The 65,194-nt window shown below is 39.4% G+C and overlaps 2 protein-coding genes across 4 annotated transcripts; one reads left to right on the forward strand and one right to left on the reverse strand.

Moving 5' to 3' along the window:
- Positions 1 to 429: 429 nt before the first annotated feature.
- smarcal1 (SWI/SNF related, matrix associated, actin dependent regulator of chromatin, subfamily a-like 1) lies at positions 430 to 20,545 on the reverse strand. The gene is made up of 17 exons (XM_084725281.1): positions 19,704 to 20,545; positions 19,074 to 19,428; positions 18,037 to 18,087; positions 17,653 to 17,913; positions 17,494 to 17,544; positions 17,207 to 17,390; positions 15,529 to 15,679; positions 12,273 to 12,434; positions 10,468 to 10,533; positions 8,696 to 8,836; positions 6,334 to 6,552; positions 5,530 to 5,600; positions 5,273 to 5,375; positions 3,744 to 3,926; positions 1,795 to 1,895; positions 1,497 to 1,593; positions 430 to 810 (listed from the first exon to the last, which is right to left on the reverse strand). Exons 1-17 carry the CDS (start codon positions 20,073 to 20,075, stop codon positions 616 to 618), a joined length of 2,763 nt encoding a protein of 920 aa, XP_084581407.1. The 5' UTR covers positions 20,076 to 20,545; the 3' UTR covers positions 430 to 615.
- A 682-nt stretch (positions 20,546 to 21,227) lies between these two features.
- LOC146323067 (E3 ubiquitin-protein ligase MARCHF4-like) lies at positions 21,228 to 43,366 on the forward strand. Of its 3 annotated transcripts, XM_084725284.1 has the most exons (7): positions 21,228 to 22,434; positions 24,661 to 24,716; positions 25,114 to 25,467; positions 25,891 to 26,607; positions 36,515 to 36,670; positions 37,514 to 37,706; positions 42,765 to 43,366. In XM_084725284.1, exons 4-7 carry the CDS (start codon positions 26,182 to 26,184, stop codon positions 43,184 to 43,186), a joined length of 1,197 nt encoding a protein of 398 aa, XP_084581410.1. In that variant the 5' UTR covers positions 21,228 to 22,434; positions 24,661 to 24,716; positions 25,114 to 25,467; positions 25,891 to 26,181; the 3' UTR covers positions 43,187 to 43,366. The 3 variants fall into 3 exon arrangements, with proteins under 3 accessions (XP_084581410.1, XP_084581411.1, XP_084581409.1); XM_084725283.1 differs by lacking the exon at positions 21,228 to 22,434 and having other exon boundaries at positions 24,587 to 24,716; XM_084725285.1 differs by lacking the exons at positions 24,661 to 24,716; positions 25,114 to 25,467.
- Positions 43,367 to 65,194: the final 21,828 nt, after the last annotated feature.

A 65,194-nucleotide genomic window follows, 5' to 3' on the forward strand; every position in this document is an offset into this window, starting at 1 on the left:
TTGAGTGTCAAATAACATAATCATGATCCTATAGGCATCCAGGAATTGAAAGAAATTAAGAAAGTAAAACAGTGAGTGAGGCAGGTGCCTTTCCAGGCTTTGTCTCGGGCCTGCAGTCTCAGACTTTGAAACCCTCTGGTCCAGATACATTTTAATTGCTCTCCTGCTGAGACATTATGACTAAGAGTGATTAGGTTTGGATGTGTTTTTTCCTTGACAGGGGAGTTTAACATTTGAGGATAACCCTCTCTAGCTAAATTAGCTTTGTGACTGTGAGAATGAAAATTAGATGCTAAACAGAAATTATAATTTTTTTCCTGGTAAAATCAGAGTGTTTCAGGAAACCTGAACATTTCATCCTGTAACCATAGTAACCAGCCAGGTTACATTTTCAGAAGGATTCTAAAACAACCTTGAGTCAGACATTTATTTTCTTTCAGCAAAATAAAAATATAGGTTTATTAGAGTATAATGTTACATCTATACAATTAACTGAAGCATTTGTTGATACGTTCAAAAGAAGTAATTATAGGCTGAAAACTAGGAACTTTTTTTTCTCCAATAAGCAAAACAAAGTTACGTTAATGTGATTTGTCAACATGACTAGTTTCCAAGTCATCTGCTGAAATAATCTTTGATGGTCCTTTTGTTTGGGCTCTGTACGACCATGCCGAGGTTTTGACCACAGCTGTTTTCAGGCGGCGTGTCCTCCCAGTCGTTTGCAGCCTCCAGCAGGATGGCTTCGTCCATGTCGTCCTCTGCAGTGAAAGATCTCTGGAACATCTCCATGATGCTCCTCTGGTTAGGGTCCTGAACACACACGAACACAAATAATCAGGTAACATCACTGATTCTTTTTAGGTTATTCTATTTGCACCCATACGGTACAAAGAGTTTTCAACATTGTAAAAGAGGTTGACTGTCGTGATGAAGGTAGACTGTTCCAAAGAGATGGTGCTCTATTTTTCAATGTGTATTGATTAAGGGAAGTCCAACAATATGAATGATTAAAGTCATGTGAAAATGTCTTGTAGAATATGAGTGAATGAGGAAGACTTAGAGGGACAGCTCGCTCCTGGAGATAGGGATGTCTGCCATATGATGAAGTTAAACTACTTTCTTTCTCCTAGAAATACTAGGAAGAATTTTTCAGGTGTATTTTAATGTAACTTTTTCCACTTATTTGACTCCTGAAATTTAACCTGAGTTATTTCAGGGTTTTCTATGAATATCTTGGCTTTTTCTTTTGCACTCTTTTTATATTATAAAAATGCTTATTCATTTGAAACCATTTTAAAAAATAGACGACAGCTTTTCATCTGCTTCTCAAACCGGTGTGCCAAAATTTTCATGCGAAGCGACAAGACGTGTCACCAGCAAATAAAAGAGGCAGGACATTTTCGTAGAACATGGGCAGGCTATTCACGTACACCAAAAACAAGAATCTGCAGCAATCTACAGGCACGTTTGATTTGGTAAGGGAGATTTTATGTTACCTTAGAGTGGAAGCTGGCGTTCGATGCATTGTCAGAGAGGTTTGACTCAGATAGACCCACTTGCTCCAAGACATTCATCTTTGCCTGGATCATCGGCCTGGATCATTACATAGATAAATTATTATTATAATAAAGCAGATACAGTTCAATTCAGTGCTTGTCACAATATGCAGATCACGCAACCCACATTCACTCGACCCCCTGCTGGTTTAGTCGGGTCTCAGTGGCAGACAGTAATGGAAGACTGATGAATACGGGAGGCAAAAAAACATTATCTGTGTATCTGACTGACACATACCACAGGTGATCATCGGCAGATCCCTTTGCAACCAGGTAGTGAATGTTCACATTGCTGGTTTGTCCAATACGGTGCACCCTGTCCTCTGCCTGAATAAGAACCTGCAGGGGAAAAAACAAGCAGAGCAAAAAAGGAGCATTTTAGTTTTTTGTGCAATTTGTCCTAACTGAATACGAGTGTCAGACACGTTTGAATTTGCACTTCAGTGACATAAGTTGATCAAATGTTTTACTGACTTTATCAATAGTTTCATCATGCAGAGATTATTATGCAGCTGTCAGACCACGAGCGCTCCCTCTGTCAGTCTCTGTCTGACTGCTGCGACTCAGAGTCTGCATCACACTCATCAAAACTACTGGAAAGGACGCCTCTCTATCTGTCTGATCAAGGCTGTATATTTTAGTGATGCTTTGATCCTTCAGTCACTTAAAAAAAAACAGATTATCATCATTGTGTGAACTGCAGATATTTTATTTGTTTTAGTTCCTCACTGGAAGAAACAAGAAGTGGCGGGGGATCGCTCCAGTGAGCTCCTGCAGCACACCTGTGTTTAATCAAACCACACACAGGGTGGGAAATTATGATCAGCTGCAAGCAAAAAGCTGGGAAAATATGAAAGTAAGTAGATTTCAGACGTGAAATTATTGTGATGATGATGATGGTGATTTATCTGTCGAAACGCCTGGTAGATGTTCACAGTTTAGTAAGTGAAATTCTCATCCTACGACACAGATCACCGTTTGTACTTTTTAAACAGAAAACACAGGTTTTATACTGTGATATTCAGATGTTTCCTACTGGAAATGACACACAGTATAGCTAGCAGCAAGCAGCTTGGTATCAGTGAGGGGTATTTACCTTGACAGGCAGCTCCCTGGTGATCTCCCTCAGCCACCTGACACCTTATTTAGGTTTTTCTTGTTAAATAAGACAGTATTGTGTCGGTAACTCCTCATTTCTACTCCATGATCCCCTGTCTTGCAGCACTTTCAACGCAAGCGACAGGAATAACTACAAACGGGGCATGCAATTCAGCTCAAAACGTCCTGCTGTCCAAGTTAGGACAAGGTGTTTAAAAATCACTATTCAGGTAATGTCTCCCCTTAAATTTAGTAGAAAACACCCATGATGCCTGGATGAAAAATGGCTGCAAAAAAAAAGTGAAATTCTGTTCCAATTTATGAACGACAGTACTGTCCTCTCTTGTTCCCGCAGGGATACAAAGATTTCTACGCTTTCATCAAACGTCACACAGAGCAGAGGCTAAAGAGCAGAACACACTGACAAATACAAAAATACACCATACTGTTCATAATAATGAGAAGACTGAGCAAAATTTGCATCGAAGTCAAGAATGTAAAGTCCTCTCTTCACTCTTCTTTATTCTTTTTGGGTCTCTTCCAACTCCTGAAAAAAAAAAAACACCTGGCTCTTTGGCAGTTTGATATTTTTTATTTTCTCGCTGTGGCATCTTCTGTTTGGAGTTGGCAGGTAGTTTAAAATGGGCTTATCAAAGCTTTTTTTTTTTTTTTGCTGGAAACAGCTGCTTACAAGGTTCACTAAGGAGTGTCTGAGTGTCATATAGTTAATATATGGGCCTATAGCTGAGCTAAAAGAGGTTGACAGTGTGGTTGCAACAAACACTTTAAAATAAATAAATCAATGCAGGAAAAGCAGGAAATCCTTATCAGTAAGAAGCAGGAACCAGCAAATGTTTGAAAGCCTTGACTCTGCTGCGTATGTCGCTTCATGGCCCTCCATGACCGCACTTCTGGTGGAATCACAAGCAATGTCTAGAATGGCCACGATCAGCTCCGACGACCATGTTGCAGGCAGAACGCAACAAAGCCGTACGCGGAGGAATCGAGCAGTGATTACTGCAGCTCCAGCTGAAAGAGCTGGGATGGGCTGGACACAGTATTTTGCAGTGATAATTTTCCATGGCTTACCCCAGGGTTCCAGAAAAGCTCCGCGAAGATCACCAGGTCAGCGGCGTGCAGGGTGAGACCCATGTTGGCTGCAGTGATAGACAGAACAGCCACGCAGGTCTTGGTGGAGAACTGGAACCTCTCACACAGCTGCTGCCGCTCAGCTGATGGAGTGGTCCCATCAATACGGATGTAACTGACATTCTGCAGAAGAAATTTAAGAAACGCTTCATTGCCGGGCCATTTTCTACACGACTAACCAACACCTATCCCTTAAAAGGATGGTTCAGATTATGTGTAGTGGGACTGTATGAGGTACTAATTGACAGTCAGCATATTTACTACAGTAGATGGTGGCAACACACCAACAGTTTAGAGAAGCAGAGAGGAGTACCAGCATGGAAATTAAGCAATGAACTGCAGTGGACAGGGTCAGCAACAAAACATATTTTAGCCACTTGAAGGAGAAATATGTAGCTGGTCTACTGACGCCTCCATCTGTTTGTTTACATGATAGTATGACTTTGGTGAATCCATAAAAAGTGGCCAACAAGGGCAAACGCACAAAAACAAGTTACATATACAGAAATGGGTTGCATATACACAAATACGCTGCAGATACAGAAGCGTGCTGCATATAAGAAAACAAATGCGAAAGGACAACGCTGCATATCCAGTCATATAACGGAAGAGCTCCAGGACTCTAGCGGACGTATCAACATACGGTATGAGAAGAAGAAAGTTATGGTTGGAGGAAAGTTGGAGTCGGGAGAGGCCACATAAAAAGGTACGTATTCTTTTTTGTCTTTTTCTTTCTTTCTTTTGCTCGTTCATAATACTGTGTAAGATTAAGGCCAAATGCAAAAAAGAAAGAAAGAAAGAAAAAGAAAAAAGAATATGACTGCACATGCAGCATTTTCCTTTTGCATCAGTTTTCTTATTTGCAGTGCGCTTCTGTATCTGCAGCGCCTTTATGCATTTGCTCTTGTTGGCCACCGTAAAAAACATTTAAAACACAGAGGTCACGTAATGACAAACAAACTAACAGACCGAAGCAGCAGGTAAAATTACTGATTTTGCCAATGGAGTGAAAATGTTCTAAATATAGCGTGTGTATAGCGTACAAACTAATGTTGATTTTTTTTTTCACAGGTAGCTAAAATTCCTTGTGCAGCTGACCCTGTCCACAGCAATACATCGCTTATCTTCCTACTCCGCTTCCCCAACCTAGGGGTGTGTCAACTGCTACTGTCAAGCTGTCTACTGTATCTACTGAAACATTGCCTACATCATAAAATTCAACAACTTTTCCTTATAAATCTTGATATAATGTTAAGGCATACAGTAGTAGTACTGAGCTCAGATGTGCTCAGCTCTGCCCACACTTGTTCCCTGCAGACACTGATGAGCGCTGACCTAAGAGTCGACTTTAACTCCCACGAAGGAGTCGGTCCGGTTGAAAAAGTCAAAATGTGCTCTTTTATGTCAACATTCTATTACTTTGCCTATTAAGGCTTGTGCGCAGCGTGGAATCTGTACACGTTACTCACCTTCTGTCCCAGCTCGGAGGTGATATGATCCAGGACTAGCTTATGATGAGCGAACACTAGGAACTTCTCCCTCCCGCCCTCCAGCATGTCAGTGATGTACTCCCTGGCAGTGACAGAGACAAAGTTATCTCAAATCCGGAGCAATCACAACGGTCTGACAAAAGATTCTGATTCATTTTACAGTTTAATCTCAGCACTCATCAAATCTGAGCTGAATCGACTCGCTGATCCCCCATCATTAGAGGGTCTGTACTTACATAATGGCTTGCAGCTTGGCCTCAGCTGTGTGGTTATAAAAGACGAGGAGGGCTTCCTTCTCCTCCTTTTTCTGAAAAAGAGATAAGGAACAGCGCGAGATAAGAACTGACACCAGACTCTGTTTGATGCTTCGATAAGACCGCCATTACTCTGAGGAGCAGCGTGATTATGAACAATCAAGCTCAGCAACTCACTCCCATCCGAGTGTGTGAGAACTCTTAAAATAACGCTCGCTGGAGGATTCTGGGTCGGGTTTAAAAGCGCTCGTGTGTGTTTGAGGCCTGAGAGGACTCCTTCATGTGAAGAGGACAGAACCTTAACTAACTATGAAGCCTTTTTAACCACAGACTCCATTTTAAGTAGAACACACTGCTGTATTTTATTTTCAGGAAATAGGAGGACTTGTGTGATTTTGTGGGAACCTATTTAAAAATACTGTCTATCAAATATCATATTTAATATACTTGATATGAAACATCAAGCATCAGGCTTTCAAAAATATTTGATTTGATGGGACTGCATCTGATTTGTTTGTCATCTAGATGTGTGTGTGGAACTTTGTCATAATTAGCATGTGAATTCATGAGTCAAGGCCAGTGACCTTAACCTTTCATGTTAAAATTCTAATCAGCTCATTGTCAAGTCCTACTCTTGAGATAATGCTTTCACAATGATGGGACGGGTGGACAACCCGCAAACATAATGCCTCCAGCCACAGCTGTCACCAGAGCAGAGTCATAAAGTGTTAAAATTCTGTGACTTTTCTAGTTTTTCTGGGACTGTGAAAAATGTTTCTAACTCACATTGTAGTTTACTTTGGTCAGCTGCTTGGCAGCAGCTGACAGAGCAGCTTTAATGCGGGTGCTGATCCCATCTATGGTCACCGTGACGACCTTGCGCTGTTTAGAAGGAAGCTGGGAGAGGACATCGGACTTGAGGCGGCGCAACATCAGACACTCCTCCAGCAACAGCTTCAACTCCCCGAGGTTAGATGAGCCTGAGTAGTCCCACCCCCACGTCATCTAGACAGGAGGGAGACAGAGGAGGATGGAGAGCAGAGGAAATTAAGAAAAGAATAGAGGATGATGGGAAGGAAAAAAGGAGAGACAAAAGACATGAGGTAAATTTAACAGTAACCAGACCCCTGGAGCGTCATGGTTCTTTTTAATTATACACCGGGATTCATTTTAATGTAAGTCAAGCCAGAGACTAACTAGAAGACTGAAACGCTCACTTTCAGTTATAGGAATAAAACATCTGTCACAACTGTGACTGCTCCAGCTGGGCTGAGTCGCTATCAGGATGCAAAAGCCACGTTATGCAAATTCCACGGTGATAAAGCCAAATTTTACAGAGCAGTGCAAAATCTCCACAATCTTTTAAAATGAGTCATCATGACCAAATTAAGGATGTAATTGGCCTTTGAATCATGTAGCGTGTTCCCTACTTGAACCCAATAAAATTAATCAAAGAGATTAAATGGAAACAGTAGAGAAACAAGGGGAGATGAAATAAATGGTGGAGCAACATACACTGGTTTAAAGGGAAATTTCAGATTATCTGAAGTGGAATTGTATGAGGCACTTATAACTAGTCAGTGTTCAATGAAACCTACAGGAGACGACGGTCAACACGCCCTCAGTTTGGAGGAGCAGAGAGAGGTGCAAGCATGGAAGCTAAGAAATGATCTACTGTGGACAGCGTGAGCAAAAAAAGGTATATTAACCACTTAAAGAAAAAAAAGTCCACCTAAAAAAATCTATCAGTTTAAGTATACACTATATTTAGAATATTTTCATTGCTTTTCTTTGGCTTTTCTGACTGGAAACTGTTGTTACATAACCCAAATATTGCCCTCTCCAAATCAACCGAACTCTATTGGCAAAATCAGCCTTTTTCCCTCCTGTTGATTTTTTTCCTGTCCCGTCCCTTTCCCATAATGATCAGTGAACTTTGCTCACATCCCGTGGGAATCCCACTGGAATCCTGTGTCATGTGGGGTTCCTGGGAAAAAACATTAGCCTCTACTGTGGACTGGGTCAGCAACAAAAGTATTTAATCCAATTAAAAAATGTCCACCTTAAAAAAAATTGATACCAGTGTAAGTGCCTTGATCTGTTAGTTTCTTTATGTTATTGTTCAACTTCGGTATTTTAATGTATAGTTCAGATTCAACAGAATCACACAATAACACAAAGAAACTAACTGATCAAGGCAGTGGTAGACCACAAACTCACATGTTCTGCAAGGTAACATTGTTGATTTTGTCTGTGGAGTTTGGTTGGTTCGGAGAGAGTAATATCTGGCTGCCATAGCGGCAGTTAATATCAGACAGGAAAGTAAAGTGGTGAAAATATTCTAAATATAGTGTACACTTACACTGGTATCGATTTTTTTTAAGGTGGTTGTTTTTAGTGGATTAAATACTTTTGTTGCTGACCCTGTCCACTGTCCATTTTTTCCCAGGAACCCCACATGACACAGGATTCCCACAGGATGTGAGCAAAGTTCACTGATCATTATGGGAAAGGGACTGGACAGGAAAAAAATCAACAGGAGCGGTTTTCTCTTTCTAAATATGAATAAACACTACTTTCTTTATTTTGAGCACAATGCTGGTCTTTCTGTTGTCTTTTTTTCCTTCTCTTCTGTCTGCTCTGGTGGCTTGTTGTGACCATTTGACCAGTGAAGACCTGTGAGCTCTGTGGATTGACAGGAACGGGATGGGACGGGAGTCAAAATCCACTCCCACGTCATCCTCTAGTCCACAAGAGTTCATTTCTAAGCTTCAGTGCTGGTGCTCCTCTCTGCTTCTCCAAACTGGGAACGTGGTGACTGTTACCTAGTGTACCTAATACACGTCTGTCCATAAGCACCTCATACATCCCCACTTCAGATAATCCGAACTATCGCTTTAAAGTGCACTTCACCTGTATAATCATACGGTCGAGAGGAGAATTTTTCCCACTCTCGTGCACACAGTGGACATCCTCCTCAAAGCATACAGACTATACAATGCAAGTGAGGGAGAAAAATAACTATTTGCTAATCTGACACCTGAAGTCCTCTATGTTCTCTGAAGTGTCCTGGAATTACAGCCAATTTCAGCTCAACAGTATTAAGCATCACACTTGGACAGACAGGGCCTCTTAAGACTTAAGCTACCTGTTTGGCATCGCAGTAGCGCATCCCAAACTCATGGAAGCGAGGGAAGAGTGTGGGTCTGACAGCCAGGATCTGGGTGTAAAGCTCTGAGGGTCTGGACATGGCAGGGGTCCCAGACAGAAGGATCACTCTCTTTGCTGCCTGAGGATGGAAAAACATCTCTGATCAGAGCCCTGCTGTGGGAGTCTCGGTGACAGAGCAAGAAATAAAAACCCAACCATGAGCCAAAAGCTGCGACGTCTCAGCTTCAGCTGGTTCGTGAATCTGTTTCAGCCGATATTCATGTACTACACATCTCTTAGACATAATGGTTATGACGGGGTTCTTCCTCAAGGGCTGAGTTTCTACCCAGACTGTTTCTGAAGAACCCTTCTTGAAGAAAAGGTTCATCAAGGGTTCTTCATAAGACTAAGGCTTCCTTTAAGAACCCTTTTTCATCCAAAGATTGTAAAGGATTGTTGAAGGCGTGAGTGTAAACAGATCCTCACCCTGAAACATTTAAATGTTCACCCATGATTCAGATGATACTTTTAAATGTCCCCCAATCTCAAGTAAGTTTACTTGTGTTCTTGTGCTTTTGCCTCATGTGTAGAACACAATATGGTTCTTCGTAGAACCCTCAGAAAACAAGAAGATTCTAGATGAAACCTTTAAAAAAAATTGTTTAGATTTTTAAAAGAGTATGGAATATAAAGCGGTTCTCAGTAGAGCCCACTGGGTGGGTTCTAAATGGAACCCTTGGAATGGAAGAGTTCTTGGTAGAACCCCCTGGCTGGGTTCTTTTTAATCACCCTTAAAAGGTCGAAAGGTCCTGCACAGAACTTCTCAATTAAACCCTTGGAATGTAAAAGAATTCTTGGACGAGCCCCCTGGTTTATCAACGGTTCTTTGTACCTGGGTGGGTTCTTGTTGCCACCCTTAAAAGGTGGAAAGGTTCTGCATAGAACCTCTCACAGGCAGGTCCAGGTGGAACCTTTCTAAAGGTTCCAGGTGTAACCATTTATTTGGGGGTCTAGGTAGAACCCCCAACATGGTTCTAGTTAGCATCTTTAGTGTACTTCTACAAAACAATGATCAATATCTCTCAGTAGCTGCGACAAGGGCACAAATTTTAAAATAAGATCTGTTACTGCAAGTATAAAATGGTTATTTAGCAATTTAGGACTTTTGCAACAACAGTCCTCAAAAACTTAACGTGCAGTGTTTGAATTAAAGGACTGAAATATTCGTCCGGGGAACCTCTCTACCTACACTGTTCTCCTGTTCCACCGCAGTCCTGGTGTTGTTCATGCTGGCTCACTGGCTCTTTGCAATAATTAATGGAACCGAGTTGCTTGTTAATGAAATTTGTCTCACCTGTGCCTTTTTTGTTATAACAAGTCAAAATGTCAAGGCTACAAAAAAATAATGGAGGAAATCCCAGATCTGGTTTGCTGTTAAAATCTAATCAACTGTTTAGCTCAGCCAAGGTCTTTCTGACAGCCAAGTTTGTGTAAATCTTGGTCTTGTTCCACGAGTTTTAATGAATTATCTGGATAATTCCTTCTTGCCAAACCCGGAACACTCTCAGATCTGATTTGTGACCTAAAGGACTGTAAAGAAAACCTTTGCATGTTTTCTTTGATCTGCTTCTTTTGGATATTTTTGAAATTCCCTGCTGAGAGCCAGGTGACGCCACTAACAAGTGAAAATATAACTTCTTTGATGTATGTTGCAGAAATTATTCATCCAAAAAACATTTAACGGAAGAGGAGGAGGAGAAGAAGCAGAACCTTGAGCAGAGGCAGGGCTGCTTTACAACGAGCCGTCTTTATGTTCTTCAGAAAGTGAGACTCGTCCTGCACAGAATGACAAAATCATTATTAGTTATGACAGACTAATTACTTTTAAGGGCAAAATAAAACACATATAGACACAATTAATGACTCAACTGGCTGCATGAAAAGGGATTTGTGAATACTAGCAGTTCTAAAGAGTAACTACTTACATGTTTCTAACTAGTTTCATGTACTTAAAGGACAGTTACTGAGAAAAATATTCAATTACATTACAATTACTAATCAAAATGTTGGTTATTACAAAGGAGTTGCATCCAAATATTCTTTTCGGGTTGACTGGTGGAGAGCTGAACTCTACTGACTGTACATTGTCTGATTCCTTGTAAAATTATGTGTCGATTAAATTACTTGATTATAACACGACATTACATAGTAATATTTTCAAACCTCCAATTATTTTTTCCCCCATGACTTTATGTATGAAATCTGTGTTACGTCTTGTTGTTTAAATTCTCAGTTCCAGCCATAATTATGTCGTTGTATCACAGTCAGGTTGCCATCAGTCTGACACTGGTCCACACCGAGCCCCCATCAAAAAGACACTTATTTTCTGCACACTAGCATCTAATTAACATTCATATATCTATTACATAAATATAAAACGATGACGGTAAACAAACAGCTTTGCTATTTACTGAACTTTACTGTTTCAAAATAGAGTTTGTCTGTTTCAAACACTTTGTCAGCCTCAGCAGCCTCATCGTGCAGCTCCTTAAACACAATGTTCTCTTTCTTTTTTAAATTGCTTAAACCAGCCTATGGAAACTTTGAAATTGACTTCTCCCAGGCTCGCTGCCAATTCCTCTGCCTTCTCCCTCAACGAAGGTCCGCTCAAGGAGGCCTTACATGACCGCGCTTCAACAGGTGTTGTCCCACGTGCATTTGTTTTCCGTCTCCATCACTAGCAGCAGACGGCTTTTGCTTGTTTGGTAGCCTGAGGAACACTGAGTTTCGCTGCTGGATCTCGTTTTTGGCAGTTTGTCACAATCTTTTCTTTTTCGTCGGGATATCAATGTGCAAGCAGCAAACTGAGGCAGCAGCAGAAGCAGGCGGGTAACCGCAAGGCAAAGGTGAATGAGGCGAAGATTAGCTTGTTATTTCTCACAGTTTTCTTATACTATTCATAGAAGATGTACATTGAGTTCTAAGGTTTGACTGACATTAACAATAAAACAATCTAAAGGACAAGTGTGTTTTTTAAATAAATTGACTGTAAGCTCAACACGTTTTGTCTAGAATAGACTTTATTTATTTTTATGGCTATTTTGGGGAATCAGTGGAGGCTAGACGAGCTGTGGAGTCACAGTTTTCAAACAGTGTCCAGTCATCATTTACTAATAAATTATATAGCAAAGAAAATTTGATGGATTTTACCTGCATGTTACACCGTAGAATAAAAGTTTTTGAGTTTTTACAAATGAACAACAGAGTGGATTATTGTAAAACTACATCGGTTGGACATACGAATGCAACGACTACAGCTAGGTTGCATTTTTTGCAATAACAATGGGAGTAAAGTTTTAAAACTAGAATTCAGCTACATTAGTTTTATTTTTTTTTCCCCATAAGTGAAAAGACCCAAAATGAACACTGTAAGCAGACTAGTTGATTACCTCAGTATAAGAGGATCTGTATAGGAATGATTCTCTTCCGAGTTTTTTGTTAGGAAATAGAAGCAGCTGATAACTGTAACTGTGATCAGTATCAGCGGTTTCCACAGTTCAACCACACAAACTAACCATGATGAGAACATTGAAGGGGCTTCCTGACTGCTGCTTGTCTATCCTGCTCAGCAGGTCGTAGCTGATGATGTTGATCAAACCAGAGCGCAGGTTGTCTTTGGCCTTCACCACCACATTGATGCTGTCAGGACTCAGGGAGGGGAGCCAGCGTCTGAAGGCCTGCAGGCACAGAGACTTCCTCAGGTCAGAGATGCAGAGTGAAACTGAACTCCTCTGAATAACAGTGTTGTTTTCAGGCGGTTCTCTTCCACTACCACTGAGAACAAAGCAAAGCTCTGAAACTTGTAATGAACATCACAGAAACATTCAATGATAATTTTGTTAGTGTTTAATGTTGCTAATTAGAGATGGGACAGATCTGATCTCATATAGGCATCAGGGCCCAATACTGTCACAAGACATTCATCAGGTATTGGACTCTGCTGTCTGAGTTGAATTCTAAGGTACAGTTGCAGTAAAGAAATATACCAGTCACCTCACTCATGGTGTAACAAAAAAAAGTATAAAAATGACAATTATCAACATAAACCAACATAAACCACCACGTTCTGGACCAACACATTACCCACACATGACAAACACATGATGAACAAATTACTAACAAACACTAACAAACTCTCAGCAATGCAGCATGGGAGATTATGCAAACGAGGGCCATCTCTGAGCTTATCAGCTGCACATATGAATCCTACAGCGCCCCACAATGGTTGAAGAGTGCCATTACACAAACTACACAATCTTTCCAGACTGAAGTTCCGTTTCAGCCTCATGTAATCTTACTACTACTACTAATAACAACAACAATGACCATCAAGGAAAAAAGAGTGCTGGTACTGGTATTGTATCGTAATGGCAGATACCTATATTCAGATATCAGAGATGCACCAATTTTTCAGTTCTGATCCTATTCTATTTCTAATCATTCTAACAACTATTCGGTGTTTCTATTTAGAAACAACCAATAATTTGGTTTAAAAAAACATCCACTGTGGCCCAAATGTTTCTGACAATTCACTTACGTGCTCTATATTCGCCTGTCAACCTGGCTTAAACTCACTAAGTTATGGCCTCCATGTTTTGAAGCAGATCTGGCCAAATGCACGAGGCTAACAGTGCAGATAAGAGCCGAGCCAGACAGAGTAAGTGTCCTTTAATGGGGACGACATCCTGTGACTAAACTCTCCTCCGCGATTCCAACTCCTGATTGGGGGGGGGGCTGTGTTTGATCCAAGATATCTATTTAGAGAACAGACTGTCTTGTCTTGTCAATAGACAGAAGGCAGAGTAAAGCTCTTCTGAAAATGTGCTGTTAGTGCAGCCTGGTAATGCTGCTGCTGCTGCGAGTTAAGCAGAGAATAGATCCTACAGAACATGAGACACACAATCAGAGAGAAGGGACAGTCGAGCTGAACCCTGAAACTGGAAGGTATTGAAATTGAAAGGGAGACAGGGACAAAGAGGCACTAACATTTTAATGCTTGCCAAGTGTGCCATAGTGGCCTAATGGTCTCACATCTGTGTGTGTGACAGTAACGACCTATTGCAGAGGCTGTTACAAGCAAACTGTGCAGGATTTTCCCCGAAACGATGCAGACTAAAACTAATCACTCTCAATCATCACCCAGGACCCACCACAAGTGTGAGGCAGGCAGCACCTGCACCCACAGAGACCCCGCCCTCCATATGTACCTTCTTATTTTCTCCTTATCTTGCTGTGCTCGGGACGCTTTACCAACTCAAAATATCTTTGTATTTGACATCATGGGAATGAGACTCAACAATCAACACAGCAACTGACAAATCCTATGAATTCTAAAGCTGTTTATTTGGTTTTACTGACTTTTTTTTTTTTCGTTTTTTTCATAGACCTGTACCGTTTTGCTTTGTATCCCACACTGCCACCTCTACTATGCATTTCATCACATCCTCCTTTTGGCAAATGCCCTCAGTTTGTCATTGGACATGATCCTCTGCCCAGATAGCCATAAAACCAGGTGGGTGAGAAATGATCTGCACTGACATCTCTTCTTAAATTACATGCACCCGCCTGCCTGCACAAATCCAGGTAAGCCCCGCCTATGACCCTCGACTCCACCTCAGCTCCCCGCCACAATTAGCCCTGGTTAGCCCTGCTTTATGGTTAACTGTGGGCCATCTGCACCTAGAAACCGGCTCCTACATACCCCCTTGAGGCCAGATCTAACACCAGAGGTGACAATGGAAATATAGCTGGCACACAACAGCTCGCCCACATTTGGCACAATAGTAGAAAAGCAGCTCATGTCTCAGGTTCAAAATCAGCTTGGGGCTTTTGCTGCATTTCACAGCCGTCTTTCTCACACATGTCCAGTGTGCCTTTCTACTGCAGCGTAGTGTCCACACACGCAGTGTTGCTGCATTATCTTTCTATGTTGAGGTAACAGAAGACTTGTGGAAAGAAGCCAATACCGGATCGGCTTGGTCCCATCTCTAAAAAAAAAAAAAAAAAAAAAAAAACTGCCCTTCACCCAGTTGTTTTTTCAATGTCTGTGACATTTATGTATATTTACATATTTATATTTAGACATTGAAGCTCTAGTGAAAGGTGTCATGTTGTTGGAATGATGTTGCTATGACTATCAAGAGGGTCTATTTTCGATGTAGTGTCGCAGCCAAGTGTGACACAGACAACCATACTCCCACACCCAGTCAGCCTGGGTGAAACACTGTATTGTAGTAATCAAATAACAGGCAGAAGCCCAACAGATCATCTAAAATAATATGCAAAGTACAAAAAATATATAGATTAAGTTCAGGTGAAGCTGACCTTTATGAACAACAGAACTGGACAAAGTGGCCAAACAGATAAATTGTATTAACATCTTCATCATAAATCAATGCTGCACAATTCAAATTATCATCTGGCCCCATGAGACAAAGAGGTGGAAGCATGACATTTAATACTGCCAACTCCCCTAGTGAAGATAAAGTACCCAACAGAGTGCAAGCAGTCCTTGGGGAACAGTATTAACTTTCCTCAAATACAGAAAGCTTTAAGCAGAAACCAGCGTTATAGAGTGTAGGACAGAACTTCTGCCAAAGGAGACTAGAAGGATATTCTTAAGACTGCGCCTGCTGACTTAATGCTGACTGATAATGACACCATTAAATGGAAACAAAGTGATAAATTCGTAACACCTACTAAGTAATGAGACATTTCTCTTCTAGGGCACAAAATTTTAATGAACAAAAGGGGGCTGCTGGATGTTTTTACCTCGGCCCAGGTGAATCGCACAGAGGAGGGAGCCACCACCAGCAAGGGCCACTCACTCCTGTAGTAGGCTGCTATACAGATGGCCTGCACAGTCTTCCCCAGGCCCATATCATCAGCCAGAAGGAGGCGGCCTTGTTTAGACACTGCAAAACTACAGGGACACAAAGAAATATTAAAATGAAAAAATGCAGCATGACAGTGAGTAGAAGTTACACTAATCCAACCCTTTAAATCTACATGTCAATGATGTCCAAATTCTTTTTGAGCTCTATTCAATTGGAAACAGCGCAAAAACAACATATCTGATGTTCAAACTGATAAACTTTGTTATTTTTCTATAAATATACACACAATTTGGACTTGGTGCCTGCAACACAGTCACGAAAAATTGGGACAGGGGCAACAAAAGACTGGAAAAGTTGTGGAATGCTTAAAAAACTCCACAGACATGGATGAGGTGAGTTTCATCACTTTGTGAAAAACTGTGGAGACAAATACTCCAGCAGGTTCAGAACGAAGTTTCATAACACAAAACTGCAATTAATGTAGGGATTTCACCATCTACAATCCATAATATCATTAAGATATTCACAGAATCCAGAGAAATCTCTGCATGTAAGGATCACAGCCAAAAACCACTACTGAATGCCAGTGACCTTCGACACCCTCAGGCAGCACTGCATTAAAAAAAATAACATGAGTTTGTGAGGGACATTACTAAATGTCCTCAGGACTGATGTCAACAAACACAATTTGTTGCTGCATCTAGAAATGCAAGTTAAGACTCAACCACACAAAAAGAAACCCATATAACAACACCACCCAGAAACGCTGCTGTCTTCTCTGCACCCGGAGCTCATCTGACATGGACGACACTGTGGCCTGATGAGTCGACATTTCAGATTGTTTTCAGAAATCATGGACGTCGTGTCCTCCAAGCTAAACAAGAAAAAGGTCCATCCAGATTGTTACCAGCAACTTAAAAAAGTCATAATCTGTGACAAGACAATGCCAAGACACAATCTTCATGTGCTACGTCAGCGTGGCTTCATAGTAAAACCTGCCTCCCATTGAAAATATGTGGTGCATTATGAAGCACAAAACACAACAATAGAGAGCCTGGACTTTTAAGCATTTGAAGTCATATATATCAAAAAAGAATGAGAAAGAATTTCACCTTCAAACTTCAACAATTTGTTCCCAAACACTTAGTGAGTGTTGTTAAAAGAAAAGTTGATGTATCAAAGTGGTAAACATGCCTCTGTACCAAGGTTTTTGAACATATTGCAGGCATCAAATTCAGAATGAGAGTATATTTACCAAAAAAAGTTTATCAGTTTGAACATTATATATCTTGTCTTTGAACTGTAATTAGGTTGAAAGGTTTTTGCAAATCATTGTATTCTGTTTTACACAACATCCCAACTTGTTTGGAATTGTGGTTGTCAAATGAAAAGCTGCAGAATGACAGTGAGTGGAAGTCACACTGGTCCATCCCTTTAAATCTATAAGAGTTGAAATTACAGAGGAAATGGCACAGACATATTGGCTTATTATGATAAGTTTCTCTTCATTTGCACAGGACTGAGCAAATTATAGATGAATAGCTGTCTCCTGGTATTGAGTTATTGGCTACGCCATGCAGAGAGAGCACTAATGGTTGTTCAAAGGCACCTACTTGACTCCCTCCCTCTGGAAGGGCATGAGGCTGCAGGTGAGCGAGGGGTCGATGCTGGAGAGGTCTGCCTCAGGGACGTCTAAAGACCTGGCCTCGGTCCCGTCAAACCTGGCAGAGAAAGCCTGGACTATTGCCCTGGGCAGAGGCTCCACCTCCACTGCTGCTATCCCACTGTGGAGATCCACTGGGTATGGAACACAGCACGGTCAGACAAGATGGCAAATGTAACAGAGACAAACAGGAGCACAGAGATAACACAGCTAAATAAAGCAAATACTGTTACTCACTGAGTCTCTTGTAATCCTCGAGTGAAAAGCTCCACTTTCTGGTTTTCATGTCTGACACACACACATAAAAATCTATATCAGAAGCTGTAAATGCAACATGATAAAAGACTGTCAAGAAGACAGAAAAAAGATATTAACTGTATAATTTGACTGTATTACCATAGTTCTTTGTTGGCATCTGCTTGAATGCTGCAATGACATCAACATGGTAACCAATGTCAACCTCAAACTTTGTTCGAGACACCATGATGCACTGGCCATGAAGGACGGCCCCAGGTTTCTGCCAGCCGTTGCACAGCTTCAGCAGTGCCCCCAGTGCGGCGCCGTCACGAGCTCGACTGGTGGCCGCTGCGACGTCCACGGCGTCCATTCCCTCCAGAGGCCTCAAAGACACAGAGGCGATGCCAGCTGCTTCCTCCACTACACCACAGAGAAAAGAAGAGGAGATGTAGCAGCCCAAAGAAGTCACGCCTTTAATTTAGGTTCCTTCATAAGAACAGTGAGAACTTGTTACTGCCAAGAATATCTCCATAATGTTCATACTTAGCTGTTGATAATCCTCCAGGCTGAAGTTCCACATCTTTGTGGCAGGATCTAAGGCAAAACAGAATACTTTAGCATTTATTCCAAAAGAAAGTAAGAAATGACAGACAGACTACAGATACATGGACTTCAACTTAACTGAAATCATTCTGATGAGAGAAGTTTTTAATCTGTATTAATCTGTATAACAGAAGAAGAAGAGGTTGTTCCTGTTAATACAATTTTCAAGATGGAGTGTCTCAATATGAAAAATTAATACAAAAAAACAACTTAATATTGAGAGCAAGTGAGTGGTTGAAAAACAATCTCTTCTGCATCCTCTTGTCACACATCTGTGTCTATTAGTGATGATGGATGCGTGGTGATTGCATCATTTACAAGGAAACTGTGATGTCTTGAAATTCTTTAGAAAAACAAAAAAAATGGCTCCTACGAACAAAAAAGTTTTGTCAGCCACAGACCGGTTTTGCTGTCCAAGCGCCAATGTCTGTCCCTCTAGGAAACTCATTCACATCACATAATGTTCCCCCACATGGGGCAAACATGTGCAGAAAGACTATTTATTCCAACTAGAGAGAAACAATCAGATTTAGCGTTTCCATGGCTATTGGGTGCTAATATTTTGCTGCTGTAGAGCCTGATTGGAAATTCCTTCTAATCAGGCCAGATTGGGCCAGTCTCTTCTGATTGAGGTGGTTAGATGAGGCATTTTTATTCTGATTGGGCTACTATTACAATTATCAGTGGAATATTAGGGTATCTGTAAATACAGATACTAAATCGATTAACTGCTGCATCTGTAGTGGACAGTTTTTGTTACTCCTGAATATACTTACACTGATAGAGCTTATGTAATTAATCTTTAAAGAAAAGAACTTGTTCCTCATTTGTGTTCACATACGCTTAGTGTTTCCCACAGGTTAAGAATGTGTTGTTGGTGGTCCTCCCCAAGGTTGGAGAAGACCATGGGGCTGCAAAAAGCACTGAGCACTGAGACTTGGCTGCAAAACAGCATAGTAGCACTGGCAGACACTTACCATAGTTCTTTGAGGGAATGGACTTGAAAACTGCAATAAGCTCTGCATGGTAGCCAACTTCTACTCTGAAGCGGTCCTCTGTGTGAGATACACATCTTCCTCTCACAGAGATGGCAGGCTTTTTTGCAGGTACAGCACTCAAAGTTGATGAGTTTGAGGGAAGCTGTGCCACAGGACTTTGGGCAGGTTTATTAGTTTGCTTGTAGAATGAGCCAACAACTGCCCCACCAGAGCTGGAGGAGGAGAGGTCAGTGCTGGGATGAGTGGGCTTCACACCAACGCTTCCTCCACTAGAGAAGACAGGGCTGCTCACATGTTGACTTTTTGTCTGAGGAAGTGGATCAATGACTTGTATCTACAAGGAAAGACAGGACAAGAAATGAGGAAATACTATAACTTAGGGAGATAACCATACCAAAAACTCACAGTACAACAATACCATGATCAAAAAAAAAGTTAACAACACTGTATTGTTATATTAAAAAAAAAAATACATACATGTAAAAACTTGAAAAACATCCTTTATAAGAAATCTGATGTGTACAGGATTTTTTTTGTTCATTCTTTAATAAAAATAGTTTAAAAGCCAGCCATGACTTAAGCATGTTCAAAAAAAATGACAAATCTCACCTGTCTCGAAGAAGCAGAGTTGCACAGTGAACTCCGATTGATTTGGCCGCCAGGGCCAGATAACTGCTGATGCTTTGGGCCTTGATTTCGGTTAAAAAGGCTCTGTGAGTCTTTTTTAAAGGGTGGAAAAGACGGTTTTGGTGCAGGCGCTGAGCTGGGCGTCTCTCTGTGATGGGTGAGTGTGGCAGGATTTGAGGTAAGGCTCTGTTTAGGGGGCTGTACCTGCACCGAAGTGCTGTTGAAGCCTACTGAGCTCTGCTTATTGCCGCTGCTGCTGACAGTCTGTCCAAGTCTTTGGGCCCTTCTCTCCAAAGCCTTCCGTCTGTTTTCCTCAATCTTTCGCTGTTGTTCTGCAGTCAGCTGATTAGACATGATGAACTTTGCAGCAACTTAGGCTAACTCGTTGCTTCAGTCGTTCACGAAGTCAGATGATTATCAGTCACACTCTGAACCAGCCAAAACGTCTAGTTACCTACGAACAAGTGATCTGCGTAGAGCCATCTGGGCTACCATAAACCTGTCTGGACTATATTTAAAGGTTGTGAACTTCTACTGCAGTCGAGCCTGCTAACGGTAGCGGCTAACGTTGCTAACAGGGGCGGCAAGAGTTAGCTAAACTTTACGACAAAATATTCCGACAGCGTCACGACGGTGGTACACATCTGTGACTGTTCATTCGCGGAAGAGCGGATGATTAACAGTGGGATCTAAAGATGGCAACGATCGTAAGGTTTGTACGAGCAAGGCAGGGAAAAACACGCCAATTAAAGCTGCTTGAGAACTTGTCGCAGGTCCAGAATCTGCCGCGTAGGAAGTGACGTAGAAAAACAAGCAGGCACGTGGAGGTGGTGGCTGCTCGGTGATGAAGAGGTGTGGCAAAAGAAGAGAGGTTAACTGCCAACATGAACGATAAATCGTTGTTCTGCTTTGTTGTGTTGAATAAACGCAACCTGGGCAAATATCTTTGATATGTTAGCTTAAAAAAACAGTGAATATTTGAGAAGGCAGGGTAACTGCTGAGCTAACCACCTAATCGCCTTCTTTCTGATAGTTTAGGCTAGTAGGTAAGTAGTTAGCTGTTATTTTAAAGTGGATATTCTTGCACAAGACAAAACACACTGTTGTCTATGAAAGCTCATTTTCGCCAGTGTGACGAAAAAAGAGCCTGTAAGTCATTCTAATGAGAAACGGTCTCTAGATAATGCCTTATTATCGCAAATTATTACATGGCTTTGTTGAATACTCGGTTCTGATTGGTCAGTTACAGCATTCTAAGGTCTGTTATTTCTGTATATCAGATCGTTGTTATGAAGAACAGACCGTTGCTATGGACACAATTCTGATTATAGACTCTGGAGGAACAATGCAACCATTGTTGAAGCGTTAAAATTATTTTAAAATAATATTTTGTGTCAAATTATTGACACAGTATTGTTCTAACAAAGATGTTTTTTGGTACATGTAAGAAGCAGGATAATGTACAGTGAGCTAGTCACTATTGTGAAATAAATCCTCAAGACCCATGTGCAGTTCTGCATCATCCTGTCAGGATTTATTTAAGGCCCCTACACATGATCAGCTGTAAAAGGGATAATGGAAAGGTAAGGGATAATGGACAGTAAGCAGGTCGTTAGGATGATGCAGGACCCAGACAGGAAGGGGAGGGGTCTTAAATCATCCTGAAGGGATGTCATTTTGCCTCCATTACATATTTGTCACAAGTGTTTGATAAGCACATTTGAACCATGATTGCCAAAAAAGTGTCTATAAACCAGTTGATATTGGAATTTTTTACCTCACTAATATCAGCATTTACCCTTAAAAACCCAGTACTGGTTGGGCTCTACTTAGTATCTCAAAATAATGAGATCCCTTCTTAAAATAATGACTTACTAATGGCTTACTTACTATCAAAATAATGAGTTAATCTCAAAATAATAATTATTTTGATAAAGTTTCTCATTATAATGACTTGCAGGATCTTTTTGTTTTATCACACTGACAGAAATGGGCTTAGTAGTAGTGGCAAGCAACCAGAATAGATAATCTACTCAAGTGGCTACTGTATTCAATCAAATTTAGAGGTAATCTAATTGTACTAATTTCCTTTTACTTTACACTTCTATCTCATTCTGCCACTAGATGCATGTCATGTGAAGAATATTGTACTTTATAGGTTTGTTACCTAGCTGCATTTATCTGACAGCTCCAGTTACCTCTTACTTTTCAGATAACATTTTTACATAATAATTAACTAGTGAAACATAATGATCAACAAATATAATTGTCATTAATTGAATCAGCTATCTATCCACTAAATACTAAAAGTAAATGAAGTAAGCCAAAGTTAACTTTATATCAACCAGCTACAACAGTAAAATGCTACTTAGCAACTGATCCGTCAGTATTATCAGTATAATAATATATTTACATTAGTGCTGCACAAATAATTGAAATATTCTCACAATATGGCCAGGTGCAACATCCAGATAGCAGAAGCTGAGCTTATTTTTTTTTCTTTTTAAAAAAAAGAAAAATGTGTTACTCAGATCCTGCTTCCCTCACTCATCACAGAGAGACATCCAGCTCAGCTTCTGCACCAAAACAGTTTGTTCCACCCTTCAAAAAAGACTGACAGAGTTCCAATAACCAAACTCAAGGCCCAGAGTGTCAGAAGATATCTGGCACTGGCAGCCAGATCAACAGAGAGTTGTTGACTTCTTTGAGACAGGTGAGATTTGCTCTTTTATATTCATTATTTATTGCTCGTGGGTAGAGCTGCACAATCAGTTTAACTATTATCAAAACTACAAGTGCAATATCCAATTTGCAAAAGCCATATTTTGTTGATGAAGGTAAAATGTGTGACAAAACAGCATTATTATAAAGTATTGCAGTGTTGCAGAGAAGACCTGGCCTGCAAATCTTGTGGTCCAGATGTAAGAAAACATGTTTGTTTGGTACAAGCAAACATTGGTAACACAACACCTGTTTTTACCCTAGTATTTCATATCAATATGGCTGCTGTACAAAATGTCTTCTTCCATCACTGTCTATGGTTCTAGTTTGTGTCTAATGTTTCTCTGTAGGCTACAGTAATAGCTACTAGCTAATAGCTATTTAATCGTGCACTACTTTATACCTGAGATGCATTGTAAGAGCAATCATTTGCAATTACCTGCCAGAATAGCAAATCAGGGGAAGTGAGAGCTGTAAGTTTAATGTGTCAGTTCACTGTTGGCAGTCCATTAAATGTTAACCCCATGACCGCTCGCCTGACTGTAGTCTTACATAAATTCTGACAAAAAAAAAAAAAGAATCACGTTTCTTCTGGGTGTGTCAGTCCAGCTACAAGTGTGTTCAGTTGTTCTATCAAGATATACTGCTGCTCTGACTAGACAGTACTTTTTCTCTGTCTGTCGTTATGTCCAGCTTCTCTTGAACAGATATTTTTTACAGCAGCCTCTTTGGCATGAAATAGTAGGGTAAATTCATGTGTTACCAATTTTACTTATTAAGGTCCCGTTTCCATTCAGGTGAAACAGAGTCGAGCCGCTGCTGCTGTGCATGTTGGCTCTGTTATATGTGTATGTATGTATGTAATTTAAATCCTGTTATATTATACAACTGTGGAATTGAAAAAAACGCAGTAACCAGTAATTTGCACAGACAGGTCAAAGTAAGTAAAGTAAGAAAGTGTTTGTAGATTCTGCTCTTTCTAATCTAACAATTGGTGAATGAGGCCCGTTAGTAACACCTATGTTTGCCCTGCTGTTTCAGGAAACTGATCAGATTAAGAAAATGATTGTTCGTTGCAGCCCTGCTGCTTATTTTTAAGTCAAGAGTTGCAGTAGTTCTTCCACCAAGTGTTGCAATTTCATTTTCTTTTTTTTTAATATTCATAAAATTGGGGTGAGTGACGTGCTTTTGGTGGCTGCCTAATTTGAGTCTAGCCTGCAATTTTTCCTGTCACTCTTTTAGACATGAACATTTTTTAAGGTTTAAACCGCTTTCAACCTAATTGATATTTGTGTCAAGTAAAATGACACTATTTAGGTGAGCTGTTATGAATAGAGCCTTGTGTTGCTGATAATTGACTTTTTAATTGTTGATAATTAACAGGTATAACTTAATTTTCTCCTCTCTGTTTGCATGATTAAAAGGCAGTGAATATCTCCTCCTATGGGGAAAAAAAATAGCATTGTGACCATAGATTCAGGAAGCACCTTCATTTCTATCTGGTTGTCATGGAGGGAAGAGACATTTAACAATGTTATGTTAATTTCTGACAAAGTTTTGGAATGAATCACTCGTTTCTTTGGCGTGTGTATATGGGTGCGTGCCATGTGGGGGCTCAGCGTTTCTTAGATATGAGTGGTGGGGGTCACAAAGGGGCCAATGACCGAGCAGAAAATTGCAGGAAAGTAATTTAGATAGGAGATTTGGAGATTCAGAAACGCCTATGATTGAATGCTGACTGTTTATAATGCGTCAAATGTTAAAATAACTAATACTAATACTTTGTACTTTTAATTAAAGGAGCAATATGTAGCACCTTTGAGCCCAAAAATGGCGACTGCAATCCAAGTTGGAGACGCAGACAGTAGATTTGATTAGGTTGAATCTCTATTTAACATATGATCTGTGGTTGAAGGGAGTCATTTCCCCATTCCAGGTAGCATGTAAACACAGACGTGAAGGTATCGCGAGAGACCTGCTTCAGGTGTGTGCACGCGGATCAGGTCTGAAGGGCCATAGTTGACATTTATGCTAAAAAACATGGTGTAAATGGCGCTTTTTTGGGTCAAATTTTAATGTTGCGGTTTACGGACACTTGGATTACCCCACACGAGCAGTATGGAGACATTTTGTTGGGGTTTTTTTTTTGCATTTTAAAAGTAGTCACCATTCACTTCAATTGCACTGAATTTAGCTGCAACGCTGTTTTCCACTGAAGCTCCGGGAGTGTTTTGTCAACTGGAGATCTTCACCCATCCTCACATCAGCACAGGGGTGAGTAGATATCAAGTGAAATTTCATTTTTGGGTGAACTATCTCTTTAAGCTCTGATGGCATATCATGGGTCATTTTACAATTTAAAACCATAAATATATTACAGATTTCTCCTTTAAGTATTTTTCTTAACAGCAGTAGTTTTACTTCTAATTGAGTATTTTTTTATTTTAACAGTACTTGTACTTGAGCGCAGATTTTACCACTGGTAAACGTTTTCACTGTACTTTTGTCTCATGTTTCCTCGTCAAGAGGACAACATAAGTAAAAACTGGCTCACCTTACCCTTCTCTCCCCTAACGGCACCTTCAACTTAATGTCTCCTTATGTTATTGATGGATGTCTCGCCTGAAACAAGTAATTAACCATGTTCCTGTGTGTTTGTCTCGGTCCACAGTTGTAGTAATGAGTTGGCTGCTTGCATCACCGTGCGCTGGTGACGTGTGGCGTCTGGGAGCTGTCCCAGGAATCATGGTGCTGAAGCTGCAGCACCGATTCAGCAGCCAATGATCACAGGAGAATCCGGGGCTACGGATGCTTTCACCCAGAGCAGGACAGTCCGACAATCGCGTTGGATTTTAACGGAGGGGATTTAACACCCGTCGGCTTGTTCCTCGGACATGGAAATTCGGTAATTGGGGGGATGTAAGCTTCGCACAGACTTGTCAGCGACCTGCAGTCTGGCTGGAGAGATGTGTGAAAGAAAAATCCTGAAACTGTGAGTCGTATAGAAATCGGGGTAGCTCGCCAGGTAAGACAGATTTCGCTTTCTCCCCCCCCCCCCCCCCCCCCCCCCCACCTCTCCTCCTACTAACATGGCACGCCATCGATTGACTTGATTTGCTTTGAGAGCCCGTACAAGACGTCGACAGTAAATGTGAGCTCTGCTGGTTTAAAACGTGTCTTTACGGTATTGTTTGAATATTTGAATGTTAAGATTGAGCGCTGACATTTTGTTTTGTAGTCAGTCCATTGTAGCAAAGGCAGATCTGATTCTTGGTTTGTGCACTCGTCGTGAATCTGGAGGGAGAAGCCTGTCGAGATAGTTTATGTTGTACAGAGCAGGCTGACTATTAAGGCCATGAAATGACAGTGGACACTGAGTGAACGGGCCATAGCCTTATTACTTGAATGCATATTCCCATCAATCTAACATTTGACTTTCCTCTTTTAGCTGTTCCATTTATTGAACTTAATGGCTTCAGACACTTGTTTGCATCGATGGGATTTATTTGCCTTTTGGATTTACATTCTCGCGGGAAGACAATAAAAGACTTTCAATTAGAAAATACGGATATAGAAAACTAAAAGGCTGCTTTAAAGCCCAACAAACGCCCCCCCTCTATCCCATCTCACGACATATGAAGAAGTGTTTGCTCATGACGGGGACACATACAGTACATGCTGTCTTCTCCCAGCACCTTTGCACGGTGCTGCTGTGAGTTCCTGGCCGGAGACAGTGTTGATGCTGCGCAGCCAGGGCATGCTGAAGAGCCGCTGTTGCGTCCTGCTCGGTGACCTGAGGGTGCTCCTGCTCGGGCCACCGGCACCGCCGACACCGCTCCCTGCGCTGACCCCCATGAGCGGCCAAACTACGGAAAGCCATGAGACAGGCGTCACCGTCCCCGACAACAACAACACGTTAACGCGGGGCCACCAGCACGCGGGGGACCGGGTGGCCCCGTCTGCGGCGGGAGCCACCGGGCCACCGGGCGGAGAGCGGCAGGGCTGGGTTGATGCTGCAGAGCTGTCGGCGGCCCTGCGCGGCTGCAGCAGCTCCTCTGATGACTGCTCAAAGGGCAAACTGGAGGAGAGGTTCTCCCTCACCAGCTACACGGAGAGTGGCTTCAGGACGCCTGTGTGCAGGATCTGCTTCCAGGGACCAGAACACGTAAGTCCTGGAAAAAATGTTCCCATGATTGTTAAAATAAGACGAGGGAAGTTTCCATTTAATGAATTAATTAATCACTCTCTCACACCTTCTTTCTGAGGGCTCAGATATGTGTGAAATCTGTTGCTGTTATACAGGGCTGCAACTAACGATCCTTATGTCATTATTAATCTGTTGATAATTTTCTCGATTAATTGATTAGTTGTTTGGTTCATAAATGTCAGAAAAGGTTGATCACTGTTTTGTCCACAAGCCAAAGATATTCAGTTTACTGTCATAGAGGAGTAAAGAAACCAGAAAATAGTCACATTTGAGAAGCCAGAATAAGAGGATTTGGTCTGCTGGTTAATTTAATAGTTGATTAGTAATCGGCTCTAGTGTTATATTTTGTTGAAATGAAAAACCCCCAACTATCTGCTCTCCCAGGAGGTTAACTCTAGATCAGAGAAGGTGTTGAATCTGTTGGTGATATATAGAGCTGCAATTTATGATTACTATCCTTATTTCATTATTAATCTCTTGATTATTTTCTCGATAAATTGACTAGTTGTTTAGTCCAGAAAATATCAGAAAATGTTGATCACTGTTTTCCAAAGCTTAAGATGACATCTTGTTTGGTCCACAAGCCAAAGATATTCTGTTTACTGTCATAGGTAAGTAAAGAAACCAGAAAATAATCACATTTGAGAAAATGAAACCAGTGAATTTTGACTTTTAGTGTTTTTTTAATGACTTAAAATGATTAATTGATTATCAAAATGGTTGAAATATCCCACCTGTCTGCTCTCCAAGGAGCAAAGATTAACTTTAGACCAGACCAGACCAGATTGTTGCAAAAAATGACTGAAAATGATTAATTGATTGTCACATTAGTTGCAGATTAATTTAATAGTCGATTAGTAATTGATTAATCGTTGCAGCTTCACTGTACTAGCTGCTACTAGCTCTCGTCTCCAAGGACCACAGGCTAACTCTGGACCACACTAGGTGATGGGAATGTTGCACACTTAGATTAATCAATTAGTGATTTAGTCCATAAAATGTCCGAAAATGTTGATCACTGTTTTCCAAAGCCGATGCTGACGTCTTTAAATGTCTTGCTTTGTCCAAAACCCAAAGATATTCATTTTGCTGTCACAAAGGGGTAAAGAAACCAAAAAATATTCACATTTGAGAAGCTGAAAAAAGATCTTTTTTATCGATTAATCATTGCAGCTAGGGGTGTGCCATATCATATTGTTCACAATATATTATCATCACAATATTACGGTGGAGGACTTAGTTCCAAAATAGGAAGTGACTTCAGTATTTTGGAAGTGGTTACAAAAGGTAATACACCAAACTAATTTCACCACCTGAAACAGAAGCACCCAGTTGAGTATGAGGAGAGCCAATAATCCAGTTAGGAGAACTCAACAGCTATTGTGAGTTCTAAACCAAAAATATTTTTCAGTATTTTGTCACATGGCTAAGAATATCGTTGCGTCTGAACACCCTAAAATATTGTGATATTATTTTAGGGCCTTATTGCCCACCCCCACCCAGCTGCAGCTGTAGTGTTCTATTTAGTTGGAATGAAAACTCTCAACTATCTACTCTCCAAGGAGTATGGGTTAACGCTGATGGGGTGATGGGAATGTTGCACATTTAGGTCCAGAAATCATCTCTTCCTAGCAGAGCCTGTGTTACATACAGGCTTTCTGTTATATGAAGAAATCTGTGGTCAGAACCCAATCCCAGTTGCTTATTAGGGCATCCATGCAGCTGGAGAGCCCTCTGAGCAGGGATCCCACTGCATCCTGCACTCATCCCTTTGTGTGGCTTGAAAAGACAGCCATAGCTTGCAGTGGGAGGATAATGAAAGACCTTGTCCCCATGGTTGACAAGTGTGGAGGATACACAGAGATGCAGTAACAACTCATTATAGCCAAACACTGCGAATTCATATCGAAGCATTACATGCATGAAAAAAAATCAAATAATACCTCTCACTCTGCTGCTCACAAGCACCACCTGGTAACAGCAAAAAAATAATAATAACAGAACAGACGGGAAGAGCCTTCAAGTTAATCACACTGCGTGCCTCCGTCTTTGGGGCCATATTGATGATAATGTCACACTACATCAATCAGGAGAGGAAAAATCTGAAAGAAGATGGCTAAGGTGTGCTGCAATAAATAATTTTAAATTATAACACAGAAGCTGGCACTTAGCAATTTGCGGACACATTAGTTACACTGTTTGACAGAGCCTTTGAGACCACGTTGACGAATATGTCACACCTCAGCAATTAGTAATGGAGGCAGGGAGGCTATAAAAAAATGTGAAGCGAGATAACTGAGGTGTAGAACATACCTTTTTTATCTGGCAGTCTGTACTCACGGTTGCTTTTTCTAGCACCCAAGCAGCAGATTTACTGTATCATTTCATGGTCATTGCACTGTGTATGGCCTATAATCTCTCTATGTTTCATCAACTAATTACTCCAACAGCAATTCTGTGCATCATTCCACCTCTGAGCACAGACTTTGTAATTATTACTGACATGGGGTCTAGTTATGAGATTGGCAGACAAGGCCTCATCCTTGTTTTTTCACAAACTCCACAGATAGTCAGCACACTTTGCAGTGCATACAAAATACCGCCTTCAAAGTTTGCAGTATTTCCCAGGGCCTGCTCCAACTCATCTCATCGACGCTTCCTTGAGACATTGCAGCTAGTCAATAGCGCTTGATTTCATGCCGTCTTATCATTATGCAAGTTCTTATCTATCACCGGCCTTCCTCTCCCTGTCATCTCTGCTGTTGGTTTGGGTGAAGTCCAGATATGGATCTGTTGAGGTGTAAATGGGAACAAGGAGAATGAGGCTCCATTTGAAAGGAGAGAGATGAGTGGACTGTCTGTGTGTCACTGTGTGATACAGGCAGTGGGGACATTAGTTATCCTCTGTTCTCCCTTTGCCTCCAGGATGTCACATAGACCAAGGCAGCCAGTATCTGATCTGACAATCCACCTCCAAAACACTTCCATCCCCAAGGCTGAGATACTCAAGACAGAGTAAAGAGAGGAGCAAGAGACATTGCTTTCCTCAAGCGTCCCACTAGAACGGGGGCCTTGAGTGTCTGGCAGAAGCAACCATTGAAAAATGATTGTACTCTGATTTAATATGACACCAAACGATGTAATAAGTCTGTGTAATCGAATTCATGTCGGTGTTTTTGGTGCCACTTTCTTTGAGGTGCCCTTTCTGATTCACAACCAAAGTCCTGTTGTTTTTTGGAATTGGGTTCATCTTTCTTTCCAAATCTGTTTTAATACAACATCTAATATAATACTCACATGTCCATTTAAAGTTATTGGTTACTGTAATTATTCCTCTTCTCCATACTGGCCATTAAGTTATCCTTTAAGAAGTCTTTATGGCCAATGAAGTGGATATTTTCACACACTTATGGTACAAAGAAACACAGATATCCTTCCTTAGTCCAGCCTACTACGCTCCAATATCAGTTAAGCAAGCTTAGTACCCGGCGGAGCCTTGGTCAAGTTTCTCCTTTCCTGTTTCATGCTCTTAGATATGCTATGTGCTAGGCTCATCTATGTTAAAAAGAAAAACAAATTTTGAAGAGGGTTAATAAATGTTGCTGGGTGACCTGTAAATTGGACATATACATTACATAGTCACATCTTAAGTTAGCTAATGTTAGCAAAACACTAGCTAAGTAGCTAGCTGATGATTGATGTAAGTTAGCTAGCTATTATTTTGCTAACATTAGCCATCGGATTTAACAAACTAGCTAACAACTGATGTAGATTAGCTACCAAGTTAGAGTTTTGCTTCAAAACAGATCAAGGCAAGGTGGTAAACACAACTGCACAGATTCAGTGGGCGATATATCTAGGAACTAAACCTGGAAGCTAGAAAACTCTTTAGGTTTACGCGCTAGGCGAGCAATTCTCATTGGTCTGAGTCGGCACCATCTTTGCATGCTGTATCTATGTCTCCCATCAACATCTTTGAGCCATATTTAAATGTATTTTTTCTTTTCAACATAGACATAGCACATAGCAGAGGCTATATAAGTACAGGAGACCGAGGTTCCACCGGGTGCCAAGATTGCTCAACTGTTATTGGAGCACAGAGCAAAAAAGCGGCAAGACAAGGGTCAATTTCATACTAAAAGTCTGTAACTTTGGATAATATCCACTTGATAGCACAGAACAAATACTGTGAATTTTGTCCACCACCGCTAACATTTGATTTACACAACAAAGGGATCTCCTCAGGGCCTATATGGACAGGAGGGGGCATTACAGAAACCTATAACTCTTTCTTTATATATGGATGTGAGACTTTTGTATTGAGATAGATTGCTTCTGTTGGAGTCAAAGTACATTCCCAGACACATACACATTGTACAGTATAATGAACAGCTGAGCCAATGCCAGATGAAATTACAAATTCAAGAGCCTTTTACCTCTCTACCTCCAGTTATTCATGTATTTTTCTTTATCTGGATAACTTCAGACATATCCATTATTGGTTCTATTTAGCTAAAGGTCAGGCAGAAGCTTTACAGGGGGTTCTGGTGTGCTTACGTCTCGTTTGCTTTATTCAGACTTGGACTTTCACACTTGATCGTGACCTGGTCCCTCAAAGAATAAGAAATTTCTCTGTAAAAATCACCCCCTCAGAACATAAAGAGATTTTCAGGAAATCGTGTACTGTACAAAGTTATATAAAAAAAAGGTTATTTGAAAAGTAATGCAAAAAAAAGTCAGTGGAAAGTGTCCGTGTGTGGAATCCTCTCCTGACATGTCATGCACTATTACATTGAAGTGCCCTTTGGGGCTGATGCTTCTACTGTCCTGTCCTCACTTCAGCTGCATGTTGAGAATATGTGAGTCCCTGCTGCTTAGAAAAAAATGTCGGCTTTCCCTCCTAAATCATAACACAGATAATGCACTTGCACAGTGTGTTTGTCTGAGGCACAATGAGAAGCCTGGAGGGGTCAAGTTAGCATCATTTTTTCTATATGGCCCCACAGTGCAAAGGCACTATGCTCTCTGTATTCCATCATAGCATGGCTCCTCTGCCATTTGCTGGAAATGGGATATAAACAAGTTACATAAGCACATGAAATTTTTTGGCCCAGCTGAAGCCTATAGACAGCAGCTGTTAATTCATAAACTTAAATGATAAACTCTGGTTGTTCTTTTACTCAATTACTTTTAAAGGGCCATTAACTGTCACTGTGGGCCTAATGGTTCCTGTAAAATAAGCAATGACTGGAACGTCCCCCAGCAAATATTTTATTAGCAGTCATAGCAGATAAATAAATTTGAAATTATATGACCTTCAATTTAATTTTCTCTGTGATTGTACAGTCCATCTAACATGTTGGTTGTGGTTAAAATGCGCGCATGAAGCTGTTTTTCAGATGACTGCAGCATTGCAGGTTCTTATCAAAGAAAAGCTTGTGGCCTGAATGTCATTGCCTATTGTAAAAATCGCTTTTATTAAGTTTCTGCAGGAGCTAGTTTATTATACCACAGTTTCCCTCCGCCTAGAGTTAATGGAGTTCACTTGCATTGATTTCAGACTCTTAAGAAATGTGAATAGCCATCTCTAATTTAGTTTCATGTCTTTGTATACATTGGGAGTTTATCCATTTCTGAAAGGAGAAAATTAGGTGCACCGAGGTGATTTTAGGAAAATGTAGTACAGAGAAATGGAATAACACAGCCAAGGCTTTCATACTTATCATCTTTTTAATACATTGTTCTCTTGTGTTTTTTTCAATGATCATTGCTGTTTGATCAACAAAAGGACATTTAGTTATCACGTTCTGTATGCGTGGGCTGTAATGCCACATTTGTTATCAGTCTCTCTTGCTCTCTCTCCAGCCTCAGTTGTACTGGAGTGATCTAGGTTTCAGCTCTTGGCTGCAATCAGGCCAGTCACAGTGAGCGGTCTGAGTCCCACTGGACACGGCAGAAGTGTTCTGGTGCTCCTGCCAATACACTCCCACCCTGGCCATCTGTGGATGGGCCTTTTCTCCTCTAACTCCCTGCGCTTCTCTCCCTTCTCCTCGACCAGGGTGCTGCTCCGTCTGTCAGAGATGTCGGCACAATGATGGCGTGGGGAAGTGATTTAGAGGCTCGCCGCATTTTGCATCTCTTCCTGCAATCTCTGTGCCATGCTCATGGCAGACAGGGACAGGGAGTATTTAACATTGAATTAAAAATGCCTCAACTTATAAAATGAATGCCTCAGCTTAGAGAGGTGGAGAGCTTTCTTGCAGCAGAAGGGGTTGGCTAATTTATTTTTTCATTCACTACAGGCTTTTTGTTCAGTCCCATTAGGATTAAAACACATCTATACAAGAAGGTCCTGCTTTGAATTTTATAGATCCAAGTTTCTTTAACTGTAGGTCAGGAGCTAAAAAGGGTAGCAGGCTTACATCTTTTGGGTCATTTTCTATATCCAATATGACAAGACTAGTAATATATTTTAATGAGCTTGGGGCCCAGGGCAAGAGATTATAAATCTCTCATTTGTTCCTCGGGCTGAATACAGCTTAAGAATAACGGCTGGTTAAGAATATGGCTGAGCACATATTGCTGTTAAGTGAAAAGCTTTTGATGCCAAATTGGGTGAATATCATATTTTCACTTTGGCTGTTGGGTTTCGGAGTCTTCTATGGGCTTTGATTTTTATTAAAGTCTGTCAACCCCCACCAGATAAGCTCTAAAAAACACATGTTGGTGAAGTTAAAAATAAAGCTGCACTTTCACCTGACAGCAGCTCCTTTTCAGTAATGCTCTGCTAAATATTAACATGGTTCAAGAGTTCACATGTCTACTATCGCTGACCACGGAAAACCTCTTCATGAGCTAATTGACATAATTGTTTTGCTCAAGTGCCTTTCAAAAGCAAACCTTTTATTCCAACAACCTTTGAGGTTAAACGCACAATACAAGCTCAGTGAAATCAATCAAATGTAGTGGTCACCAGGCCAACGTAGAGGACTTGTAATGGCCTCACTTATACTGGCATCCTGACTGACGGACCGACAGGCATTTCAGAAATGTCATTTCAAAATGACCAGTATGACCAGTAACCTTCCACAGTAACTATACCAAATACGGAGCTTGTTTAATTTTGACCAGTTAATACTAGATAAATGCAAGACAACCACATACAAATTTTTAGGTTTTACATTTTCCTGTATCTGACATCATATGCCAAAAACTATAATAATATTTGTGTCTTAATTGCTGATGTTGACAAGCTGACAAACCCTCCTGTGTCAGTAACCCCTGAACTTCTATCCACTAAGTCATGCAGTGAATTTCCCTCCTTCTACACTGGCAAAGTTCAATAAAATTAGACAAAGCTGTCAGTACCTCCAGATCAAGTGTGAGTTCTGTATTGCGTCTGCTTCAAATTATTCAATTAGCATGACACAATTTGATTTGTGCAACATCTACAATCCCCCTCCTTCTGTCTTGATATTCTCTCTACAGGCCTTTTCAAAAGTGTTTTTAACTGCATGGCATCAGATCTTCTGCAAATCATCAACACTTCTCTACTCTCAGACTATTCCCCACAGGCCCTGAATACGGCAGTAATAAAGCCACTCGTAAAAAAGAGCAATCTAGACACCTCACTAATGAACAGCTATAGGCTCATATCAAACCTCACATTTTAAGTAAAATCCTTGAAAAGACTGTTTTTGGGTTTTTTTTTCAACAACTGAATACCTTCCTGGCCCTCAACAATTATTTTGATGTTTTCCAGTCAGGATTTCGACTGTGCCACAGCACCAGAGGGTTCTTCTCTTGTTAAGTGGAAAAGTTTCACTCTTGTTGTTATTGCTGTATATCTCAATGTTGTCATGGTCAGCTTTCTGACACCGTCCTAAACTGGTTTAAATCGTGTTCAGAGGACAGGGAATTCTTTATGTTAATTGCTAATTACACAAAAATGACATGTGGACTTCCCCAAGGCTCCATTCTCGTGACTTTCCAGTTCAACATCAAGATGCCTTCACTACCTCAGAGCATTACAAACAACATAATATTGTATTACAGTTGACCATCTCTAAGTCCTGTAACTGTCTCCTTCCTTGCCTCCTGTACTTAGCTATGCTATGTGCTAAGCTTGGAATCTCAGTACAGTCATGGACTCAGATCTAAATTTCAGTAGCTACATTAAAACAATTACAAAATGAGCCTACTCTCACCAAAAGAATATGTAAAGAACGTAGAGGGCTTTCAGCAGAATTTATAAAAACTCTGTCCATGTGTTTGTCTTCAGTAGGCTCGACTACTGTCTTTACAGGTCTCCCAAAAAGGTCAATCAGACAGCTGCAGCTGATTCAGATCAACGCTGCAAGAGTTCTCGCTAAGAACAAGAGAATGAATCATATCAGTCCAGTTTCCACATCTTTACTTTGACTTCCTGTTTGTCAAATAATTGATTTTAAAATACTCCTGTCGATTTATAAATCACTGGATGTTATTAACTGTTCAGACTTCTCAGATGGTCTGGGACAGGTCTGCTTACTGTCCCCAGAGTCAAAATTAAACACTGTGGAGCAGCTTTAAGTCTTCATGCTCCATATATCTGGAACAAACTCCCAGAAAAACTGAGATAAGCTCCAACCATCGGTTCTTTTAAATCAGGGCTTAAGAATTTACTGCCACTCCATTTTATTAAGTTAAACTTGGGATGACTTATTCATATCTTGAGCTGCACTGTAGCTGCACTGTCATTTTTATTCTCCTGTTTTTATCAGTTTTATTCTGTTTTAGCTTATTTTTATCTACCAATTTACCTTACTCTTTTAAATCCTATATAAATGTGTCTTTTTATATTACCTTGTGATTCTTCTGCTTGCTGCTTTTATGTCTTATGTAAGCACTTTGGATTGCCTTGTTGTTGAAAGGTGCTATAATAAATAATACAAGTAAACTTGACTTGCCTTTATTAAAGATCAGGTGAAGCAGTGGAGGAAGGAAGAGTAAAGGAGAAAATTAAGCATTTCTTCTGTGTCTTTATTTGGTCTGAGTAACCATGTTTGCATCCATAAAAGAATATTTATGTATGTATGACAGCTGCAGCAGCAGTGTATCCTCAGCACAGTATTTTTCAGCTTTGTTGGGTTTTGCTCTTTGACAGAAGCTTCATTGACTAATCCTCCACTTTTCAGCGGTGCTAGTAATCAAGCATTTTGCCTGTCAACTAGGTGTGAGGCAAAGCTTTCATTTCACACCTGAACTGGTGTTCTGTTGTAATATGACTGTGCAGAGTACACAGCGCTGTGTGTGTTTGTGTGCATGCTTGCCTGACCGTGGATGCAAAGCTCTTAGGAAATCAATAAGCCGACAAAAAGAACTACAAAATAAATAGAAATGTATGTATAATGTAAACTGCAGGATATTGGATGCAAAAAGGTTATCTACAGGGGTAAATAGGATGAGAAAGCAAAGGATTGCCAGCCGGTCAGTGATTGCTATAAGGAGGTTTTTTCCTCTGAATCACAAACAATTCCTGAGGCTGCTCTTAAGCTTGAGTCCAGTATTATGATGCAGAACATTTCAGTAATTGTCTTGTTGTTGTGGTCTGCCATTTTTCAGTCTGGTTCTACTGAAAAATACATTCACTCAGTATGCATCAGCACAGGACTTTATTTTTCTTTATTTACACAGGTATGCTGCAGGTAGCAAGGTTCATGTTTCTCCAGCAGCAGCAGCAACAGCACAGATTGCTGGAACAAGATGTCCACTGAAATTAAAAATCTGGAGGGAAAAAAATGTATATTTATGAATTTAAATTAACTGAATCATGAGAAACTCTCCTGAGTTGCTGGTATTGACTGACTCTGCCTTTTTCCCGCAGGGGGAGCTCCTGAGCCCATGTCGGTGCAGTGGGTCAGTACGCTGCACCCACCAGCCCTGCCTCATCAAATGGATCAGTGAAAGAGGCTCCTGGGCCTGTGAGCTCTGCTACTACAAATATCAGGTCATTGCCATCAGCACCAAGAACCCGCTACAGGTGAGCCGGGGGTGTAAAGGAAGGCACTGAAAATATTATTAACAAACATTAAGTTGGAGAAGTGTTTGTAGTACTTCGTGGAGTAAAGAGGGTGCAACAATTGTCTGATAAAAATCTTAAAACACTGAGTGCTAAAATGTCTGTTTTGCCACGTCATTCAGAGAATTGCTCGGTTTTGTGGGGATAGGGGTAGATAGCCCCGGGCCCTTCTCCTCAGGGACTAATTTGGATGCATTTTGGATAAAGACAGCATTTTCAGGAATCACACTGTCCTTACTGCAGCTCTAGTTATGCTCTGATCATAAAGTGAGGAATTCAACCAAAAATGAAAGTTTCTGAATTAAACAAGGCTTATTTCCCTCTGATCTCCAGAACAGAAAGATTGCAGAAGCAACTTTTTGCTCAGTTTTAGGGTTGTTTGCGAGTGGACAGATTTCTTTGAAGTCTTCACTTGTGCCTCCTTTTTTTGGGGTGAACAAAAATTATGTTTCCCCTGCCCATGTCCTCTCCCTGCCCTGCCTCCCAGCATTCCCTGAAGTCTGATGCTTTTGTTTTGGTGGAATAGTTTAGACTCTGATTATCAGCCCGATTAACTTATAATATGAATGTTTTAATTCATGCTTTTTAATCAACGATTGTACTGATGAATGTTTTAATTCATGCTCTTTAATCAGCAATTGTACCCGTTGATTGCATCTTTCCCTTCTTGGTACATCTCTTTATTATTTATTTGTTCTCATTCTTGTTCCACAAAGTGTGTTCTGAGTATTCAGTGAAGTTGAAAGAGAAATGAGAATGAAATACAAAGAGCTAAGCTGCACTGTGGTCTGTGTCTTCCTGCAGTGGCAGGCCATCTCCCTGACAGTGATAGAGAAAGTGCAGATTGCAGCAGCCATCCTGGGCTCCCTGTTCTTGATGGCCAGTATCTCCTGGCTGGTGTGGTCGTCCTTCAGCCCGTCAGCCCGCTGGCAGCGACAAGATCTGCTTTTCCAGATCTGCTACGGCATGTACGGCTTCATGGATGTCGTCTGTATCGGTGAGGGGTTAGATTTCACATTAGTTTGTAATGCTGTGTATTTAATTTGATTCTCATTATTCCTGTTGGAATGAGTGTGTGCATTTAAAGACAGAATTATATTGAGTGTGTCCAGTTTGGAAAAAAAAAGACTAGATAACGCTCCCATGAACATTTATTTATATCACACCATGTGACATTTTGGCTGCAAACCCTTTAGACAATCCAGATACACCTTTCAAATACCTATCCAAGAGGTCACCTGACAGGTCAGGTTATTATAAAATGGTAAACCAAGAAAAGGATGGAAAAAATGAATACATAAAATGGTGACCACAGTAAATAGTCCAATAAATAAAATGAGTCCTGTAAATATAATTCATATTAATAATAATAATTTACAATAACCTTAACTTTTCTTCCTGGGGTTTAGGAGGGAGATGGCAGAGGGTGAGAGGGAGTGTTTGTATCAATTAGTTTTAGTGGAAGTCTAAAAATGTTTTATATAAGGTGTACTGCAGACATAAATCTTAAATTTACCAAATGTCTTCCATGTCATTTATTTATTTGGCAAATAAAATCTCCTATGACTCACCTGTTGGTCACGATCCAATCTCTGGGAATGACTGTTCTGAACCACTTAAATGTACCATAATAAAATCAGCAGAGGGAAAACCGTCATGCCATTTTGGTAAATTGATAAGAAAAAAAACCTCACAGATTCAGCACATTAGTAACAGAAGAAAAACATATAATTCATAGTGAAAATACACATGATGTGTAGTGATGTGCACAGTGTGTGCAGTTTGGTCACATTATTTCACATACATTCCGCAACAGACAAACATAATGTTGAAGAGTCAATAATTACATTGTCTGGCTGTGCACAAATGATTGTGAATGCCATGAACAGTTTAATCTCTTATCAATACAAATACAAATCTATACCAAATAGTTGACTTCTTCATATCAGTATTAGTGTTAGAGTCATGTTAATTTGTATTGCCACTTTTATTAATATTTTTGTAATATTCACTTAGTTACAATTATTGTTAAAATGATGAAACACTCAAAGCTTACTCTGTTAATAAAAGACAGAACATCACATTTTTGCACTAGCTGAAGTGGTTTTCACAGCGTATATTAAAATGCCTTCCTCTCTGTGATAAAAGCTGCAGCACCCAAGTCAGGCAAACTTTGAAGACCTTGTGTGCGCTGATATAACACAAGAGGAACTGAAGCATTTTTAACCATCTTCTGGATTTGTGTGGGTGTTCAAATTTAAAACTCGTAGCATCCGCTTTAAGCCTGCTGTCCTCTCTGTGGAGCCCGGGGGCCCGCCTATTTTGGATGAGTGTGTGATGGCATCTCACATTAAGAAAACTCTAACTGCCACTGCGGCAGACAGCGGGATGAGTGGAAGAGGAGATTGATTGTCTCCGGTTTGGTGGCGAGGATTGAGTGTGGAGTCATTAACTCTGCACTTTACAGAGATTAACTTGTCACCTGGCAGACATTAAAGAGCAAAGACCTGACTTTCACTTATCCACAAAGTTAGAAAGGGAACGAAACAGACGTGATGTAGAGGAGAGACAGGATTTCATGAATAAACTCTCTAAATATAGAAGAGGTTGGGAATTATTTAATGTCGATATTTGGCAGACTGCTATCACTGTAGTTGTTTCAATATTTTAGCTGCAACTTCTTATATCAGAGAACAATATAGTACTAAGACTAGCTGTAAGATGAGTACAGCTTTTATATACAGCTCTGTGTACTGGCTTTAGTGATGAAGACAGTACAGACAGTGTTAATCAACCTGTCCTAAGTCCCGCCCCTTTTAACTCTGTGCTATAATGAAAGTTGGTACCTCGATCAACTCTCTCCTGTCCTGTTTCTTATACTTAGATATGCTGGCTGCTCAGCTTGTATATGCTGAAAAGAATTTTGAAGATGGTTTAAAGATGTTGCTAGGGAACCTGAAAAAGCTGCATATATTCACATCTTAAATTAGCTAATGTTAGCAAAATGCAATCTAACAAGTCATCTAATATACATCAGCCATTAGCTTGCTAGTTTGCTAGTGTTTTGCTAACATTAGCTAACTTAGGACGTGACACTAAATGTCACTTTTACAATAAAAGAAGAAAGTTGACCGAGGTAGTAAGTTTGCTCAACTGTTATTGGAGCGTAGAACAAAAAGAGGCGGGACTTAGGAAGGTTCAATTTTTACAGAAAGTTTTTATTTAGTTTAAGTCTTATTTGGTCACTGAAAATTGTGGTTTGTTAAGGTCCCATTTTAGTCGTTTGTTTGTTTTGTTCTAGTCAGTGGAAGTCAGGTATAGTCTTAATTTTAGTCAGTGTTTTAGTCTCAGTTTTAGTCAGTGTTTTAGTTTCAGTTTTAGTCAGTATTTTGTCTTATTTTAGTCAATGTTTTAGTCTTATTTTAGTCAGTTTTCATCTTATTTTAGTCAATGTTTTAGTCTTATTTTAGTCAATGTTTTAGTCTTATTTTAGTCGATGTTTTCATCTTATTTTAGTCAATGTTTTAGTCTTATTTTAGTCAGTGTTTTAGTTATAATTGTAGTCACTGTTTTATTTTTAGTCGACGCTTTAGTCATAATTTTCTCAGACAATGTCATAATGCTGTAATGTATTTTGACTGAAGGATTTTTCTACTGGCTGTAAAAATTCCAAAGAGAAATGAGCATACCTTGAACTGATGTGTTTAGTCATCTACGCTGAGAACGTGTTACTGACACATTCTGTCACATCATATAGGCTCAAAATTTATATATTAGTCATTACTGGTGCGTCATTATTGGCTGTCAGACACTGATAATGTTTATTACTTGATAAAGCAGACGCTTTATATATGACTGAGGTCTTCTCCTAAATTCACCATCATGTTTTACTCTGTTGGACTCTGTTTAAGTAGATCAGCAGTAAAATGTGTAAACTGCATTGTCACGGTTTTGGCAGACGAGCATTATCTGGAAACATCACGTTCTCTGGAGTTGAAATTAATACTGAATTATGTTAAATTTTCACCAAATGAGTTGGTGTCTGTTTATGAGTCGTAAGAAATCTTAAATGATCTTTCAGAAGAAGTAGATGTTTACTGTGAGCTCAGCTCTCTTAAATGTAAGTTTAATATGTTAATGAAGCTCGGCAACACGCATAGTACTTTGAGACACACTAACATAACATCTAGTCCTAAAAGGGAATTAACAATGGGCCTCATACAAGAACCACTGATACGAACAGATTTGTTCTTAAGTGGTTTGTACAAGTGATGTAGGAGAACCTGTTGCATTCAACAATTTTTCTCATATTATGAATTTTCTTACAGATACAAACACAGTCTGAGTGGTCCAGACTTGTCGCAGGGTCATGTGCAGTTAGTCTGCTGTTATCCGAACTGAAGTTTTTCACTAATTACTGTATACTTCATTAGTCTGAGAACATTTTGGGTTTGAAAAATAAATTACCCTTCATTATTATGTTGACATTATCCTGTTTGACTGCATATGAAATTATAATATAATTCTAAATTTACACATAAAGCCCATTATCATCAATTTATTAATGTATTATTACCTCTTGTCAGGGGTGTTGGCCGTATATCTTCACATGCAGGTTTATGTGGTCTCTGTCCAGTGGAACATCCTCTCTTATTCTGTCCTCTGTCTCCCTGATGGAAACTTCCCCTTGATCCCCTTGTCATTGATCGCTCGCTGTGGCAAGGCTTTTTTTTTTCTTTGAAGTCAATTTCATATCGAGACATTTCTTCTTTATTTCAGTGACAGTCCTACCCTCAGGTAACACTGCATTAACAGCACTCGTTTTTTCCCGTTTCTTTGTTTTAGCAGGTCCCTTAATTCCACTGCTGACACTGTTAAAATTATAGACTTTGGTTCATGGATCTCTGAAAGCAAGACTTAAATCTCCAAACTCATAATGGTTCTTTTTTTTTGGCTCTGATGTCATTTTCATGAATGAACACTTGCTGACATATATAGCGTTACATGGTATTATTGGGCCGTTAATTATGCTAATTCACAAGTCTCATGCACGTGCACTCAGATATTGCATGTTCATATGAGCCCTTCATACAAACATGCAAGCAAAGAAAAGTTGCAGTGAGTCGTATGCAAGTTGGAATAAAGCAGGAGAAAATTTTTATTTAGATTATTTTATTTTTTACATTATATTTCGTGGTTATAAAAGTCTCCACAGAGGCCTCCAAAATCAACAAACTATTAAAGTGACTGCCTGCCTTCTGCCTGCCAAACTCAATTAACATATTGCTCCATTTAACCGTTGTAAACATCTACTCCCTCTAAAAGATTAATAATGATTTCTTACGACTCACAAACAGACACTTAGTCATTCAGCAAACATTCAGCATTAATTTGAACTCTAATTAACGTGCAAATTACAGACCAGAATATAAATTTCAAAGTAAGACATCGCGGCTGTTGCACTGTTGTCAGAGAAGCTAGTATTTCAAATTAGCATGTTTCCTTAACCTCTGATGATGTATCATGGTCATATTACGATTTATTACATTAAATATATCACAGATTCCTCCTTTAAGTTCACTAAAAAACATCCCATTCATACAGTCTCTCTCCCTGCATGACTTTAATATGGAAGAAAATGCAGCAAAATCTTGGGGTCCAAGCATCTCCTGTTGCAGATTGATTTCAATTTTCCAGATACTGAGTTCAATGAACACGAATCAATAAGCAATTTTAAACTGTGATAAGATGTTATCGAACAACCCCAGAGAACAGATGCATCACTTTTGCTAACCTTAATCCAAAAGTGGTGAGTATTGCTGTGTCGTAAGTTGTGCCATGTCTACAATTTTTCTAAGAAATGAAGATCTTATCTCGGGGTTATGGTGCGATACTGTAAAGATGAGTTGTTTTGTTCTGCTGCTCCCTCAGCTAATACCTTCTGCAGGCTTGAGCACTGTGAATCCACCACTGCAGAGTTATATATCACTTTGTGGTGTCATTAAGACTGCTGCCAGACAGTGACATTGTCTAATTGATGCTCTGATCTCCACAGCGTTAATTGTCCACGAGGGACCTTCTGTGTTTCGGATCTTCCACCGCTGGCAGGCCGTGAACCAGCAGTGGAAGGTCCTGAACTATGACAAGTCTATGGACAGCGACGACCTGAAGAACGCCGCTGTGGACAGGACTCTGTCTCAGCCCAGCCCGGGCTATCAGACTGGGGTAGGAGTGTCCACCTCCACCTCCTCGCTGATGGTAGTCGCCTCCACAGCCGCCGGCTCCACTTCTACAACTGTGGTGACGGCTGCGGGAGGACTGGGAACACACGTAGACCCCAACAGCGGCAGCACAGTGCCAGACCAACACTGTCCCTACAACATCCTCCACCTCCTCAGCCACCTGAGGCAGCCGGAGGCCCGCAGCCAACCCAGCAATAGCACACGAGAGCTGGTCATGAGAGTCACTACAGTCTGAGGAGTCAGTTGAGGCCTTATCTCACATGGAGGTGAAAGATTTATGAACCAGCTGACAGTTGAAAAAAAAAGTCTTATCTTAACTGCACTGGATTAATACCATGTTGTTGTTTGTTTCAAAATGCATCTCTGATGTCCTTACATGGATTGAATAAAAGTCAAAGTTGTTTGATTTGCAGAATTGGTTGGAAAATAGTTATTTTGGATACTTGGGGTAGGGCTGCACAATATTTACCTTGCAAGGCAGCTGAATGCGCAAGAGCGAAAATCCATCTTGCCAGGCTTCAAGCTATCCATTTGTGTTGTTACCAAAAGTGCCGCAGCCAATCAGTATCCAAGGACGGACTACTGGCAGCAATGGGTGTGGTTTTATTTATAACAACAGCAAGAAATGTCCCTTGAGCTGACTTGTCTCAAACAATCGTGGCTCCTGAAGTTAGCGTAGATGCTGTGAAACCATCAGTTATATCAGAACTGAGGAGCATTTTTTCAGTGGAAAAGATGTTTTCACTCTTCCCCCAACTTTGGCAAGAGATTGATTTACCAACTTGCTCTGCTGGTAGTAACCTGACATGCAAGAACCGAAGGATCCTTACGTGATCTTGCAAATCCAGCTGCCTCGCAAGTTATCACAGGTTAGATGCGATAGATGGACAGATGGTTCATCCAATCACCTGCCAAGTGTTTTTTTGAAAGTTCCTGCCCTTTTCCAAACAGTTGCTAAGGACAATGTCCCAGATGGTTCTGTGTAACGAACCATCTTGCGTGTCAAAGTTAGCACAAAATGGGACAAAAAAATCATAAAAAGTGTCATCTATCTGGAGGTCAGCTATGTTGGCAGTACTGACCATAGGCAGTGTATCTGAACTCCCAACTGACCCCTTCATATGGGGTCACATTTACCAAGTTCATATGAACACCCCATTTATAGGCAGCATTGTTGCACAAAATGGTCAATTTTGGTCAACCAAATATGAGCTTATTAGACTGACAAACGATTTTTTAATGGATTAAAGGGACAGTTCACCCCAAAATGAAAACTCAATCATTATCTACTCACCCTGATGTCAACTGACGGTCAGATTTAGTTTTTTTTAGTCCACAAAACACTGCTGGAGTTTCACAGGAAAACAGAGTTGCAGAGTCTCCCAAGCAATGGAGGTGAATGGTGACCAGTTTTCAGACGTAAAATAACAACAGAATAAAAACATATAATGCTTCCATACTGCTCATCTGGTGTAATCCAAGTCTCCAAAAACTCCAACATGTGAAGTTGACTGAAAAAAATGTTATTTATACCATGTTTTTAGCCTGAATCTTCACTGTAGATCCCTAACTCAGAGCCACATTCACATGCACACTGTCTGAACTGGGTGTGTGGTGTGACGGTGTCGGTATGTCAGGACTTTAGAAGACTTGGATTATGCCAGATGAGCAGTATGGAGGCATTTTATGTTTTGGTTTTTTTTTTTCAGTTGTTTTTTTATGTTTGAAAACTGGTCACCATTCACTCCAACTTTTGGGAGACTCTGCAATGCTGTTCTCCTGTGAAGGTTCAGCAGTGTTTTTTGGACTAAAAACTTAAATCTGACCTTCAATCGGCATGAGGGTGACTAGATTGTAGATGATTGTAGTAGAATGGTAGAGTAGACTGAATTTTCATTTTTGGGTGAACTATGCCTTTAAGAGGGATTATTTAATTGTTTATATGTTATTGACAGATCAGCAGCAAAGTTGTTCTAGTACTCTAAATCTTAAAGTCTATTTAGATTTTTTTACTTTCACAGTAAGTGTCATTAATAATGAGCTGATACTGTGCCTCTGTCACCATCTACAAGCTCTGAAACCTGAAACGTTGAAGGTCTTCAGCTGTGTATGGGCTCAGGATAGGAAATAGAAGACAAAACTGTCAGGTTGTCATTCCAAGACAAAGGAGCCAGCTCGTACAGATCTTCACCACCTATTCATCTTAGTTTCTTAAAATATTGTGCCCTTTCCTGCTGACACAGGTCTTCTCTGTGAGTTTTAGCAGCTTCCATACGTTTTCCTGAACTCGTTCGTGATTTAGACATCCTGAAGTCTGCTTAAACTGAACATTCAACTGACTAATCCTGTCTGTAGTTTGCATCCTGCTATCCATGAGATGGCCGTGCATCCGGGTTGATGACCAATCCGTGACGAAGGTGCAAACACTCTGTTGCAATTATTTTGACAGATATCATGAATGCAACATGATTCACGGTTAGAGGGAACGATCAATTTTGCATCACAATTTTTCATTTTCACTGAAAAGAACTATGATGTGACATTTGTGCCAAAAAAAAAAAACATGTTTTCTTATGCCTGGAGAACAAGATTTGTAGACACACAATTGTGGCTTCTGCAAATTAGATATTGCATTTGGCCATACTGCAGTCTCAACATTTCAATTAATTGTGCAGCCTTAATTTGTGGTAAAAAGATGAGCATATACATTAAGTCCTGATCATTTGTTCAGCCACATCTCAGGTGCTCTGTTCGATGAATGAAAACTGTGAGATGCTGAGAACTCAACATTCATGGGAAGATTTCTGAGCTTAGATTCTCTTCAGCATTTTACCTGGACATCAGCCTGTGTTACATAACAATGATCCAAAAATAACAGTTGAAAGAACTTTGACAGTCCTCTAAATTTATTTTTACAAACAGAAAACCTTCAGATTTTGAAATCGGCATCTGGATCTGCATCAAAGCTGTGATAATTAGTGACAATTATGGGATACATTGGCATTTTCTTCATTTAAACCTACTACAAGGAGCTTTTAACTGGTTATGAAACAGTCTCAATTTAATACTAAAGCCTCTGTATGACCTACATAAGCAAATAAGACCATCTGCAAGATGATTGGCTATTTCTGTATAGTTATTCTTAAGTTCTGCAGGTTGGATTATCCTGGAAACGAGCCTGTGTTTATATTCCACAGGCAAAGTGAGTAGTATATTAGTCAGTTATAAAGAAACAGGAGGGGATTTTTATTTTGATCATTTTGTTTTTGACATTATATTTTGCGGTTATTATGGTGGAAAAACTACCACTTTTGTCCACAGAGGCCTCCAAAATCAACAAAATATGAAAGTTCCTTGTTTCTGCATTTTTTTCCTCAACTGTCCAGATGTATTGCCCACATTTTGGTCTAAAACTGCAAATGTAATGATCAAAAACATTCGTTTCTACATTAATTATCAAAAGAAGATCAATAGCTTACATCTGTCTGAAGATAGTTCAGAGATAGACTTTTGGGGGGAATTTTACTGTTTTTCCCAATTTCCCAGAATCAGAAACTAATAAACCCCTTTGAACAGACATTTTATTTGTGTTTGATGTAGTCTGAAGTTTTGTAAAACAGTAATACTACAGTTCCTGTCAAATTGAATCATGATCTCATAAATATCCAGGAATTGAGCAGAACTAACCAAGTAAACTTTAAAGGCGTTGTAATTTTCTTTTTTTGTCTGTTAGGAGGCCTACAGTTTCAAACTTTGAAAACAATTTCTGGTTCTTTTCAGTCAGTTCCCTACTCTTCCCCCAAAATATCACGCTGAAGTTGAAATATCACGCACAGTTTACTGGTGAATAAAAATGATTCATGTGTGAAAATATGCAAAGGGACATGATCATTTTGAAGTCAAATAAAGTCATGCACAGGGACACACCAGGTTGGACATCTGCTGTGTTAAAATACTGGAGCAGAAATAGCAGGAATAGACCTTTTTCACAGCAGCCATATTAAAATGAAAATGTAGGGTAAGCACAGGTGTTTCCAATGATATAAATTAAGGTCCAGTTATTTTTAGTACAGCGGAGCCTTTCCAGTGTGCCAACACACAATAGCACAATAGCAATTGACCTGTATGTAACAAACCTTAATTATTACTATTTCATGTCAAAATGGCTGCTGTGGAAAAAGGTCTATTGCAGCTGAGAGGTGGAAAAATGTCTAAAGGTCAGAGACTTTACGATTTCAGAGAGGTGCCGGTACATTTGTCATGCAAAGATTTTCTTTTAAATGTGGCTGATGAGAGAGAATATCACAGTAAGTATGATGTGGATTGAATCTAAATGACAGGTGAGATATGGAGAAGTAAACAAGCAGACAAAAATAATTAAAACTATATTTTCTGCATCTTACCACCACTAAATTAATGCAGGTTTGATGCTCTGTTTTGGAAGAGGGTTGTTTTTCTCTTTCTCTGAGCTTTTTTTTTTTTTTTTACATCACCATTATGTGATTTTGTTGATTGTGAGAACAGATTTTGAGAATGCATTTGCTTTTTTCCCTATTACAGTGAGTTTTTAATTGGTTATGAAACAGTCTCAGTTTAATACAGATGCTTCTATATGACCTACATAAGTAAATAAGACCATCAGCGAGAAGATTGGCTGTTTCTAAATAGTTATTCTTAATGTCTGCCACTGTAGTCTTAATTTGCAAGCAAACTGGACCAGAAAATGTTGACTATCTAAAAGTTTTATGTGAGAAATGTATACTGTTGGTTCCTAGCATTTAGAAATTGCTGGATGCCAACCTGCACATTTGAGAAAATTAGCATTAATTAGCACAACTGTCTATATTCACTATAGTCACACGACAGCCATTTTTCTCTGACGTCACACGGGTGGGAAGCTCATATGTCATACTAGTGTATTCTAGGGTGAGGTGGAACCATATTTCAAGCTAAAACAAATCTGATGACCTGTTTTCCACTGTTACATAATAGCTAGCATTAACCACCTCCTAGCTAATATTACTGTTACACAACACAAACACATAAACTAACTGTGAAGTATCACTGGACTGTCTTTCCTACTGTATCGTGTGACACTATCAAATGGTAATGTTAGCTAGGAAGTGGAGTGAATGCTAACATTAGCTGTTATCTCACATTAGCTAATAGGTTATCAAATATGTTTTTTTTAGCTTGAAATGTAACCCTCCAGACTTTCACTATCCGTTGTCTTCAGTTGCTGGTGGGCCAGTTTTAATACATTTTCAATTTAGAAGTTTTAGAGGACACTGAATCAATTGGATTGAACAGACTTATGTATTTGAAATGACTGAAACCTGTTAGCTACTCTAAGACAACAGCTAATGCTAGTTTTCAACCACTTCCTAGCTAACATTACTGTTATGATGTACTGTTCTGCCTTTCTTATCGTACCATCTAACACTATCAAACACTATTAGTATCCATTGGCTAGGGAGCTAACGTTAGCTGTTGTCTCACGGTAGCAAATGGCTTATCAGATATGTTGGTTCAGATTTTCACTATCCATTGTCTTTTCAACTGTTGATCAGTCAGGAAGTGGTGAATTGACGTTAGTCAGATTCAAGAAGTCCCCATATTTGAACTCCCGGTTTGCCAATTTTGATACATTTTTAGTCAAGTTAGAAGTTGTGGTGGACGCTAACTCAATTAGATAGAACACATAACTTATGTATTTGAAATTGCAATAACTTCAACTTGGTTATAAATTGTAGGATATTCTTATATAAATATATTTATGATTTATTATATTTAGTGGGTTATATTCATGTTTACATCAAATTAAATCATTTATGGCATGCAGACCAGAAGAAGCCTATGTTTACGTTTCCCCATGCAAAGTTATGTTAGCTGGTAAAAAGAAGCAGAGGGAGGTTTTTCTTTAGATAATTAAATGTTTGGCATTATATTTTGTGGTTATGGCGGGGGAAACACTGCAGCTTATGTCCTCCAAAGTCAACACAATATGAAAGTTCCTTGTAGTCACTTTAATTGCTCTCCACATGCAAAAACACGTTTCTGCTCCAGAGCAACGGTGTCACTCGCAGTCCATTAGGCACATATTCATGCTCACATTTGACTCACAAAGCCAGTAATCCCCATGTCTCTCAGCTCTCAGATTCAGATATGCTCTTTGATAGTTCCTCACTGCTCTTGTTTCATGTCCACGAAAGATCAATTTGATCCCGTGGGACATCAGATCTCTAAAGCATGTTGTGGGAAGGAAGAAACACTGTTAAAAACATGCTCGTAGCTGTGGCAGAAATGATGTTACCCAGACTGACACTGTGATGCCGTGCAGGGAAGGCACTCTGCATTATTCTACAGTTTCTCATTTGGATGCAGCCTCCTAAAAAATCATTTTGATGCTAATATTATCCATTACAAGCAAAAAGCCAAAGCTGATCATAGTGTGAAACATTTTTCAGGAGCTGTGCCTCAGATGCCTTTGAGCCTTTTCCAACATGCATTACATTAAAACACATCATTAGCTTAAAAATACATCTGATATGAATGATCTGCATTAATTCAAGTGATGTTGGAGCTTAATGTCATGCAATTTATTTTCATTCCTGTAGGTTTCTGGCAACGCAGCAGATCACTGTAGCCTTGTCTTGTCAACATCATACTGTTTGACTTACAACTTGAACCACAACGTCAAGAATTTCACTGCTGTCTTAGGGGATAACAAAGTATTCAATATGTAGTAAATTCAGCTGTCAAAAAGCATAATCATGACGTGCTTTCCCTGCTTCAGCCTTTAGTATTCTGTCTAATTAATCCTCACGTTACCAGATGGATGAGCTATTTTGCAACTCTGCTATTTCTCATCATAATCAAATGCCAGGAGTACAGTATCTGCAGAGAATCAGGTAGTGCTGTGATTTTCTGCTGAATTATTTAAGCCATGAAGTGCTGATATCAATGGGTGGGAGCTGCTGTATAGAAACCAACTTGCAAGGAGCTGGGAGGTTGCCGAGAGTTCATGAATCTGCTTGCCTCAGTTCCCTTCACACCTTGTCTCTTTGAATTCACAGGCGCACACACACCTAGATGTGATGGAAACTCAACTGACAAAACAACCAAATGCACAGAATTTATTACCTGAAAGTCATTTTTAGGAGCAGATTAAATATTTACCTGTACTCTAGTGCACATGCTGAGATTATATCTATTTGATGCTGAGGAAATATGTTGAAACATGTTGAAAGATGGGTGACGGTAGATCTTTTTGGTCAGTTTTAATTCACCGTATTCACATGGCGGCCATTTTTCTCTGATGTAATGCTGTTTTCCAGGTTGCAAGTCGTGACAAATCGTTGTCATTTCACTGCTTCCTGATTGATCAGCAAATGTGGATAGAGAAAATCTGGAGGACTATCAGACCATATTTCAAGCTAAAGCAACATATTTGATAACCCATTTGCTACCATAGTTAATGTTAGCATTCAGCCAATTCCAAGCTAACGTTACCATTTGATAGTGTTACATGATTCAATAGGAAAAACCGCTTTTAATTCACTGTATTCACATGCTGGTCATTTTTCTCTGATGTCACACTCAGGGTAGGTAGCTCAAACGTCATACTGCTGTGTTTCAGGTTGCAAATTGTATAAATGTAGAGCATCTGACAAATTGGTATCATTTCAAGTTTGAATCTAGCTGAAGGCTAGCTGTTGTCTCATGGTAGGTAGTATTATTTTAGCTTGAAATATGGCCCGATGTCTCTCCCGATTTTTATTATCCATTGTCTTTCCAGTTGCTGGTCAATCACAAAGACATGAAACAGGACAATTTGTCAGATTTTCTGCATTTAAACAGTCACAACTTGGTCAATCTTGATCATACATCTGTCATACAGGATTGTGGCCCAGAAAAGCATACTGGTTTGTTAACTGCAAAATGCGACTGGATGCAGTAGGACATCCTGGGATTTTTGGCATACTGCATTTGACATTCGAGATGAACTGCGCCTCACCTGGAGAGTAAATGGGATCAGTCATCTGCAGCAGGAGGCGGTGACAAAAAGCTGCAGTCAAGTCGGACAGTTTCCAGCAGCCTTCACAGAATATACAGGAGGTGACAGAAATAGTCACATCCTGTTAGATCATCTGTAGGCTACCTGTAGTCTGTTCATAGAAATAAAGTGTGCCGTTGATCGCACATGAAGTTGAATTTGAAGAAGTCCCCCTATTGTCCTTTTGTCTGCCTTGTAAAGCTCGTTTTGATAAGTCATATATAACCTTTATTATTATTATTATTATTATTATTAGCAGCCGCAAAATATATGCTTGGTAACAGTTTGTACAGCATTGGAATAATATATCAAGCATTAAATATTACAATTGCAAACCATTTGTGTGGCGATCGCCCGTGATCATCTTAAATGAGTCTATTGTGTTTTGGGACATACTAAATATTATGTTAGCATGGGTACTGGAACATAACACACGGCAACATGGGTGGTACCTGTGAGCACTGCCAGCACGGCTCCCTGAACAGAAGAACTCTTTCTTGGTCAATACCACCTACACTGAGGAATTTATTGCTTCAATTGACTACATTTACCATCAGCACTATTTTTTTTTTCCTTTAATAGTTTTCAGGTTTCATGTAATACCCTCAACATTTTTCTCCAAAAAGAAATAATTATTATTTTGTAGCATAAAATGAGTCAAAAGTCGAAATGAAGGCAGAACTGCCGTGGCGTTTTTTTTTTTTTTTTTTTTCATTTTAGGTTCAACGAATACTGACAAAAAATGAAGCCTTTCATGAAATTCATCACTCAGATTTTCTATCAAATTTTAAAGCTTTTCATATTTCAGCTAAAGCAAATAATGGAGGCACTTTGCAAAGCCTGAATGTGTGAAACTCATACAAATGAGTGATTTCAGAGGGGTTACCTTTTTCCTAGTTGTGTACGACATATTAAAACCGCTGTATGCATTGCTTTCATCTGCAGAAAATTGACCCAGAAAGGATTTTTGCAGACTATATAGAACAATGAACCTTTGAAATTGAGTAACTTGCCGCTAACATGTTATTCAAGCAGGTCGTCTCAGGCCTGAAAGCAGCGCATTCATCTCCTGCATCTTCTCCTACCTTTTAGAATGAAAAGGAGCATTTTGAAGAGCTGCGATGAAATGACAGGTATTATAGGGAGGCTAAAAGCATCGACGGCCAGCGACAATGCTGGGAGAAATTGCAGGAGAGGCAGCCTCAGTCAGCTTTGTCCTCTTTTTGAATGCACAGACATACATCCGTCCTTTTCTACTCCCACTTATAGCTGTTCAGGGTCAGAGGCAGAATTCTTTGGGTGAATCATCACAGAAAAACAAACAATTTAGATGCTCCAGTTCAACTGGTCGCATGTTTTTGGGATGTGGGAGGAAACCTACACTCACACACAGGAAGAATCTCTAGAGTCTAGAGCAGAGGCTCACACCCAGGACCTTCTTTCTGTGAGATGACAAGATTCAACACTGAGTCACCGCCACATCACACTTAAAATCTGAAACCACACATTACTTCTAATGATTACTTTATCTCTGCTCTGCCATCATGTGGAAATAGACTTTTTACAAGTGCAATTGAAAAGATAAAAGGCATTCTGTGCTTCACTTGTCAAAAATGATCATCAGAAGCAGAAATGGTTCCCAGTAACATGTTTCTGTGGCTTGTGTTCTCCTCCTGGTGGCTCATTGATGTACTGCTATTTAGGATTTGCAAAAACTCTGAGCACAACCGGCTTGATGTTCAAAAATAATGAGATGTGAGCAGAGATTTTGGAGGTTAACTCAGTATGCACGTTCAGCATCGCTCGCTCTGATGTATTTCTGCTGCAGAGATGAAACCTGTCACCTGTTGGCTGGAGGATGAGAGTCTCTGGAGACACTGGAGCGTAGTGGCCACCCTGCAAACTGTGGATTTTGCTTTGAAACCATCAGTGGAGGAAGAAGTATTTTGATCCTTGACTTAAGTAAAACTACCACTACAGCATGAACTATTACTGAAAGGGATGCAGGCAAATCTGAATATGTTAAAAGAATAAAAATGAAAACAGAAAAGCAGAACTAATGTGATGAAACCGAACATTTCTACTATCTGAAGTTGCTCATTATTATTCAGAAAAGTCAGCTCCATGATTTCCTCTGCATAGTTAAAAAAGGTCATATCTACCTGAGATTGTTACCTTCAACTGAAGGATATTTTTACATATTTGAATATCTTTACTCTAGAGTTTCCAGTGCAAAACAGAAAAAAAAAACATCTCTGTTAGTATCTGATTTTTCAATATCTCCCAGTTAAAGGGGAGGTGGTAGTCCTTTTATGAACATGAGACTTAGTTTAGCTAAGAGGATGTGGAAAAATATTTCATAATCATCCCTACCAAGCGTAAGCTGGACCTGCAGCTTGTCTGAAGTTAATCTTGAATACTACTGGAACAATCAGCCTACTTATTGTGTGCACAGTCAAGAATTCATGTTAATTATGACAAAGTTACACACAAAATTAGGTTTTATAACTAGATTCAGGAACAGGACCAATCCACTTTCTCCCTGCATCTCGCTAATTAAATAACCTGCACCTCCTACAAACTCAAATCATCTGTGTCTCATTAGTCACCCGCACCTCTCAACTCCAAATACCTGTGCATACCTATAGAAGGACATATAACCCTCTCCCATTCGTCTCAGTTCTCATGACCCCTCCTCACCCAAGACCCCATTCTCATTTCTTCTGCAGGCATCTTTCAGCTCAGTGACCGTCCCGGTGGTCCCTCAACAAGAAGGTTCCAGGTTTAACCGCATCCATTTCAGGTTTCCACCACAGGGAGTTCACTCATCTTCCTTGCATCCACTAGAGTCTCTGCTAGGAACCTTGGGGAGACGGAGCACCAGAGCTCATCGAGACATGTCTCCACCCTGAGTCTAACCCCTCAGGTTTCTAGCCCTGAAGCTTGATGATGAACCGACCCCTTTCATCTCCTTGACCCCGTCATCCCACAAACCCCTCTTCCCTCACCTCACCTTGACCCTTCATCCCTCATCTCATCCGTAAAACCCCCCATCCCTGAAAACCTTCATCTCTCAAAATCTGCACTCCTCAAACTGAGCATCCCTCAGAGTCTTCACTACATACATAATATGAGTCAGACATGAATTTAAACTGTTGACTTTTTCGTGGAGACGAAAAACTGTGAAGCGGTAATTCTATTTTTTGACTGCTCTATTTTATATGACCATTGACAGCAGACTCACTCTTCTTAACTGGCCGCAAAGGTCTGCTTCAGTTTGAAATCTTGTTTCAGCTCAGGACAGCGTATATGGAGGTCATGTTAATGTTAGCTTAACTTTACAAATCTCCGCTGGGTGACATTGCAGTAGGTGCTTCACCCACTGTTGTCTGGTGAAGATCTGCACGCACAATATTCTCTAAACCAGTTATTTCCAAAGTGTGGTGGGACAAAAAGGTCCTGCAGGTGAGAGGCCACGAAAAATAAATAAATAAATAATTTTTTAGCTTCAGTTTTATACATTTGAAGTTCAACCTGGTGTTACACTATATTTGGTGATCTGTCACATTAACACTGGAATGTATTTGTGAAAGGTTTGGGTGGCCCACAGAAGAAGACTTTCTTAAGTTTAGGAATGATTGCTCTACACCTCTGGTTCCCATCTTGGGGGTCCTGACCCCCACTAGGGCTCATCAAAGCTTCATAGGAGGTTGTAATGCCTTCATGATTAAAAAAAAAAAAAGTTTAAATTATTATTTAAGATATCAGACAGTAAGACCTGAGCAGAAGCTATATTCACAGAGCTTTTACTCTCTCTTTTGACTGAATTTGTCAAAAAAAAAAGCCTATTAAGTTTGTATAGTTGATAAAAATTAAAATACGTAATACAGATAGAGACTTGTGTATTAAGTCCAAAAAATATCAGGAAAACTCATCTTCAATGCAACATTCACAGGAAATAATCTGCAAATGCATCTTCCTGTAGTTGTTGCATTCACTAATTGCATTGCATTAGTGCAAAAAATTGCTCTAAGATTATTGTTAAGCATTCAATACAATATGAAATATCCATAAAATATGTCAGGGATCATCAATTTACTCAATGAATGAAAAGGGGGTACTTTCAGGTTGGGAACCACTGTTTCTAAACTATATAGCTTATATAGCAGGTTACATAAAAGAATGAGTCTTCTTATCACCAGGTGTTCCCTTTAGGCCAGTCCCCCCTGTTAAAAGTTTACAAATCACCTACTGAGTGTATACATATAAACAGTTAACAGTGTCATCACTGTGCTAATGTGTGAAATACTTGTGTGCCCTAATCTGTGGAGGTCACTGTAATCGTTTTTCCTCTCCTGTTGGTGCACCAGCTGCTCCACCTGCAAATGTTCATCTGGATGCTGCAGGCATTTAAAAAGTGTGTTGCCCAGGAGAAACCATCTTGGATTGCCAGCCTCTCTCTTTATCACACACTTGCTCACTCAGCATCTCCTCTGAAACGCACCCCCACCCTACACACACACTTACACACACACACACTTGGGTGCTCTAAAAACAGCAGCAGCTCTCTGCGAGCAGGTCAATAGCAGTATCGCTGCATTTCTCTAATTGAGCCCCTGATGAGGGACTTCCTGAGCTCACCGCCTTTGAACGTCGATAAACAGACAGCCTTGTACACACTAATGCATTCCTGCTGCTTGTCACACAGTGTCAGAGTACAGTGTGTGACCTGATTAAAACACACCTCTCAAACTAGGGCACATGCCTCCAAATGTCCAATCCCAAAAGTGCAGCATTCCCGAATCCCTAAAGCTGGGCATAGCCAGCTAGAGGTAGTCACAACTAGCCTTAACTTAAGCGCCTTAATCATTAAATAAATTGATAAATATCTAAATTTTACTCAACAAACATCTTTGTAAATTAATTTGTTATCCCACATAAATAAGGTAGAAGCTAAATCCTGTCATAGAGTAGAATAAAAACTGCAAAACTCTTCTTGCTAATGCGCTAACTAGCCTACCGTGATTTTAGCTGACTAGCAGGAACTGCCAGAGCACTTTTTGACTCTTGTGGATTTAAATGTACTCAGGTATAAAAGGTGTTTTTGAAAGGTGTTTGACAGTTTTGCTGTAAAACCAATCAACTACACAGCTAGTTAAAGCAAGACACCCAAATCCTACTAAAGCTAGCTACAGATAGCCACAACTATCCTTGATTTGAGCCCCCTAACTCTTAAATACATTGGTTAAATATATACATTTCAGTGAATTAACACCTGGATAAATTAGTTTGTTATCCCACATAAATAAGGAAGGAATAGAAACTACTATGCTAATCTTGTTAAAAAAGATAATTAGCAAAAAAGCAGATCAGTTTTTGTCTTTTGTGGAATTCACAATTTGGTGTGGTCAAGTTGCTTTTAAATCACTTCTTTAAATGTACTAAGGTTTAAATTTATTTATTTATTAAAAATAGATCAGAAAACTGTAAGAACAAGTTTTCTTTGTAGATAGTTTAAACTGACATTTCAGTCATTTCCTTAAGTTTTCTATTCATCTGTTAAAGTTTACCCAGTCAGTTGGGAAAAAAAGCCAGTAATCCTGTCTGCTGAAAAAGGCCTGTGTTTCACACCTTCTTGATGTTTTTCCTCTGTTTGTTTAGTTTTTGACTGTGAAGCTTTCACCATTTACTTGAGGATCAAAGGCTTATATTTTAGTGGCGATGGAGATCTGGTATTTCCTAATAGCTGCATCCCCAAAGAAAAGTGCATGAATAAAGAACTAGATAAACATCAAATGGTTTATGCAGGGGTCAGGCTTCTCATCTATTCTCTATATCCTGATATGCCCTTATCTCTGAGTGTGCAGCTACCTCGCTCCTGATATCTTACTACATAAGAGGATTTTAAAATTTTTTGCCTCATTTCCTGTGCTGGTGAAAAAATGCAACGTCATGAACTTACAATTCAGCTGCAAAAAAGAATGACCTTTAAATATCCAATCCCAAAAGTCAAATAAAATCTGAAAATAAACGATTTACATGTAATACAAATGTGTATTAGTGTATAACCTGCAATAGATGGTGGTTAGCATGCTCCCAGTTTGGAGAAGCAACAGGAGTATGATGCTATAGACAATGATGTGGACAGGGTCAGCTGCAAAACGTTCAGCTAAATCCGCCTAAAAAAGGCCTACATAGAAAGTCAATATCACTTTAAGTGTACGCTATATTTAGAATATTTTCACTGCTTTACCTTGCTGTCAGACAGCCTTTTCTGAGAGGAAACCACTGTTATAGAAGTGAAATATCACTCTCTCCAAACCTGCCTAACTCCATAGGTAACATCATTAATTTTAACTCAAGAACATAGGAGTTGCTGGTCTACTACTGTCTCAGTTGATTAGTTTGCTAATCGACTTTGCTGTATTCAATAAACTGATTGGGGATAAGTTCCTCATACAATCCTACTCCAAATAATCCCAACTATCCCTTTAAAAGTCCTTAACTGAGTGCTAGAACTTGCTGAGAATAAATTTAACAGCTGTTTTTTCTTTACTTAATTCCTCAAAAACATTAACAGTAGGTAGTGGTCACAGAAATTATGTTTAAAAGAAACTTATTGTCTAACTAAAAAGAGTGGATAATTACAGAAACACGCTCTGCCTCTTTAGAACAACCCCAGCACTTAATGCATCCCAATATGAGACCATAATTGATCCATTTTAATGGTGGGAGTCCTTGACCATCTAAGAGAAAACGTACAGTGAAGTCAAACACTTCAGAGTCTGTTAAGTGCCTCACATAACATTTTCACCATAGCATATCTGTTCCTGCTTTTAAATACTAAAGTTAAATGATGCATTAAGTTTCAATCATCAGGACCACTGAGTGACCTCGCCACTGTTACCGCAGAGAGGACACGTCTCTGCCCTTGATTTATTTAAAAAATGAATAAAATCATGGAGGCATGAAAAGACAGGCAAGTGTTCTGTAATAATTTATCTAAGGTGTCTGAGAGGAAAGACGTCCTTCAAGAGACAATGAAATATTGATTTTATGTCTCATGGCAATGAGAACTATAAGCTATAGTGCCATCACATTCAGAGGACCTATGTGTGTTTTTCCACAGAAAATTCATGTCTAGTAAGAGGGAAGCACAATTACATTAAAAATGAATTTGGGTTAGTATATAGATAGCTAATAATAAAAATTAAAGTGGTGTAAGTGATAAAAGGATATTGAGTGTAAATGACCCCAGTGCACTGTGGTTTGAGTTTAAAATGTGTTTATTGTTCGCAATTTGTTGATTTCCTGTGAAAACGGAAGTTTTATTTTGAAGGGACACTGTATGCACGTAATGGACGTAAACTGACGCACAAGGTGGTAAACGATGCAGGGGGTAACAGGGAGCAACAGGTGATGAAAATAAACGAGTTTTCCACTCGACAACGACAATAAGGTACGTTAATGTCATTTATTTGCGACTGATCATTTTAAATTTATTTGAAGTTTGCTAACTGTGGTCGATGGTGCTAGCAGTAAAGTGTTCTGTTTGTTTAATTTGTGTTTAGCGCGTAGCTACGTTGGTCTACGAACTAGCAAACAATAAACGGTTTTAAACGGTTTTAAAGTCGCTCTTTGAGCCTCTCAAAGTTGGCCTTTTCTTTAGACACCAGTTGAAAATAGCTGAATCTTCACTTGAAGGCACCTTGTGGAGTTTTTGACCACTAAGTCCTTCCAGTGGTTTTGTTCATTATTCCACTGATCCACAGGTGGAAGGAAGTAACTAGCTAATTACAAATACTCAAGTTACTGTTGGTCAGTAGTTTTTTGGGTAGCTTACTTGTACTTTTATGAATATATTTTTAAGTACTAGGCTAGTAATATACTTTTACTTGTACTTAAGTATGCATTTCACTATATACTCTACTTAGTTAGTTACTTTTTTAATCATAATTGTGTACAGAGTGTTTTTGGGGGAGGATTTTATTGGTCTAAAATGTCTATTTTCACAGCAACCTTTGTAATAAAAAATGTAATGCATGTTGCAATATTTAGGTATTTTTGCAGTGAAATTTCCAGAGAAAGTGAAAATTGTAGCAAGAAAAGTTGCCTTTTTGTATAATTAAAAAAAATCAAGGGAGAATAAAACCAGTGTTCAAAGTAACCAAAAAAGGTTCAGGATTAGAGAAGTTCTAACAATATGTGCTTTATTTATGCACTTGGTATTATTATAATATTTGGAGTATTTTTTGAGAAGAATGCTTTGTACTTTTACTTACTTTTTCTAATACCAGTACTTTTACAGAATTTGATACCCCTTTTGATATGGCAAGAAAAAAAAAGGAAAGGCTAATTTTTCATTTAGTTATTTATTTATTTATTTATATAAATTAACAATCTTCACACAGAAAAAGCCACTGAACACCGTCTGGTTTTGCTGCAAACCAAAATTCAGTTCGGACAATAAAGACTGAAATTAACTTTTTTTTTAAAAATGTACCTTTGGTATTTTCCATACTATAATTAATTGGTTTTGTATTGTATGAAAGGTTATTGCATTTACTTAGAAAAACAGTCAGTTTTTCTGAATGTATGAGATATTTATTATGCAAAAAATGTGCTCTTTTTATGAATTTATTAGATCATTTTTCATATAATAAATGAGCTCTGTTTTTCCTGAATTTATTAGATCATTTTTCATGTAAAAATGGCTCTGTTTTTCAGAATTTATGAGATACCTCCAGCAGGCTCTCCATGCCTAGGGCTGGCTCTCAGCCCCACCAGAACCAATAAGCTTCTGTAGTATTGTTTTAAACATGGTACCTTAATACTTTTGGCACCCCTAATGTAAAAAATGTAGGTTTCGAAAACAGCTTTGCAAAAAGTTGAATGAGTAAGGCAATGCATGAATAAATAAATATTTTATTTCTGCGTCTGGTCATTCACATGACATCCTTCAAGGGATTATTCAGACACATTAAAGGTAGAATATGCAGCATTGTTTGTAAATGCACCATTTTAAGTTAGCCCCTCTTCTCCAGCTCAATGAATAAGAGAGGGAGAGAAACATAAGCCATTTTTACACAACACACATTTTTACACAATACTGCTGCGACAAAGGCTTGTCTCTAAGCCACCTTTATTTTTTATTTATACTGAACCAAACAATACCACTATAAAACCACCCTAGTGTGTGATTTCAGACAGCATGAAAACATGACGTAACACAACTGTGTCGACATTTAACATGATAACTACGCTGGTCGGCCAGCAATTCTGCTTCTCTCCATTTATCTAATCACATGTAGAGCTGACTACCTCTTGAATTTATAACATAAAACTTTTTATGTGTTCCTGGATAAACAGGGCGTCACTTCTGCAACAGTTAAGTATCCACTTGTGTGATTATTTGTAGGGTGGGATTTCCCTCCTGTCCGTGTGTCTGCTTAGTGCATGTAGAGCGCTGCAGAAAGTGTCTGCTCGTCTCTCCGCTTAAGCACAGCTAAAAAATATGTGGAAAAAGTTTGCAGTTTAAAAGACACAATCACAAACAGCAGTGAACGTGTAACTCAGCAACGTCGTGTCCTGCCCTGCAGGCTAACCGTTTTACACAGACATCGATTCGGCTCCGTCTCTGTAACTTTTCTACTGACAGCGAGGTGGAATAACGGTGCAACACTCCCGCCTTGAGCAGATTATTTAAAAGGGGTTATAGAGAGCGGATTAAGAGAGCAAGCGCCGTTAGCAAGAACAAAGCAGTGACTCACAGAAATAAATTGTTATTTTCTGATTGTTTTACAGCGGTTATGTTCTCTAAAGCACAATTAACACCTCTGCACACCACCAGATTTTATGTAAATACATCCTCAGTCTGCTCTGCCAGTGTGCTTGTATGTGAGTCAAACTCTTTCCGCAGCTCTCACAGAAAGAGAGCAGAGGAACAATATGTTTGCTATAATATATATGATAATATTCTATATAATATATATGTTTGATATTATAATTTAACAGACACTAGGGACATTTTACTGCTTTGAATGTTTTAACTTGTAATACAGTCGGTATATTTTCCTGATCATGCTTAGATTCTTTTACCTTACATTTTCTTCATTTTATAGAGCATTTTTTACAGTGTGGTACTAGCACTTGTATTTCAGTAAACATCTGAACACTTACTCCACCACTTGTGATAAATGTACTTGTATTTTACAAATACAACTCAAGGAGATTTATTCACATAGCTTGTTTTATTTCACCACAGCAGTCCAAACCTCAAGCATATTCCATTTACAATGACATGAACCAGAGAAAAGCAGTAAATCCTCACATATGAGAAGCTGGAACCAGCAAATATTTGTTATTTTTTCTTGGAAAAGAACTAAATTGATAAATCAATGTTCAAAATAAGAGCAGACAAATTTCCTTTTGGTAAACTAATCGATTAGCCCAGTTATTGTTGTGTAAACTGTATGTTTTGGAGAGTTGCAGGCAGCATTCACATTCCAACATGACATTTCTCGTGTTGTATAGTCGTGAAACATAAACAACTATGAGGGTATGCAGCTTTCTCCAAGTAAGGACGTGGAGCAGCAGAGCTGAAGTGTTTGTAAAGCTGCTCTGTGGAGAGAATCAGTCTGTGACTCTCAACATTTCTTCTGTCAAATCACAGAGATAAATAGATTATTGCAGCCTTTTTTAAATTTATTTAAAGACACTTTATTTTACAGGATTACATCTTCGTTTTGGAGGCCGTCTCTCTTGACTCCAGCTGCTGTCTAACAGCAGCCAATGATCTAAGCCCAGGATCTGTCAAGACTGCAGCCCGAGGCTGATATGGACCTCTGCCTGACAACCTCCCTCCGCCCTAGAACAGACGAGCTGTGCACCACTCAGCGGGGTCAGACTGAGGTAGGAGTTTGTGTGCCATCCACAGACAGCAGTGGAAGACATGTTCAGATCCGTTACCTCAACTTAAGTACTAATACAAGTCTTGCTTCCAGAAACTTACTTTAGTAAAAGTATTAAAGCCAAACCAATATATCAGTTTGCCAATGTTATCGGCCTGATATTGGCCTGTCACAGCTATATCGGTCTATATCAGTAATGGTTTATATGTAGTCCGAGGTGCTCTTGATATGAAAGATTTTTTTTTTTTTTGTTAAACAGAATGGCAGTTTGGTTTTATTTGTTAATTATATAAACAGCATTTTAGGTGCATTTCACCCTTTCTCTAAACTATTTTGTTTAATAAATATACATATATTTTGGCTCTATTTTTCCTTCTTATTCATATTTATTAATAATCATTGAAAACAATACCAGCGAAAGTTTACTGTTTCAGTGCTCTGATATCATTTTGGACGGTAGAGTTTATAGTTAAGCATTTGATAACCACATCTGAAGCATTATTGCAAAAAATATAGTTATGTACTCTATATACTGTATATTGCAGAATCAGTGACATCTTTTAAATCACTTCTTAAAGCTTTAAATCACTTCTTAAAATGCATTTTTATAGACTTGCTTTCATGTGATGTCATCGTCTCTCTTGTACTTATTTATATTGACATTACATGATGTCTTATTCCATTCCTTTATTATTTATATTGACTTGACAACATCATGTTATGTCTCTGTAATCTCCACCGTCTTTATTTTAATTTATTCTTAGTGGCACTTTTTTTCTAGTTTTACTGTCCTTATCCCTTTTACTGTGTTGTATTGTTTTTCTATGTTTTAGTGTCTTTGCTTGTGTCTTGTTTTACTAATTTTTAGCTTGCTCCTGTTTGTCTCTCTGTTGTTATTTTGCCTCCTGGGTATCTTGCTCTTGTGCTCTTTTGCTGCGTCTGTCAAAGCACTTTATAGACTCAGTTTTTAAAGGTGCTATATAAATAAAGTTATTATCATATTCTTTAGCAAGAAGACAGGCTGTTATATTGATATCAGGATTTTTTTTAATCCACAGACCTTGTGAGAAGTTTCATGAAAGTTCTATTTTCTCTCTAGTAGAAAAGAAAGTAGTTCCAGTAGATTCTAAAATGGTTTTGGTAGATTCTACTGCAGAAAGAAAATAGTTCCTACATGAAACTCATAAAGTACATAAGTAAATGTACTCAGTTACATTGAAATATTGTCATTTTTCATGTGACTGTCTAATCGGTGTTGATGTTAGATATAGTCACTTGAAACAATAAATTCATCAGTGCTGCAATAATAACCAAGAAAGCTGAGTTCTCTTCATGGAGCATGTACCAGGATGCATTGCACGTGAGCGTCTGACTCCCACGGCCATGTTGCTGTGTAGCACCACCCTAGACCACTACTTTGTTGGTCAGAATATCATGTTAGGTGACAATAATACTCATTGTAGCACGCCGCCTGGCTACCAGAGGCAGAGACTAGAAGTCCAGCCTGAAACAGCCTGTAGTTCTTCCTTAATAACGGCACAAACACAGTGACATCACTGGATGCAGGAAGAGCTACAAATTTTGCACCAGAAGAACTCAGTGGGTGCTTTTCATGACGTTGAATTTTGCCTCCTTGTCTCCTCTCTCCTTCATCGACCCGGAAGTCGTTTCCCCTCCGCCTTGATGAAGGATTTTCCAATTGCTTAAATGCACCTGGAGGAGACGAGGAGTGAGGAGAGAGGAGGCTTCTGGAGGATCTCAGAGTGATTAAAGGGCATGCATTTTAATTGACACACTCCACGTTATCCTGAACACAATGAAATCATTTTAATTACGCAGTTTATTCTCACAGTTACATGATGAAACACACTATCATGCACCATCAGTCTGTGCGTGATGTGTCTGGGACTTTAGGATACAAAGGTGACTTTAACTTTTTTTTTTTTTTTTTGAGTGATCATCAAACAACACAAACCCATGCATATATTAGATGATTTAAAATAAAGTTTAAATGATCCATGTATTTAAAACAAATTACAAAATTAAAGTCTACTGTGAGTTTTTAGAAATTGGTCATAAGTAAAGACTTCTATGAGCATTCAGCTGCAGTCCCTCTGACAGCTAATACAGCTGTGCAACACGTCATCAGTATTTGACGTCGCTTCAGACTGACACTGTGGAACGAAGATTTTTCATTTCGTCCCCTCTGTCCTTGCGTCTTTTCCTCGCATCCCTCTTTCATTTCCTCGCTGGGTGGAGCTAAGACGTGAGGAAATGAAGCAAGTGGAGGAGACGAGGAGACCAATTTACCGAATGAAAAGCACCCAATGTGGCACACAGTGAGGAATCTATTGCTTCAGCTAACTACATCTACCATCAACACTAACAGGACATCCACATGAAAAGTGTTGAAGTTTCCCTTTAAGCTTGGAGATTCACAGCTTTCACATAAATGTATAGAATTAAAACATGTTGTATGAACATATGAATCTGTCAGTAATTGTTGCTTTAATAACTTAGTATTATATACACCCAGAGATAGACAGTATTTGAGTTAAAGGTATTTAAAATAGATATTTAATTACTTTTGAATATTTTGTAATTTGTATTCCTCTGGGCAGAGAAAATGAGATTTAATTTGTAACAAAACACTTTAATTTGTATATGTGTTTTTGAAATACTTATACATTATTTAATATGTGCTTTTAATCTCAAATAAGATTATTTCTCAAGTGAAGTGGGTCTGTGAGCCTGCTCCTGAACTCTTCTTGGTAATTTCTTTATGAGAAGTGTTTCCTTTTTTGTTTTTTTTTTGTTTTTTTGGTTTTTTTTGGCTTTACCAAGCAAGTTCCTAGGAATGAGCAAAGCCCTGCATCTGATTGTATCCAGCTCTCCTTACACATGCATGATGTTCTCTCGAGTATAATGGGAATAGATGGAACTTTGCTTGTGGTTACATGAAAACGTCAAAATTTGGGTCTCTTTGCAGAAATAATGACCCGGAAACTCGAGATTATTCACAGACCTTGTTGGGAGACATTTCATGTAGATCTACTTGTTTTCTAGTAGAAAAAAAGCAGTTCCACCTGATTCTTAAGTTCTTCTGGTAGATTCTGCGGCAGAGAGAAAATAGTTCCTACATGAAACTGGAACAGTACTTGAGTGAATCTACTTAGTTACACTGAAAAATTTGGCACTTTTCATGTGACTGTGTAATCAGTGTTGATGATAATTGAAGCAATAAATTCCTCAGGACGTGCTATATTGACAAAGAAAA

Source organism: Lutjanus erythropterus, chromosome 8 (assembly GCF_056507025.1).
Source record: "Lutjanus erythropterus isolate fLutEry1 chromosome 8, fLutEry1.hap2, whole genome shotgun sequence".
Taxonomy (NCBI): domain Eukaryota; kingdom Metazoa; phylum Chordata; class Actinopteri; order Lutjaniformes; family Lutjanidae; genus Lutjanus; species Lutjanus erythropterus.

Excerpts from the sequence above, each read along its gene's own strand:
- LOC146323067 (XM_084725284.1), top strand. The coding sequence starts at position 26,182 with ATGCTGCGCAGCCAGGGCATGCTGAAGAGCCGCTGTTGCGTCCTGCTC. Across the intron at positions 26,608-36,514 it reads GCTTCCAGGGACCAGAACAC|GGGGAGCTCCTGAGCCCATG; the intron begins GTAAGTCCTGGA and ends TTTTTCCCGCAG. Across the intron at positions 36,671-37,513 it reads GCACCAAGAACCCGCTACAG|TGGCAGGCCATCTCCCTGAC; the intron begins GTGAGCCGGGGG and ends GTCTTCCTGCAG.
- smarcal1 (XM_084725281.1), bottom strand. The coding sequence starts at position 20,075 with ATGTCTAATCAGCTGACTGCAGAACAACAGCGAAAGATTGAGGAAAAC. Across the intron at positions 17,914-18,036 it reads GGAGGATTATCAACAGCTAA|TGGAGGAAGCAGCTGGCATC; the intron begins GTATGAACATTA and ends TCTGTGGTGTAG. Across the intron at positions 15,680-17,206 it reads TTCCAGAGGGAGGGAGTCAA|TTTTGCAGTGTCTAAACAAG; the intron begins GTAGGTGCCTTT and ends GTGTCCCTGTAG.